Below are 72,089 nucleotides of genomic sequence, written 5' to 3' on the forward strand. Positions count from 1 at the left end.
CGTACACCAAAAGGGGGTTATGGTGAGATGTGTATCTGGGACCTTTTATGGGAAGTTCACTATAGTGCCCCCTATGATGCCACACTGCTCTGCTAGGATGTCTGTGTGGCCAGTGTTTCTGTACGTTTTTCACTTGGATGTGTTTTTGTTCTAAAATGGTTCAAAATGTTAGATGCACAGAGGATAGACGAACAGAGCACAAGCACATCCATTAGATAGACATTATGCAGTTTTGAAAATTAACATGTTTGGTATTGGATTTTTGTGTGTCTTCTGCAAAATGTTGAAACTTGGATCTAGACATATTGAAAATGCCCCTCTTCATTGAACAACTCACCTTTATCTGCATGTTTTTTTCACACTTTCATAGTAATGTAGCAAATCGGTGAGGCACGACTTCCCTTGGCTGAACCCGTTCTGACTCTGACCCATTAAACGATGTTTGTTTACATGTTCCATAATTTTATTCTTGCCCAAAACTGAAGTCAGGCTACTGGTCTGCAATTTCCAGGATCACCCCGGGAACCCTTTTTGCAAACTGGCCTTACATTGGCTACCCTCCTGAAGATTTGCCTTGAAAACTAGAGGAACCAGGTTTGGTTCCCACTACAGCTCCCTGTGACTCTGGGCAAGTCACTTATCTCTCCACCCCACCCTCGTTTTTTTTTTTTTTAATCAAGCTGCGCTGGAGGTTTTTAGCGTAGGCTGGTAAGGTAAGTGCTCCAACGCTTATAAGAATTCTATGAGCATTGGAGCATTTATCATGCAGCTTGATAAAAGGAACTGTTAATCTTCCATTCGCCCTCTGTAATAAAATAAATACCCGTAAAATATGTAAAATTCTTTGTAACCATAAATAGATGGTATTTCCCTTCCATTCCTTTAAAAAATATATTCAGGGCAAATGGTGGAATGGGATTTTTATTATTATCATTATTTTTACTCTGAGATTAGTTTTTTTCCAAATAGCTGTGAATTTATTTGAAGATCGAGGCTTCAGGAGCCTGTCTTTCTATTCTGTTATTGTTATGCAGAGGAATGTTCTTGTGACATGTAAAGCACAAGCCAAAAGCTTTGGAGACATCCAGTCTACAATTACATTACCTTGGAAGATGAAGCCAGGGGTAAGAGTTGTACTTTTTACCAGAGGCCAAGTTCAGTCAGACTAACTCAGCTGCATTGTGGGTAGACAGCACTGTGCAATGCTGATACGTCCCACAGCTATTTTTTTTTTAAGGGTACATAAGACAGTATTGAAATAAACTTTTATGTGATACTGCACTGACAGAACATGTTATTAGGAAAAGTGCGTGTACTCTTTTGAAAAGTGTGCACTTTTTCCTAATAGGGCTTACTCTTTCAAAGGAGTATGCACTATGGGCTCCTTTTACTAAGGTGCGCTAGCGTTTTTAGCGCAAGCACAAAATTACCACATGCTACAGCGCACGGTATGCTTCTAGAATAACACCAGCTCAATGCTTGCGTTAAGGTCTAGCGTGCGCGGCAATTTACCGTGCGATATTACGTTAAGGCCCTAATGTACCTTAGTAAAAGAAGCCCTATATGATTTTGCTCCCGTGAAGAAAAAAAAATGGTCAAATGAAAACAATCAAAATGAACATTTACAGAATTGACATGACACAAATATTTTCTGGCTGCCCATCTGTACTAATGTGATTTCCTTTACCAGAAGTTCCTTCTATCTGAGTGTGTTCACTTTACTGCTAAGTGCTTTCTGATTTTTATTCTTACATTGGGGTCCTTTTACTAAGATGTGCTAGCTGTTTTAGCGTGCGCTAAATATTAGTGCACGCTAAACTTATCCATTATAGTCTATGGATGCATCAGTGTTTAGCGCATGCAAAAACAGCTAGCATGCCTTGGTAAAAGGACCCCATAATATTTCAACTGTCTAGCTATAGGTTTTGCTTTCTGATATCTATTCTCTAGACCAGGGGTAGGGAACTCAGGTCCTCGAGAGCCGTATTCCAGTCGGGTTTTCAGGATTTCTCCAATGAATATGCATTGAAAGCAGTGCATGCAAATAGATCTCATGCATATTCATTGGGGAAATCCTGAAAACCCGACTGGAATATGGCTATCGAGGACCGGAGTTCCCTACCGCTGCTCTAGACCTTAATTACTTTGTTACATTGTGCTGTGCATCTGTATTGTGCAGTACTGCTCTGTCTTCTAACCTAGACCCCCACCTCAAAAAAATAAATAAATAAAGCTTTATGCCTAGCACTGATTATAGAGAGGATAGGCTTTTCAAAATATCTCTTTGTCTTTCACACTGCTGTTTCTAAAGTTTCCTGAACTGTGGACAAGCTCTGTAGGTTTATTTTCTGTTGCCAGTGCTAGATAAGAAAGTACCATATTTTCATTCATATACTGCGCACCCGTGTAAAACGCGCACACGGGTATAGTGTGCGGAAAACTGTAATTTATGTAAATACATTTTTATATACCGCGCACACCCGTATACCACGCATGCCGCCCCGACTCTCCCGTCGCCGCCCGACTCTCTTTTCGCCTGCCCCGACTCTCCTCTGGCCACCCCGACTCTCCTTTCGCCCGCCCCGACACTCCTCTCCCCCTTGAAGTCCTGTCCCCATCCTGAAAGCCTGATGCCCCCCCGACGTCCGATTCACCCCCCCGCAGGACCGCTCGCACCCCCACTCCGAAGGACCGCTCGCACGCACTCGCACCCGCACCCGCACCCCCCACCCCGAAGAACCGCTCGCACGCACTCCCACCCGCACCCGCACCCCCACCCCGAAGGACCGCTCACACCCCCACAACCTCCCGACCCCCCCATCATGTAGAAGCTCCTACCGTTGTCCTGCTGCTTCCTCTTGGCAGTCCCGGCCCTTCTGTGAGCCCTGCGTCTGCGCTGCTTCCTCTTCCGGCGGTCCCGCCCTTTCTCTGACGTGGCGGGTGGGAGTGCGTGCAAGCGGTCCTTCGGGGTGGGGGTGCGGGTGCGGGTACGAGTGCGTGCGAGCAGTCCTTCAGGGTGGGGGTGCGAGCGGTCCTGTGGGGGGGTGAATCGGACGTCGGGGGGGGAACTATGTAAAAAAAAGTTGTAAAATGCGCTCACACGTATAACGCGCAAGGTTATGCACGGTTTGTAAAAATCGTGTATAACGCGCGCGTTATATGCGTGAAAATACGGTAGTTTTAAATCTTACGGCTGGTTTCATTTGCCGCTAGTGATTACATTGAAGAAACTATTATATTTATTGTGAATATGTGGATGTTAAGGAAAAAAATTAGATACCAGCAAAATTTGATTGTTTCAGAGTGTCTCACTATATGCCCCAAAAACAAGGAGAAAGTCCAACCTAATCTGCAGAAAAAACCAACCAGGAGAACCAAAAAAAACTGCAGACTATGTACAAGTTGCAGGCAAAAATTTATTGTACCAAAATTAAAATGCAACAAATAATAATAAATAATATAATAAAACCCTTTTACCAATCAAGGGACCCGACACGGTCCGTGTTTCGGACAAACCTTCGTCAGGGGTCCATGGTAAAAAAGGTCTAAAACATACCATTAAAAAATTACTGCTTCTTTGAGACGCTTTACTTTTGTCAGCGATTCTCGGCGAACTCAACATACAGGCATTTTGTTGTTATCTTCAAAAAAAATTTTTTATGGTATGTTTTAGACCTTTTTTACCATGGACCCCTGACGAAGGTTTGTCTGAAACACGGACCGTGTCGGGTCCCTTGATTGGTAAAAGGGTTTTATTATATTATTTATTATTATTTGTTGCATTTTAATTTTGGTACAATAAATTTTTGCCTGCATCTTGTACATAGTCTGCAGTTTTGTTTGGTTCACTATATGCCCCTCCTTTTGAACAGTTTTAGATAGGGACCTTAGCTGACTCACTGTGAATTATAGTCCGACCACCCCTGGGTCTGCTACTCATATTTAGCCAACCCACTAATCATTAAGAATACTCCTTAGTCACACACGGGTAATTTTGCACACTATTAATCCTTTTATAGTACTCCTATTCTCATAATTTCCAACCAATCTAAAGGACTTCTATTCAGTTTAATAATGGTGGTGTTTTAGTTTCAAGGCACACCATCTGGAGATTAAGGCTTGCCCTGTCTCCCTTCAGCTTGCTAGTATAAAAGAGGAGCTCAGTAAACCTAAACTAGAATTGGATGGAATTAAAGCAGCTTTCATCACTACACAGAACTATACCAATTTACCACCACACACATAGGGGTTTAACATGCGTAATACCACGTGTTAAACCCTCCACCACGCTAGCCGCTAACGCCTGCATTGAGCAGGTGTTAGTTTTTTAGACGGCCGCGAGGGTTAGCGCATGATGAAATGTCCGACGCGCTAACCCCGCTAGCGCGGCTTGATAAAAGGACCCCCGTAATTTTGTGGTTACCATTATGTATTAATAATATTATATTGTGTGTATATGAAAAATGAATGGAAGAAATTGCATTATAATTAGTACTATCATTATGGGGCGGAGTCTGGTGCAGAGCTTGGGCAGGCCTGGGTTGGGGTTTGGGTAGTCGGGGGTACTCGGTTGATATTTGTTAGACTTAGGAGGTTCATGGCTTGAAGAAGTTGAGAAACACTGCTCTAGAGGAGAGGAGGGTATTAATATAGAAACATATATTTTTCAGAGATTGGAAATGGTAAAACTAGATGATATGAACTGAGGTTGCAGAGTGGTAGACTTAGGAGAGGTGCTTAGAATGCTCTCTCAAGGAAGGTGGTGGAGAAGAAAATAGCGACAGATTTCAAAAAGGTGTGGCTTGAACACAGAGGATCAATGATTAGAAAGTGAATGGTATAAAAAAACAAATCTTAAATGGTTGTATGTATGTTTTATGTGTCAAATGGTGCTTAGATGATGACTCCGGCTGTGAAGAACTAAGACTGGTACTGGGCAGACTTCTACAGTCTCTGCCTCGTATATAGCAATTTGGTTTAGGATAAGCTGGAGAGGGCTCTGACAGAAACTCCAGGAGGACAGTGGCAGGTAGACTTTCAGTCAGTGTTCCAAAAATCACAAGATGATTTGTATAGGCTGCAGTGGGCTTTGATGGCAACTCCAGTAGTTAGAACCTAAGAACTCTACCTGGTGGATGTCTATACAGTGGCATAATGAGGGTGGGTGGTGCCAGGGGTAGTGGTGCCTCTCTGCTACCCTCTTCTCTACCCCCCTCCTTCTCGACCCCCCCCCCGCTGCATGCCCTCCTTCCCTTCCTCCTTCCCTTTTTAATTTTCCAGGTGCAAGCAACCTCACAAACCTGCTGCCCACGTCATGTCGGCTATCCCTCGTACATCATTTCCTAGGTGCCGGGCCCGGAAGTGACGTCAAAGAGAGATCACACCAATGCAGGCAGCAAGTTTGTAATGTAAAGATACGAGGGATGGGAAGGGGCACACGCAGACGGCAGGGGGGGTTAGAAAGGAGTAGGGTTTGGAGAGGAGGATGGATGCCAGCGCCCCTACCAAGACCACACCTGAGGCAGGCCCCCCCCCCCCCCCTCTTACTACACTACTGCTTCTATGGTCTATGTCCCAGAAATGTCAAAGAAAGACAATTTAATCATGAATTAATAATGTATGAGGAAGTGAAGCTGATCCTGGACAGACTTCTATGGTCTGTGTCCCATATATGTCAAGACTATACTAGCTCCCACAAATTTATACCTCGACCCTGAAGAAAAGTTTCCTTGTTGAAACATGCATGTCGGGAGGGGTGAAAGAAGAACAGTTCACTACCAAGCTAAGTGATGTTCTTTCAGTGATCAACTCATCAATATTTAGTTACCATCTCAAATATGTCAAAATATTTATACATGGGCCCAACCCGACCATGTGCCTCAGGCCCTGCCCCCAGGAGGGACCTAAGGCTCCCGGGCCTATTCTGATTGGCCCAGGCGCCTTAGGCCCCACCAGTAGGCGGAGCTTTGGGACGGATGGGCCAATCCGGCCTCATTCCGTCGTTGGCTGCCTGCCGGACAGGCGGGTTTGGCTCCCGTCTGTCCGGCCAACTACAGAAAGGTACGGGGAAGGGGGGTGGGGGTGTCGTGGGGGTCGGCCAGGGGGGTCGGGTCGGCTGGGGGGGCGGTCGGAGGTTCTTGGGGGGGGCGGTCGTTGGGGGGAGGGGGGTTTGCGTCGAGGGCAGGAGGGCCTGGGATCCCTCCTGCCCGTAATGTAGTGCGGGGTGGGGTTAGGGGGTCGCCATGGCCAGGAGGATTTAGGCTCCCTCCTGGCCCGAACAACTAGGGGGGGGGTCGCCAGGGCCAGGAGGACTTGGGCTCCCTCCTGGCCCGATATTGTCGGGGAGTTGGGGAGTCAGCGGGGCAAGAGGGCTTGGGCTCCCTTTTGCCCCGATCGTGTCGGGGAGTCGGCGGGGCAAGAGGGGAAACAGCAGGACACCGGTAGGAGCTTCTACATGATGGGGGGGGGGGTCGGGAGGCTGTGGGGGTGCGAGCGGTCCTTCAGGGTGGGGGTGCGTGTGAGCGGTCCTTCGGGGTGGGGGTGCGAGCGGTCCTGCGGGGGGGGGATGAATTGGATGTCAGGGGGGGGGGCATCAGGCTTTCAGGGTGGGGACAGGACTTCAAGGGGGAGAGGAGTGTCAGGGCGGGCGAAAGAAGAGTCGGGGTGGCCAGAGGAGAGTCGGGGCGGGCGACTGGAGAGTCGGAGACATTGTCTGGTTATGCTGGTTTGTAATGACAACTACCGTTATTACCATTATACTGTACCATATACAGGTAATAAAATTCTGTTTTTTTTCAACAATAACTGTGTACTGTAGTCTTCTTCATGCGTAAATAAGGCATCCCCCCAAAAATAAGCCCTAGAGCATATTTTGGCCTTCCAAAAAAAATAAGACAGTGTCTTACCATCGGGGAAACAGGGTATCATATATGTCAAGGCAGATCAGGATGGACTGGAGTTAGCTTTGACAGCAGCTAAAGCAGTGGGGAAGTGAAGCCAGTGCTGGATGGACTAGAGTAGGTTTTGATGGCATCTCAGTAGCTGAGAAGTAGGGTTAGTGCAGGGCAGACTTGTTTATGATCTGAGCTTTGAAAATGGCAAGGATAGATCAGGAGCAAGTATGCATATTTTGTATTCATATCATCTGAATACAAGTTTTGCATATCTTGCATAGAGAGGGGAAGACACCTTATAATGGAACTTAGCAAGTAAAATGGAATCATATACTGGATTATTGGTTCAACATTGTCTTGATAATGACAGACTCCTGGTCAGTTTATATGGACCATGCATGTCTTTAGCTGCCATCATTTACTATGTTAATATAAATTCTCTGAAGCATCTCATTTAATTCTTGTGCTATAGACCAGAGAGATGATTTTTTCACAGAGGAACCATCTGTGGATTTAATGTTATCAGTTAATCACCAGGGCATATAGGTAATGGCGCTTCTAAACACATAAAATGACTCTGAAATGATCTGAATCCCTGGATGGGAATCCTGGTATTGCTGTAAACATGCCACCAAGGCAGCCAGTCACAGTGCTGTTCCATATTGTTTTAGTGATTAAAGTTTAGTACAATGTGGTATTGGATGTGATTATACTATATACAGTAGTAACCTTAATCACCAAACACAGGGAACTCCACCTAGAATTGTTTCTTCAAAACAACCCCTCCCCCCCAAAAAAAAAAAAAAACACAACTATATAGTACCCATAATATTCTGGAGTCTGAATTAGCACATTCTAATACAGCAGAGTAATAATTTTATATGTAATTTTGTGGGTCATTGTTGCACAGTGTCATAACAATACTTATGCTGGGGTTTACAAAGCTGTGATAGATTTCTACCATGGGCCAGTGAGGTAAATTTACCTTGCTGGCCTGCAGTAGAAACCTCTACTGCAGCTTTGTAAAAGGAGCCCTTAATTATTTTTTTGAATTCTTTGTAGGATGTGATACATTTTGGGGACCAGCATAAAAATTATACTAAAATGGTGTTGGACGTGAGATTTTGGGACCAAAATAAGTCCATTCTTTAGTTAGCTGAAAGATGAAAATTTCACATGTTGATAGGAGGGGCATAAGGTCACTAAGTTCGATGGTGTACTAAAATAAATTCATGCTGCCAGGTAGCTGAAGAGCAAACATGTTGAGATGCTCTTTTTAAATTGGTAGTGCTTGCTCACCACTCCGCACTGCGGACTGCTGGGAATGATGGACCCCTGGTCTGACCCAGCAGCGGCAATTCTTATGTTCTTAACTAGACCAAAAGAATAGTGCCTCTGCAGAATCACTTGTTTACTTGGGTCAAGTTGTACCATTGCCAATCCTGCCTCCCTCACACTGACACACTGAAGAATTATCATCTTTTATTAGTTTTCTTTTCAAAGTCCTGGTAATAGAGTATCAGCTTTTGCTTGTGCTGGTCCAGATGCATGGAATGCCATTCCATTGTATATTAGAAAGCAGAAAGATGTGATTGTTTTTAAAGAGGTTCTTGAAGAGACATCTCTTTTGTGAAATGAAGCATGGGTGTAGAGCAATTTTATTGGGTAAATTGTATGATATGTTGATGAAATGTATACATGTGTGTCTTATGGCTGTTTGTAATGCTTATTGTGAAAGTGGTATTGTAATCCACCTTGTTAAAGGGGGATATAACTAAATAAACCTGGAAACTAACCATCATATACTTTAGGTCCCCTTTCTTTCTGCAAACATTTTCTTGTCATTCTTAAAAGTCAAATGTTTCTATGTTTGAGGCTGCTGAGAAAGAATAATAATTGATGTCAAAGATTCTTTCAAAAAAAAAAATAAAAATGTGTGCAGCATTGCATTTAGCAATACTATTTTATTCTCGTCGGTCTTTACAAAAGAAGACCCATCCAACTTGCCGGAACCAGAAAAAATCTTCAAGGGGAAAATTATCATGCATGGAGGTTAGCCTCGAAGACGTTCTCAGGCAGATAGATAGATTAAAAACTGACAAATCTCCAGGCCCAGACGGGATCCACCCGAGAATACTGAAAGAGCTCAGAGGCGAAATAGCGGAGTTACTGCGGCATAGTTGCAACCTATCTTTGAAAACTGGGGTAATCCCGGAGGACTGGAGGATAGTGAATGTTATACCGATCTTCAAAAAAGGATCGAGAGGCGACCCGGGGAACTATAGACCGGTGAGCTTAACCTCAGTTCCGGGGAAGATGGCCGAATCACTGATCAGGGAAGGTATCAATGAGCATATAGAAAGAAATAATCTGATGGGAACAAGCTAGCATGGTTTCTGTAAAGAACGATCATGCCAAACGAATCTGCTGCATTTCTTTGAGGGGATAAGCAAACAATTGGACCAAGGTGACCCCATAGACATCGTGTATCTGGATTTCCAAAAAGCCTTTGACAAGGTTCCCCATGAGCGCCTACTGAAGAAACTGTGGAGCCATGGGGTAGAAGGGGACGTGCACAGATGGATCAAAAATTGGCTGGCGGACAGGAAGCAGAGGGTAGGAGTAAAGGGACACTACTCTGACTGGAAAGGGGTCACGAGTGGTGTCTCGCAGGGGTCAGTGCTGGGACCGCTGCTGTTCAATATATTTATTAATGATCTGGAAACGGGGACAAAGTGCGAAGTTATCAAGTTCGCGGACGACACAAAACTCTCCAGCAGGGTCAGAACTGTTGAGGAATGCAAAGAACTGCAGAGCGACCTGAACAAACTGAGTGAGTGAGCAAAAAGATGGCAGATGAGCTTCAATGTGGAGAAATGTAAGGTCTTGCACATAGGGAAGGGGAATCCCATGTACAGCTATACGATGGGAGGGAGGGTACTGGGGGAAGGCAACCTAGAAAAAGGCCTGGGGGTATTGGTGGATAAAACAATGAAGCCAGCGGTACAATGTGCAGCGGCATCAAAGAAAGCAAACAGAATGTTGGGCATTATCAAAAAAAGTATCACTACCAGAATGAAGGAAGTTATCCTGCCACTGTATCGAGCAATGGTGCGCCCACATCTGGAGTACTGTGTCCTATACTTGTCACCGTACCTTAAGAAGGACATGGCGATACTCGAGAGGGTCCAGAGGAGAGCAACAAGGATGATAAAGGGCATGGAGAACCTTTCATATGCTGAAAGGTTGGACAAGCTGGGGCTCTTTATCCTGGAAATGCGGAGACTGAGAGGGGACATGATAGAGACTTATAAAACATGAAAGGCATAGAGGTGGAGAGGGACAGATTCTTTAGACTAGCGGGGACAACAAAAACAAGAGGTCATTCAGAAAAACTGAGAGGAGACAGATTCAAAATGAATGCAAGGAAGTTCTTCTTCACTCAGCAGGTGGTGGACACCTGGAATGCGCTTCCAAGAGAGGTGATAGGACAGAGTACAATACTGGGGTTCAAAAAGGGACTGGATGACTTCCTGGAGGCTAAGGGGATTGCAGGGTACAGATAAAGGGTTACTTATGGGACATTAGGTGAATAGGGTATGAACGTTTTAGGTTACAAGCACTTACAGGCCATGGACCTGGGGGGCTGCTGCGGGAGCGGACTGCCGGGCACGATAGACCCCTGGTCTGACCCGGCAGGGGCAATGCTTATATTCTTACGTCTTATCAAGAAGAGAGATTGGAAGGATAGGAGAAAGTAAGAATACCTTCCTTGTATGGAAGTAAAGCCCTCTTTTACTAAGGTGCCCTAACCAATTAGCACGCGCTAAACGCTAACGCTTACATGATCCAGGGGTAATGTACTCCGGTCCTCGATAGCCGTATTCCAGTCGGGTTTTCAGGATTTCCCCAATGAATATGCATTGAAAGCAGTGCACGCAAATAGATCTCATGCATATTCATTGGGGAAATCCTGAAAACCCGACTGGAATATGGCTCTCGAGGACCGGAGTTCCCTACACCTGTGTTAGTCTATGGACACTTTAGCATTTAGCAGGCACTAATCGGTTAGCGCACCTTAGTAATAGAGGGGGTAAGTTTTGAATATTTTGTTATTAGAGGCATGAGAGATTAACAGAGTTACAGGGTGTCAGTTCCAGTATGGTAATTCATTTTTTAATTTTTTATAACTTTTTATTGAAGTTTTAGTAAACCATACAAACAACAAAAGAAAAAGCAGCTTTAATAATTCACACTTTCACCAGGACACAAACTACCATAAAACAATGAAATCAGGAGTGTGAATGGCTCAGATCACAGCCATTATTGCTACAGCCAATACGGAGAAGTTCTACTTTATTTTTCCCTTTGGAATTTCAAAATGGCAGGCACAGATTTTGTATCAAACAATATAAAGGAAAAAAGCAACCCCACAGGCGAGTTATAGAAACAGAACAAGGAAGTGGGGAAGGGACACTGGTCAGACCACTGTGTGGACAAACACGTTTATTCACAATATAGAATATCAGTTAAAATGTGGCAGCAGAATTACCATACTGGAACTTTACAACATGTAAAGTCCTTTGTAAGAAAGCATATACTGGACCCTAACATGGTCTGTGTTTCAGCCACAGGGGCCTTCTTCAGGGGTGTAAAAGTATCCCAGTAGATGGCGCCAAACATGAAACAAAAGCCAAACTTGGTTAGCTTGCAGAAGAACATGCTGGAGTGCCTGCTGCCTAATACAATGTCAACAATATAGTAACTACTCAAAGAAAAAGGCTACGATAGCCAGGAACCACTGCTAAGGTCACAGTTTTAGGACATCTAAGATAAGTGGCCATACGATTATTGTTTTTCCTATTATTATTGACTGTAGCTGAGCGAGATATTTTGCACAGTGGAGACTTCATTTTTCCTGATGCTTGGGGAGTAGCGGACCATTATACTAGAGTTTTGTTGGAAGTGGAGTTTTTTCTTTGACCTATGACTGATAAGGATCCACTGCATATACATTTGCGTTGTTAGCTAAGGCACTGGTTTCCCAGCCATTATTGGCTTGAACTGAGGTGTTTTTTTCTCTCTACTTTTTAGTGTGTACTCTAGTTTTGGTACCACTGTTCCTCCATTTGTATTGGAAGGGAGATTTATTATTATAGTTTGATTTCAACTACCCCAATAATGAGTGGGCAAATGTAACAACAGGGCATGCTAAGGAGCAGTGGCTTAAATTCAAGGTCAATTTATTTAATATACCGCAAATATAAAGCCAAAGTTTAAATCTAAGCGGTTTACAATGAATATAAATTGGGAAGATGAAACAATATAAAAACAAACTCCATTACATTTAAAGGAAAAAACAATAAGGTTAGATTACAATAAAATTTGTGAGGGAAAGTTAGGGAAAAGGAAAAGAAATGGGAACCCAAAATATAACCTACTTAAAAAAAGGAACAAATAAAGAGAATGTAGAGTATATATCAAAGAAAGAAGAAGAAAAAAAACTATGAGCAAACTGCTTAAGAGAAGTAGAATGCCTTTAACTGAGTTTTGAATGTAGGGAACAATTTTTCTTCACAGAGATAAATGGAAAGAGAGTTCCAAAGAGTAGATTCTATAGCTGAGAATGAAGAATTTCTGTGTACATCAAGAAATTGCTGCCTAAAAGAAGGAACACTCAAAAGATGTTGGTTTGGTGAATGAAGAGCAAAGTATGAACCAAAAAAACTGTGCAAGAAAGAAGGAAGTCCAGAGGACATAGCTAAAAAAGCAATTATATTATATTTGTAGGGGATTTGGTAGGCTCTAGGAAGTGAAGTCACATGGTCAAATTTTGAACATCCATATAATAATCTAACCGCAGAAAGGGAGGGAGAGCGGTGGGTGCAGACCACCCTGGGCACCATTTTCATGGGGTGCCGGCACTGCTCTCCCCCATGCCACACTCACACCCTCCCTTCTCCACCATACCTCTTTAAATCTGCGCCAGCATGAGCAACTTCTCCAGCCTGCTACTCACAGTGGCCTGGCTCCCTTCTGAAATCACTTCCTGGTCATGGGGCCAGGAAGTGACATCAGAGGGAAAGCCAGCACTGGCACGGGCAGCAGGTCGGAAAAGCTGCTCATGCTGGTGAACATTTAAAGAGGATACAAGAGTGCTGTTGGGGGTAAGGAAGGATTAGGACAGAGAGGAGGGCATGGGGGTGCGCTACCACCCTGGTTGCCTCCTACCCTTGCTACGCCACTGCTAGGAAGGTAAAATTCCTTGATAAAATCATGGATTGCTTTATGGAGCAGCTGGTTCAGGATCCAACAAGAAGGGAAGCAATTCTAGAGCATATGATTTGGCATAGAAAGTAATGATGATGGGGCCACTTGATAACAATGATCATAATATGATTAGATTTGATATACTGTAATTTCTGGAATAAGTATAAACAGGAAATCTAATACACTATTATTTAACTTTCAAAAAGAAGATCAGGATAAAATGAGTTAGAATGGTAAAAACATAAAAAGAAGCAGCAAAGGTCAAAAATTTACATCAGTCGTGAATGTTTTTCAAAAACACCATCCTGGAAACCCAGGCCAGATATAGGCCCTCTTTTACAAAGGTGTATTAAAGTTTTAGTGTGGATTTAGCGCATCCTAAATAAACATGTGCGCTAACCGTAACACATCCATAGGATAACATGCACATGTTATCTTTTAGTGCTTGTTTAGCGCATGCTAAAAAGCTTAGCGAACCTTTGTAAAAGAGGGGGATAGTCAATGTATTTTTTAAAAAGGCAGAAGGAAGGCCAAACGACAGCCAGCGAATAGAATGCTAGGTATAATCAAGAAGGGTATTACTACCAGAACAAAAGAAGTTAGCCTGCCGTTATATCGGGCGATGGTGCGTCCGCACCTGGATTACTGCGTCCATTATTGGTCACCGTACCTTAAGAAGGATATGGCGTTATTCGAGAGGGTTCAGAGGAGAGTGACATGTCTGATAAAAGGGATGGAAAACCTTTCATATACTGAGAGATTGGAGAAACTGGGGCTTTTTTCCCTGGAGAAGAGGAGACTTAGAGGGGATATGATAGAGACTTATAAGATCATGAAGGGCAAAGAGAGACTGGAAAGGGACAGATTCTTCAAACTTTCAAAAAATAAAAGAACAAGAGGGCATTCAGAAAAGTTGAAAGGGGACAGATTCATAACGAATGCTAGGAAGTTCTTCTTTACCCAACGTGTGGTGGACACCTGGAATGTGCTTCCAGAGGGCGTAATAGGGCAGAGTACGGTACTGGGGTTTAAGAAAGGATTGGACAATTTCCTGCTGGAAAAGGGGATAGAGGGGTATAGATAGAGGATTACTGCACAGGTCCTGGACCTGTTGGGCCGCGGTGTGAGTGGACTACTGGGCACGATGGAACTCAGGTCTGACCCAGCGGAGGCATTGCTTATGTTCTTATGGGTAACAAGTGAAGTGAAGGAAGTTTTTAGAGATAAAAGAAAATCCTTCAGAAAATGGAAAAAAAAGATCCAAGTGAAAATAATAGGAAACAGCTTAAGGAATGGCAAGCCAAATGCAAAGTGCTGATAAGGAAGAGAAACGAGACCTTGAAAAGAAGATTGCATTGGAGGCAAAAGTAAAAACTTTTTTAGGTACTGTATATCAGAAGCAAGAAGCCAGTAAAATAATCATTTGGAATGTTAGAAGACCAAGGGGTAAAAGGAGCACTCAGGAAACACAATGCCATAGTGGAGAGATTAAGGGAGGGGGTCATCAAGGGACACTAACTCTGTTAGTGCATGCTAACGGATTTAGCACACGCTAATGATTAGCATATTGTAAATGCTAAAACTCCCATAGGAATATATTGGGCATCTTAATGATTATCACATGCTAATCATTAGCACGCCTTGATGAAATCCCCCCGAATACATTTTTTGTTTCAGTCTTCACCTAGGAAGATGCAGGAATGATACCGGTGCCAGAAATGGTATTCAGGGCTGATGGGTCAGAAAAACTGAAACAAATCTCTGTAAACCTGGAAGATGTAATGGGGCAATTTAACAAATCGAAGAGTAGCAAATTGTGTGGACCAGAATACAGTACAGTGGTGCCTTGCATAACGGACGCCTCGCACAGCGAACGCTGCGCATAACGAACTTTTTGTCTTGCTCCCTATAACGAACTTCGTTTCACACAACGAAGTCGCCCGAGGGGCCCGGGGGGGGGGGCGGAACTACTCTCGCCGCTTCCTAATGTGAGCCGGGAACAGCAGCACCCTCCTGTCTGAATGCAGTGTTCCATCATCTCCCTCCACCTTACCTTAGATGCCGAGTTTTCCGGCTTTCTTTTTCGGCCAGCCACACACTTTCAAAGAGCAGCACATGCGCGCATGCTCTGTTGTTCAATCTTCTCCTCTGACGCAACCGGAAACCGGAAGTTGCAGGAGAGAGAACATTGATCAACTTCAGCAGCTGCGCGTGCACAGCTTTTTGAAAGCGTGCGGCTGGGTGAAAAAGAAAGCTGGCAAACTCTGCATATAAGGTGAGGTGGAGGGAGGGAAATGTAGGGCTGCAGAACGAATTATTTTGTTTTACATGTATTCTTATGGGAAAACAGGGCTGCAGAACGAATTATTTTGTTTTACATGTATTCTTATGGGAAAACGCGTTTCACACAACGAACGTTTCACATAACAAACTTGCTCCTGGAACGGATTAAGTTCGTTGTGTGAGGCACCACTGTATATGCAAGAGTACTGATATCAAGTTTCAAGTTTATTAAAAATTTGATAAAACCCTAATCATAAATTCTATGTGGCGCATAATAAAAAAAAAAAAAAAACGTTTAAAAAATGGCCAAAATGAGTACTTGGACGATCAAAAAGCCTGATCCAAAAACATGATCCAAGTACCCATAATCAAATCAGCTTAGGCCTTTCCCCTGCCTCTAAATGCATAGAGCGAAAAGAGGCGTTTTTGGAGGAGGGGAAAGGGTGGGCGGTGGGCCGACCTAGACTTAGGCATGCAGCAGGTATAACTAAAACTTTAGGCAGGTTGCCTAGTCGGCATTTATACGTTTTGACTTAGACCAAGTCAAAACAGGTATAAGTGCCGAAAAGGAGCCGCTGAGCTGATCACTGCAATTCAGCGGCCCCCAGCAACCTGTCTACCCCCTACTGCAATGTTCACTGCAGGAGAGATGGCTCATCTCTCCTGCCGCGATGGTGATCGCCCACCCTGCTCCGAACCACGGCACTTTGGGGTGAGGATTGCGGCAGGGCATCTCCCCTGCCGGCGATCCTCACCCCGAAATGCCATGGTTTGGAGGGGGTGGGCGATCAGCCCTCCCTCGGCGATTACGATTGGGCAGAAGGGGTCCCAAGCCCTCCTGCCCGGTGACACCACGACCATCCCCGACAGCATCAGGGCAAGAGGGAGACCAATCCTTCTTGCCCCGCCAGCCCCCACCATCCCCAACAGCATCAGGGGCAAGAGGGAGCCCAATCCCTCTTTCCCCCTCCCCATGCCCCGACTGTCCCCAATAGCATCGGGGCAAGAGGGAGCCTAAGCCCTCTTGCCCCAGCGATCCCCAACCTCCCTCCCCCCAATTACAATGGGGCCAGGAGGTAGCCCAAGCCCTCCTGGCCTGGCAACACCCCTTACCACCCCCTAAAATATGGGAAGGAGTGATCCCAGGCCCTCTTGGCCTCAATGCATCCCCCAACCCAACCCCTTGATCCCTCCCACTCCCAATCCCCCCTACCTTTAAATCAGTGGCCAGACGGATGGGTGCCAAGCCCGTCCATCTGACAGGCCAGCCATTCGCTGAATGGCTGGCCTTAGGGCCTGATTGGCACAGGCGGCTCACACCCCATCCACATCCTGTGACAGGGCCTTAGGCACATGGGAATTTCCGATCGGCTCAAATGCCTAAGACCCCACCCATGGGGAGGGTCTTGAAACATCTGAGCCAATCAGGGCCTTAGGCCATTCCCCATGCATCAGATGATGCATGGTGCGGGGCATGAGGCTTGCATTTCAGGCAGCGGCGGCCAGGGAAGGAGCAGAAGGGACTCCTGCTCCCAATGAAAGGTAATAGAGAGGAGGGGTCCAGGAGGCCGAGGGAGGGGTTACTCTGCTGACAGGAGGGAGTGAGCATCCCTCCTGCCATTTATTGGCATTGGGTGGCAGGAGGGAGTAGGCATCACTCCTGTCATAATTAATTGTTTGATGGCGTTGGTGGGAAACAGCAGGCGGCTGGGCAGATGGTGGGGGGTGTCTGGTGGCAGGAGGGTGGGGGCATCTATCCTGCCTATCGTTTGCGATGGGCATCTGGTGGTAGGAGGGTGTGGGCATCCCTCCTGCCATTCGTTTGCAGCAGGCATCTGGTGGCAGGAGGGAGTGGGCATCCCTGCTGCCATTTTTTTTGGGGGGGTTCAGGGAAAGAGGGGAGGGAGGGGGCATTTTGTTGGAGGGGCTTTTTAAAAAAAAATTGGGCAGATATTTTGCGTGTGTAATACACACAAAATATCTGTGCCATTAAAAAGAAATGAAAACAAAAAACTGATTCTCCTGTCACTACTTTCAAGGCTCTGTCCCAACTCAATCACTCACTGAGCGATTGAGTCAGGGAGTTTGCATGTAAATGATTTGCACCTCCACACAAATTATCTGCATGCAAAAAAGATAGTGAATCAATTGCTGTTTCAAAATTGGCCAGGAATTGGCCAACAACGTTTAAATTGCTATCTTTAGTGAATCTGGGCCTAACTATTTTTTCTGCGGCCCTCCGAGAGCCTACAAATCCAAAATATAGCCCTGCAAAGGGTTTGAGTTTGAGACCACTGGTCTATATCTAGTTAGTTATCACATCTGAATCAGGTAGGCGACCTTCCTGATTCAGATATTTAGCTGCTATTCTCCTAGAGATCAACAAAACCAGGAGAAATAAACACAATAGTGTGGAAAAGCTTTTCTTCTTCAAGAATGGACTGCTGTATATTATACTGTATTTCCAATAAGCTACTTATCCTTTAGTACAATCTACCACATTTTGCTTCACAGATTCTAACCTAGTAAAGGTCAAGGCTTTTAATTGAATCAGTCTGTTTTGTTTATAGCATGTGCAAGTTGAGATGTTACAATGTGCAGTCTTATATCTGGCTATTATTATGGACCAGAAGAATATACAAGATAATTGTTTCCAGCCTAAATCCAAGTCACCTGGAAATCTCATTGTAGATAAGCAGTTATTAACTGTAAAAATGGTCCAGATTTGTTATATTTAATAAATGTGCAAAGCTTTATTGTTTATTGATTGATGACTGTTATTCTTTTAAATTCTTTTTAAGAAAGAACACTTCCATAAAAAGTAACTAAACATGCTCTCTTCAAGCTAACATATTTCCTTTAGAAAATGTTACAGCAAGTTGTACTGATAAAATCTCTGTCTCCTTCATGTTGACATCTCCCTTTAAAATTGATTTGGAACTCACTGATGCTTGAAAAGATTTAAGGAGAATTTTAAAAATATATATATATATCTGCAAGACTTGTAAGCTTGTGGATATTTTGTACTCACATATCTACTATTTAATTTTCAAAGGGAAACTACCCAAAGTTTGGCTGTTATTTTTGAAACCTTATCATAGTTTCCATCCGGAAATCCTAGCAGCAACATATGTGGCATAATTAACGTGACCATTTATTTTTTTCATCAAAAGGGGACATCTATTAATTGTCAGTCCCGCCCCCAATCCCACCCTAGCCCCATCCCAACCCCGCCCTAGATCCACCCCCCAATCCTGCCCCCAATTTCTTCAATTCATTTTTCATGTACACATATCTTATTAATTCATAATGGTAACCATAAAATTTTAAAAAACTACAAAGCACACTATACGCAGAGAAAATGTTAATTATCATTTATATTTGGGGGGGTTTCAAAGATGTCAAGGCAAATGACTTTCAAATATGCAATGTCACCTCAGTAACTAAAGAAAAATAGACAAATATAGTGCAAAATATAGACAGCAGATATAAATTCTCAAAACTGAAACGTTTTGATCACTAAATTAAAAATAAAATCATTTTTCCTACCTTTGTTGTCTTGTGATTTCATGAGTCTCTGGTTGCGTTTCCTTCTGTCTGTGTATCCTTTCTTTTGTTTCTTTCTTTCTGCACTCAGGCCCAACAATTGTCCCTTTCTATTCCCTCCCTCCTTCCATCCCATGTCCTTAGTGCCCCCAGAGCCTCCTTCCCATGTCCTTAGTGCCCCCAGTGCCTCCATGCTGTGTCCTTAGTGCCCCCAGTGCCTCCATCCTGTGTCCTTAGTGCCCCTTCCTATATCTTTAATGCCCCCAGTGCCTCCTTCCCATGTCTTTAGTGCCCCCAGTGCCTCCTTCCCATGTCCTTAGTGCCCCCAGTGCCTCCTTCCTATGTCCCTCTCACTGCCTTCCACACTTTGTCCCACCCCCACTCCCCAAGCCAGCCTGCCTGCCTGTCTACCTCTCTCCCTCCCTCCCTGGCCAAAGCCAGGCTGCCTGCCTGTCTACCTCTCTCCCTCCCTCCCTCCATGGCCAAAGCCAGCCTGCTTGCCTGCCTACCTATCTCCTTTCCTCCCTGCCGCAAAAAAAAAAAAAGCCTCCCCATCTTTCCCCCTGTCTGCTGCTCTTTCTGCCCTGCCGCTACAGCTGCTAAACCCGACAGGAAGTCTTCTCTCCGACGTCAATTCTGACGTCGGAGAGGACATTCTGGGCCAGCCAATCACTGCCTGGTTAAAGAGGATTAAAGTGCGCACTTTTTCTCCCGCCTTTGAGGATTTCTCATTCACACAGTTCTGCTTATGATTGGTAAGTAATATCACGTAACACCACTTTATAGTTTATTGGCTTTTATGTAATTGTTTTGGCATACGGCCTTAATTTTTCTGTACAAACTTTGTTGCCATGCACACAGGCTCTTCACTTATTTTAATTGTTTTGGCATACGGCTTTAGTACCTTTACATATCATCTCTTGTATAAATGTTTACACCACACATTTTGTCAATTTAAACAGTACAGGAGGGCACATTGAGCTAAGGGATTGGTGTTACATGAAAAAAGGGGAAGGAGCTCAAACATGATGTTAACAAAGAGGAGGAACCTGGGGCTGACCGAGCTATCGTGAATGTGTATGATGTTTAAATGGTCAGATTCACAACCCACGCGTAACGTTAATAATATTCCCAAAGGGAAACGATCTGAAGTGAGAAAATACTGCTGACAAATGAGTGATATCTATCCAGGGGTGATCTCTGTCATTAATCTATGGGGGAATAAGTTGACATAGGGTGTGTTTGTACTTCAAAAAAAGGGGCTGAAAAGTCGGCTGATAAAAGCAGCGGGACGGACAGCTGCAGACATAATGGACTCGATTCTGCAAAGTGCGCCTAAGGGCACCTAAGTGGCGCCTGACATTTAGGCATCCAAATTAAGTGGTCAATGAGTGATTTAAGGGTCTTAACAAGAGTTAATTGAGACTTACGCACAGGTAGGCGCTAGCTAGGCGTCCTTAGAATATAGACGCAAGTTTTGAGCCATACCTGCATATTTGTAGGCGTCCTCAAGAAAAAGTCGAGTCTAAGTATGTAGACGTGGGCGTAACCTGGGCGTGGTTAGGGATAGGCTTGAGATAGATGCTAGTTGGGTGGCAGAGTGCATCTATATATCACAGAAATTGTAGGCGAATGAAAAGCTGGTCTAAGTGTGGTTTTAGCTTCAGCTGAACGTGACTCTATGGGCAAAAGTTAGGTCTTAGGCAGAACAGATTTTTTCTTTTGGACTCCCATTCTGTGTTATTGCTTATGGTGATACTCCTTTAACTTTTTGTTCCCCTGATATCTGCCACAACTCTCTCCATTCCACAGGGCCATTAGCAGGTCTGAGAATTAGTGATGATAAAAATTTGTTCCAGGTGTATTTGCTGAAAAAACACCCATGCTGTTTGAAATATGGGCATCCATGAAATTGTGGCTGCATCTACAAAGTGGTGTCTATGTCCTTTGGACGCCCAAGTACCAATTAACGCTTGTTAAGACCCTTAATTGGCTCATTAACCACTTAGATTGGGTATCTAAAGCATGCCTAACTTTAGGCATGACTTAGGCGCCCTTTATAGAATTGGGGCTTAGATGTCCAGGTGTAGGTATAGGTCACCACAGCCCTCACATTTTTCACCACTGGCAATTTCCATTCTTTACTGGATGACACTTTGTGCCTCAGCCAGTCTGTCTTCTCACAGTACATCATTCAGTTTCTGAAAGCCTTTCTCATCCATGTCTATGATTGCATATACTTCCTTCAGAGTATGTAGCACAAGTATCAAAGACCCAGTTTTATGAAGTGATCTACTATCTATTTCTGTTGGGGTGGTCATAGGATGCACATATCTGCCCATCAAGCCCCCACAAAGGAAGGAAGGGACCTACTGCAAAAAAAAAAAAAAAGCCTTTTGTTTCCTCAGTATGCAGGTGGTCTGCAATGTCAAGGGTTATATAATGGATAAGGTTCTCAGGTTCATGTCATAATACATTTTTCTTTTTTCTCTCTGGAATTTATGACATTTGAAAACAGCCAGATCACCCGTTGATGGATTCTAGGTAAATCTTGCATTATGCCACACTCAAACCTTCACATGCATATTCCATAAAAACTTTGTGTCCTCTTTAAGCTCTTAAAGAAAAAGAGCGAACCTGAATGAACTTGAGCTAAGTACACTAGAAGAACTCTTTGAATTATATTATAACATTTGAATTATCTAAAGAGCTGAAGCATTTAAGCATTTAAAACACATGAGCACTTGCAATGAATCAATCAATGAATGAACGTATGAACATATGAATTGCAACTAAATGAATTGAAGCATCAAATATACTTAAAATCGAATTGACATATAATATTTAGAATATAGAAGCACATGTAAGGTACTTTACAGCATAATGCAATTTAATATTTAGCGCTTTATATTTATAGTATAGTGTAGTGTTCTGATAGTTCTGAGTATCACATTGGCAAATGGATGTGTGTAGAGAGAATTTCAAATTAGAAAACTAAGAGGCATTTTTATATTAAGATTTTTTTACATTAGAATTTTAAAATTGTGAATGAAATAAATAGTGGATATAAATTGATTAAATTAATGAATAAAAGGAAGGAGGATAGTAAAAAAATTATAGTAATAAAATTAATTTAGCAACAAAATGAATTAATTATTTGGTAGGGAGGTGGGTTTCAAGCCGGTGATGTTAAAAGAAGTGCAAGAAAAGATGGTTTCTCGTTTTTGAAGAAATCCCAAATATGGGAAGATTTGCTCCGTTATCTGAGGCTTACCCCACAAATAAAATCTACTGTGTGAATTTGAATTTAATTATTCTATGATCTTAATCTACAATCCACAGTCTGGTTTGATTGTTTAATGGTTCTTACTATATTTATATTTATCCAATAGAACAACCATTTATTTCTATTTTTGTTGTATTGCTCTTTAAGCTCCTACCACATTTCCTGAGGCATCCTCAACGGTGCCTGCTCCCAAGTAACTTCCAGTATTTAGCTTTCTGTATCCAATGGCTTGGAGATTTTTTCTCCCTCTGCACAGGAGACAGAGGCTACCCTCAAAGATGGTGGCTAATGACCCCACAGGCAGCGGAACGCTTTTTTTGTTTTGGGGAACCCAAAAGCTCCACCCCCCCAGACCTGCCCAAACTCTGCCCCTGACTCCACCCCATAATAATAACACTAAATGTAATGCAATTTCTTCTATCCATTTTTCATATATACACAATATAATCTTATTAATACATAATGGTAACCAGAAAATGTAAAAAAAACACAAAGCACACAGTACACAGAGAAAATGTTAATTATTTATATTTGGGGGTTTTCAAAGATGTCAAGGCAGATGACTTTAAAATATGCAATATCACCTCAGTAACAACTATAGAAAAATAGACAAATATAGTGCAAAATATAGACCACAGATATAAATTCTCAAAACTGACATATTTTGATAACTAAATTGAAAATAAAATCATTTATCCTACCTTTGTTTTCTGGTGATTTCATGAGTCTCTGATTGCACTTCCTTCTGACTGTGCATCCAATATTTCTTTCTTTCTTTCTTATCCACCAACTCTTTCACAATCCAGCCCCATCCCCTTTGGGTCCAGGTCTCTCTCTCTTTTCCCTCTGCTTACCCTACCCAGATCCAGTGTCAGTTCTCCTTTGTACCTACCACCACCTTTGTTCCAGGTCTCCCTCTCTCTCCCTCCCTCCTCTGTTATAATCTTCCATCTCTCTGTTCTTCTCAGTGTTTCTCCCCCTCTGTGTGCATCTCCCATAGTCCAGCATCTACCTCCTGTCTTTCCCCTTTAGTCCAGGCCTTTCTCTCTCTCTGTCTTTCATCTGCTTATAACCCCCTCCCCCGGTCTTTCTCTGTCTCTCTCTCTCCCCTTCCTTCCTCCCTCCCTCCTTCCTATGTCCCCCTCACTGCCTTCCAGCCTTTGTCCCACCCCTCCCCTGAAGCCAGCCTGCCTGCCTCACTCCCGCACCAAAGCATGGCCTACCCGCTGCTGATTCTTCCTTCCCCCTGATCCACCACTGAGGCCAGTCTGCCTCCCTCCCTCCCTGCTGCAATGAAGCCTGGCCTACCCATCACCGATTCTTCCTCCACCCCTCATGGTCCACTGCCGCTTGTCGCCCACTGCTGCAGCAAATCCAAGAAGGGTGGAGCAAGGTGCATGCAGCGGTGCTGGCCCACAAGCTTTCACCCAATGTCAATTCTGACATCGGAGAGAAGGTTCGGGACAGCTAATGGCTGGCCTGGACCTTCTCTCTGATGTCAAAATTGACATCAGGGGGAGGCTTGTGAGCCAGCGGCGTGCACTGGCTGCATTTGCCTGGCCGTTTCCTTCCCTTCCTGCAGTTACAGCGGCGAGCAGCGGTGGCGGGCAGGGAGCAACAGCGGTGGTGGGTGGCGGTCAGCCCGCGTACCCCTGACCTACAGGACAGGCAGTTTGGGGGGAAGCCATGGCCCCTGTGTGCCCCCCCCCCATTCCAATGCCTATGAATGAACCTCCATATTAGCACCCCAGACAATTACAGAGGATTGTTATAATATGTAGGTCCCATTGCCAAAACAGGGCCATCATAGAGAGGGCCTGAAAAGCTACTTCTAGTGTCAGGGGATTGGGAGAACTCTTCGGAGACCTTGCAAATTCTGCCATATATTCACGACATGCTGCTTGTTCTGTAGTTTGGTGCAAAAGGCAGTCTACCCCTTCCTTAATGGCTGGAGGTGGAAGAGCAAGTCACTGAGTAGGATGCAGGCACTGCTACAGAGATGGATCCAGCTCTTCCCATCAGTTTGATCTGTCATAAAGAAATTAACCCATTCATCAGCATTTTGAGTAAAAGTGTGTGAATATATTTTCATTTTTTCCAAGCCCTTTCTTTCTTCCCAGACCTCTGCAAGTTGCTACAATTTACAGAAGTGCTGATCTCAGATGATCTCTCTTATTCTTCATCCAGAAACCCTGTGTATCATATAGCATGTTGAAAGTCTGTAATTCACTTTATAAAGGAATCACACAAAAAGAAATAAGAAGATTACAACTTATACAAAATACCACAATAAAAATCATTACAGGAAAAAGAAAATTTGACCATGTCACACCATTACTAAAGAATAATAATAATAATAATAATTATTATTATTATTATTATTATATATTTATATACCACCCTACCACGAAGTTCTAGGCGGTTCACATACATTAATAACTTTATACAAACAATGATAAAAATGCAGTACTCTAAATAGTACTAAAATTATACAATAAAGATACTAAAATTATACAGTAAAAATTCTAAAATTATGCAGTAAAAGAAGAATAAGATACAACTTGCTAAAATGCAATGAAAGTCCTCAAGAACCTTCTGGCTATAAGATCAATATAGTATTTGCCTGTCATTATTCTGGAATACACATTGGCTTCCTATCACTCACAGAATAACTTATAAACAGGTGCTCATTACATTCAAAGTTTTGCAATTTAACATGCCACTATTCTTAGACCGTTATCATTCCAGATTCTCCTTTCCGCTCCTTATGATCTGAGGATAAAAATGTTCTTACAGTTCCATCTTTATGAATCATCTCTATGAATCATAAACACTCTTCTCTATTACCACGCCTCAAACGTGGAACCTACTACCTGCTCAGGTAAGAGAAGAAAAGAATCTCGAAAATTTTAAATAAAAACTAAAAAGTTTTTTGTACAGAGACGCTTTTAATTAATTAGACTTTCAAACCGAGTTACTATTCCTAACTGAAGTAGGCAAGTGCTGATCTATTATAACACAACTCCTTTTGTTTTATCCTTATTTGTTCTCTTTTCTTTATCTTCCCCGGCTTCCCTATGAAATGCATGTCTGTCCATTTCTATATTGTATGTTTCCCTTATTTGAAAATTATTTATTGTTCATCGCTTTGTAATCTTTGAAAAAAAAAAAGCAAAAAACGATTTTATCAAATATGAAATAAACTTGAAACTTGAAACCAGAAGGCCCTATAGTCAACTGGATCCAGATGCCACTTTGATGCTGGTGAAAGGGGTCTTAGAATTGGCAGCAGCAATGGAGAACAAAGAGTCTGAGAAGATATTTGTCTTTGAGGATGAATGTCTGACAGAAATGCTGTGGGGGAAACAGCAGAAGAGTGTCTTCTCAGCAGTGGTATTCTGAAAGCTGGCAGGGTGATGTAGTAGGAAGGGGTGTCTGTTCTTTTTCAGGTCTCTGCACCAATCCCTCTTCCCCCGTCATATGGCCACTTCCTCAAGTACTCCCACTCAGCAGCATCTCACTAATTTCTAATTACAGCTTCACCTCTAATTCTCTCAGTGCCACCTGCATCTGAAGCTTGCATTCCCTCTGTGCTAGCGGATGGATTTGTTTTAGAAGCTGGTCTCCACATTGAATCAAATGCTGACTGCTTCTGGCAGTGTGATGGCCATGTAGTTCAGCTCCTAGTGCAACTTTTGTTGTATCTACATGGCTTTTGTAGAGTGAAGAGATAAGATAGGCACAAAACCCACCTCTTCTTCAATCTTACATGTTTGACAGAGACAGCAGGGTCCTCTTCCAGGTATTCTTTTTATGACTACCCATGGATTCACTCTGTGAATCACTCTGTGCTGGTCTTCTTTGAAACCTCATTACCTTCTCTCCGAGTCTCTCTTATACCAGTGGTCTCAAACTCACGGTCTGGGGGGCCACTTGCGGCCCGCCAGGTACTATTTTGAGGCCCTCGGTATGTTTATCATAATCACAAAAGCAAAATAAAACAGTTTCTTAATCATATGTCTCTTTAGCTATAAATTACAATATTATTATTAAGACTTAGCCAAAAGGAAAGATTTATAAACTATAAAGAGTTTAACCTCATGCAAAATTGTCACTTCCTTAATAAGACATTAACTATATTTTTCTGAGGCCCTCCAAGTACCTACAAATCCAAAATGTGGCCCTGCAAAGGGTTTGAGTTTGAGCTCTATACCCATTCTCTTCTCCATCCAAAGCAATGGGCTCATCTTCAGATAAGGAAAGAATAACACAGCATCAATAGCTCATTGCTACTGTGTACTACCCACACATAAAATGATTATTCATTTGATCTCTTAGCAATTTGCTAATTTATTTACACGCTTTGGCTCAATTGCAAAAGAGAAGTATGACACGGCTCATCTGTCTATGAGAAAATTTTTACAACATGAATGATCTTTTTGTAATTCTACTCCATATTAAGTTCTTTGCATGGCCACAGGTCTGAAATACCTGTCTGACTATGGTTTTGAGTGTTTCCATGTAGGAGAGTCCATGTGGTTGTGTTCTTCTTACAAGAACTGTTCTATAGGCCTCGGTCAGCTGAATACATGCATGCAATGCAGGCCATGTCAGATATGGTAGAGGTACCTATCTCTGGGCTGTATACCCAGCTATTGAGGGACAACTAGAGTATGAAGTGGAGCACAGGATGTAGAGTGAACTGTGCAGAGCTTCCAAAGAACCCCAGTTGACCAGCATGTGAAATGATCTGCATCAGAGGGCAACATTGCATTTTCATATACTGAGTATAATTAGTTATGCAACAACATCCAAAAATGGCTCTGGATGCATGATGGTGCAAAGGGCCAGCATGGAAAGAACCTACAACAGTGGTTTCCAAACCTGGCCCTGGAGGCACCCTAGCCAGTCAGGTTTTCAGGATATCTGCAATGAATATTCACGAGAGATTTGCATGCACTACTTCCACTGCATGCAAATCTCTCTCATGAATATTCATTGTGGATAGCCTGAAAACGCTGACTGTCTGGGGTGCCTCCAGGATCAGGTTTGGAAACCACTGGGCTAAAGGTTTGACAGTATGTTTTTAAAGCCAACCAGGGTATCTGGTAATTAACTTGACAAAATTGATATACATCTCCAGGGTAGCTGACAGACTATCATTTAATTCCAAATGAAATGGGATCACACTGGACCCCACTGGACCCACACTGGACCAGCCAAAAATACATGAGATGCACAGATCTCAGGAGACATTTAAACTGCAAGGAGAAGGATTCAGTTGCTTTGGGAATAGAGAAGGGAATGAAACTTATATACTACCTTTTCGTGGTTACACATTTGAAGCAGTTTACATATATGCAGGTACTTATTTTGTACCCAGGGCAATAGATGATTAAGTAACTTGCTCAGTGTCACAAGGAGCAGTGCTGGGACTTGATTTCACAACCTGAGGGTACTGAAGCAGCAGCTCTACAACCAGGCTACTGCTCACATAAGGTGAAACACTAGATATAGTGCTGTATTAACTACTTACTGCTTGTCCAGCTGGCTGATATTCCATAATGAGTCCTCATCTAGAATCTGCAGCAACTGTTGTTCCTGGTCAATGAATTCCCTCACCTGGGCATAAGAACATAAGAACATAAGAAGAGCCATCTCCGGATCAGACCTTCGGTCCATCAAGTCCGGCGATCCGCACACGCGGAGGCCCTGCTAGGTATTCACCTGGCTTATTTTATAGCCATACAACTAAATATAACAGGAGATTCAATTGAATAAATCAGAATGTATACCAAACAAATTGAATATAGATTTTAGTAGCTGGACATCGTTCACACCACATTTAACAAACACCTTCAGGCTACACACTCTCAATAACACAACATGTGAAAAATAATGTAGACATAAAACAACGGAGAAAAATGAACCTCAATTGTGAGAGGCCAGGACTACACAAGTGCCTGAACCAATTCACATCATCACGGGTTCATAAAAAAACTCCGTGTACATTTATATAATTCTCATTCATACGTTTTGTCAAAAATTCTTTTTTCTCTTTTTCAAACTTTTTTGTGTGTGAGCCCAGTCAATAGTATTACTAATCTATTTTTCAATGTGAACCGGAACCAAGCTAACTAAAAAATTTTTTATGAGGGCAACAGCTCAACTTCACAGGTGCAAGTAATTGTAGAAGCCTGAAAATACTGCCAACAATAAGAGCAAAAAACGTTCACTCATCTGAAAAAAAGATGGTTCTAACGATTCTTCAGGTCGTGTCCCAACAGAAAAGTCCTTCTGTTTCTCCTACAAGGCTACTTCAGGGGAGTATTACATTATCCAGAATTTTCACCTCTACCAATATAGTCCATATAAAGCTGGCTCCTCTCCAAAATGGTTCTGGGACTGTGAGACGCGCCCGGCTCGAACAAAAAGCCGAACGAACCGGGCGTCATGACGTCATCACGAAAAACGTGATGCGTGATAAGCTAAACACCAGCCAATCCAATGTCTCATATTCTGTTCTCCAAGCTTCAAAATGCATCACGAAAACAGAAACAAAAACAGAAAAACAGAAGAAACAGACCCGGGAATGAAACACTTCATAAAAATGGTTGCCATTCATGTACAGTATTCAAACCCTCAGGTTCTAATGTTTGCAACCGGTTGATCCACTGCTGTTCTTTCTGCCACAGTACTCTTCTTATATCGCCTCTCCTCAAAGATGTCATTAATTTTTCTATCACATAACATTTCAGATTTTCAAACTTATGATTTTGTTGAACACAGTGAGTGACTATAGGGGCCGTCAATTTACTAGTATTCAGGCAACTTTTATGTTCCGTCATTCTTACTGTCAACGTTCGTGAAGTTTGGCCCACGTATAACAAGTCACATGGGCACTGAAGAACATATATAATGTTTGTTGATTGACAAGTGGAGGTGTGACATAAATTATAACTCTTGCCAGTTCTCGGATTAACAAACATAGAAGTTGTAACCATTATATTACAATTGGAACAATGGCCACAAGGACCATGTCCAAGTACCATATCCATATTCTGTGGATCAAAATTTTCTTTAGATGTGTGACATAACCAGTCACTTAAATTTCTGTTTCTTGATTGAGAGAAAATAAATTTCTTTTCAGCAAAACATGGAAGAGTTTTCAATAATGGTAAATGTTTCTTGTATTTTCTAATAATTTGCTGAGACATGCGAGTTTGTTTTATGACACATGGAATTAATTTTTCTTCTACTTGAGGTCTACTGTATTCCAATAGTACTTCTCTCGGATTATGCAAAGCTCTTTTTTTTGCTTTTTTGACCACATTATATGGATAGTCCCTGGTGATTAACCTTTGTTCCAAAATTTTAGCTTCTTGTATAAATATCTCTTTAGTATTACATATCCGTCGATATCTTAGAAACTGCGCAAAAGGAATACTAGTTTTTAAATGAGCAGGATGCATACTGTCAAATTTTAACAAAGTGTTTTTATCAGTGTCTTTGCGATAAATAGATGTTTCAAATCCATGATCTTTCTTCTGTATTAAAACATCTAAAAAGCTGATCTTATCCATGCTTCAGGCACTTGTGTAGTCCTGGCCTCTCACAATTGAGGTTCATTTTTCTCCGTTGTTTTATGTCTACATTATTTTTCACATGTTGTGTTATTGAGAGTGTGTAGCCTTAAGGTCTTTGTTAAATGTGGTGTGAACGATGTCCAGCTACTAAAATCTATATTCAATTTGTTTGGTATACATTCTGATTTATTCAATTGAATCTCCTGTTATATTTAGTTGTATAACTCTGTCTTTTTGGGAGTTTTCGATGGCACAGCTCTGGGAAAGCGGCTTTGGTTTCTCTGATGGTCAAAGGACTGAGATTTTGCAAGCACCAGCGTTATCGACTAATTTAGAAACACATGATACAGACATAGCATGGTTAGATATTGAAAAACTAATGAAACAATTAATCCAAATGGAATTACAAAGCGCAAGTTTAGTGGAATATTGTAAACATGAGATCATTCCAAGGGGCCTAAGAATGAGAACAGCACCACAAATGTTCACTGATAATAATGATTTTGTGTTAACTTGGAATCAGATTTTGAATCGTTGCTCTTTAGATCTGATGTTATTATTAATTAAGACCTTACAAATTAAGATTCAAGAAACTAAAATAAAACATGAGGATCTTTTGAAGGAAGCACGTAAAAATGTGGACTTTGATAATAAACTAGCTGATTCAAATTCTAAAATGGATAAGTTTCGTAGGGAAACAAGAACTAATAAGCTAAAGAAGCTCCAAAGGGATGAGAAAGATTATCAAACCGGATATGTGTATAGATGGATGAACACTAATTACAAACAGAAGAGTGTTAGATTTACTACATCGGGCGAATCCTCAGAGAATTTAAACAGTGAAGGCACTTCTACATCAGAAGACCAGGATGGGGATCAGGGCCAAAACAGACAAGTTATAGGTCAAATAAGAGGAGGAAGAAATATTCGAGGCAGAGGGACATATCGGGGACGGTCGCGAGCTCGACTACAGAAGAAACGGAGTTAACTGTAATAAACATATCTAATAGAATATTGACTGCAGAAGAGACAACGTTATTGTCTAAAGGGTTAACTTTTGTTCCCATGGTAGCCCATAATTCCTTCCAAGCGCAGATAGATTTAGAAAAATTTATTCGTAGGCTAAATCTATGTTCATTTTTTCATGAGCACTCTGGTTCTGAGACTGATTTGTCCTGTGTTCAACCAAAATCCACATGGAATCCTCCGGGCCCTATAAATCCGATAATACAAGCTTTTAAAAATCTAATGATTCAGGAACTTAAAGATGTTGAAGAAGTGGCTAGGATTCAGAAAAGATCATATAATTTGTCGTTTAAAGAATGGACTGCTTTACAACATTTAAGTAAAGACCCTACAGTTGTTATTAGGAGAGCAGACAAGGGGGGTGCAGTGGTGGTGTGGGGGTTAGAGTTATATATTGCTGAAGCTAATGCCCAATTGCTCAATGAAGAAGTTTATTTGAAATTACAACATGATCCCTCTTTAGAAATTTTTACAATGATTGGGGAAATTTGTTCTAAAGCAGTAAAACAGGGTTTATTAACAAAAAAAGAATTCAGCTTTTTGACCCCACAACATTTTAAGATACCTATATTTTACCTTCTACCTAAGGTACATAAAAATGCTCAATGCCCCCCGGGCCGCCCTATAGTATCAGCTCGAGACTCTCTTTTGGAGAAAACTAGTAAATATATTGATAAAAAATTGTGTGGCTTCCTGAAGGATATAAAATCATATATACAAGATACTACACATTTTTTAAAAATGTTAAATGATTTACAAGTGGCAATGCCTATGAATTATATTTTGGTGACATTTGATGTCTGTTCACTTTATACGAACATCCCGCAGGAAGAAGCCCTTACAGTACTTGAGACTTTATGGAATACTCTTCCTAACAGGAATAATAATGTTACACTGTTTTTGAAAGAATTAAGTGCTGTTGCTTTACAAAATAACTACTTTATCTTCAATGGAGAGTTTTATAAACAACTGTCGGGGATTGCAATGGGTGCTTCATTTGCACCAACTATAGCCAATCTTTACATGTCGTGGTTTGAAGAGTCTTTCATTTACATACTTCCTGAATTCCAATATGCAGTTCAATGGTGGCGCTTTATTGACGATATTTTTATGATATGGTCAGGTACTTTGCAACAACTACAAGATTTTGAAAGGTTAATCAATCAATGTCATCGATCTATTAAATTTACTATGTCTTTAAGCATGGATAAGATCAGCTTTTTAGATGTTTTAATACAGAAGAAAGATCATGGATTTGAAACATCTATTTATCGCAAAGACACTGATAAAAACACTTTGTTAAAATTTGACAGTATGCATCCTGCTCATTTAAAAACTAGTATTCCTTTTGCGCAGTTTCTAAGATATCGACGGATATGTAATACTAAAGAGATATTTATACAAGAAGCTAAAATTTTGGAACAAAGGTTAATCACCAGGGACTATCCATATAATGTGGTCAAAAAAGCAAAAAAAAGAGCTTTGCATAATCCGAGAGAAGTACTATTGGAATACAGTAGACCTCAAGTAGAAGAAAAATTAATTCCATGTGTCATAAAACAAACTCGCATGTCTCAGCAAATTATTAGAAAATACAAGAAACATTTACCATTATTGAAAACTCTTCCATGTTTTGCTGAAAAGAAATTTATTTTCTCTCAATCAAGAAACAGAAATTTAAGTGACTGGTTATGTCACACATCTAAAGAAAATTTTGATCCACAGAATATGGATATGGTACTTGGACATGGTCCTTGTGGCCATTGTTCCAATTGTAATATAATGGTTACAACTTCTATGTTTGTTAATCCGAGAACTGGCAAGAGTTATAATTTACGTCACACCTCCACTTGTCAATCAACAAACATTATATATGTTCTTCAGTGCCCATGTGACTTGTTATACGTGGGCCAAACTTCACGAACGTTGACAGTAAGAATGACGGAACATAAAAGTTGCCTGAATACTAGTAAATTGACGGCCCCTATAGTCACTCACTGTGTTCAACAAAATCATAAGTTTGAAAATCTGAAATGTTATGTGATAGAAAAATTAATGACATCTTTGAGGAGAGGCGATATAAGAAGAGTACTGTGGCAGAAAGAACAGCAGTGGATCAACCGGTTGCAAACATTAGAACCTGAGGGTTTGAATACTGTACATGAATGGCAACCATTTTTATGAAGTGTTTCATTCCCGGGTCTGTTTCTTCTGTTTTTCTGTTTTTGTTTCTGTTTTCGTGATGCATTTTGAAGCTTGGAGAACAGAATATGAGACATTGGATTGGCTGGTGTTTAGCTTATCACGCATCACGTTTTTCGTGATGACGTCATGACGCCCGGTTCGTTCGGCTTTTTGTTCGAGCCGGGCGCGTCTCACAGTCCCAGAACCATTTTGGAGAGGAGCCAGCTTTATATGGACTATATTGGTAGAGGTGAAAATTCTGGATAATGTAATACTCCCCTGAAGTAGCCTTGTAGGAGAAACAGAAGGACTTTTCTGTTGGGACACGACCTGAAGAATCGTTAGAACCATCTTTTTTTCAGATGAGTGAACGTTTTTTGCTCTTATTGTTGGCAGTATTTTCAGGCTTCTACAATTACTTACACCTGTGAAGTTGAGCTGTTGCCCTCATAAAAATTTTTTTAGTTAGCTTGGTTCCGGTTCACATTGAAAAATAGATTAGTAATACTATTGACTGGGCTCACACACAAAAAAGTTTGAAAAAGAGAAAAAAGAGTTTTTGACAAAACGTATGAATGAGAATTATATAAATGTACACGGAGTTTTTTTATGAACCCGTGATGATGTGAATTGGTTCAGGCACTTGTGTAGTCCTGGCCTCTCACAATTGAGGTTCATTTTTCTCCGTTGTTTTATGTCTACATTATTTTTCACATGTTGTGTTATTGAGAGTGTGTAGCCTGAAGGTCTTTGTTAAATGTGGTGTGAACGATGTCCAGCTACTAAAATCTATATTCAATTTGTTTGGTATACATTCTTATTTTATAGCCAACCATATCTTTATATGCCTCTCTCAAGGAGATATGCATCTAGTTTGCTTTTGAAGCCTAGGACTGTCGATTCCGCAATAATCTCCCCTGGGAGAGTATTCCAGATGTCAACCACTCTCTGTGTGAAGCAGAACTTCCTGACATTAGTCCTGAACTTGCCCCCCCTTAGCTTCATTTCATGTCCTCTTGTCCGTGTCAAATTGGACATTGTAAATAATCTTCTCTGCTCTATTTTGTCAATTCCTTTCAGTATTTTGAAGGTCTCGATCATATCCCCACGCAGTCTCCTTTTCTCAAGGGAGAACAATCCCAGTGTTTTAAGTCGATCCTCATATTCCAGTTTCTCCATACCCTTCACTAGTTTAGTTGCTCGTCTCTGCACCCTCTCCAGCAGTTTTATATCCTTCTTTAGGTAGGGAGACCAATGTTGGACGCAGTATTCCAAGTGGGGTCTGACCATTGCCCTATAAAGCGGCATTATAACTTTCTCCGATCTACTCGAGATTCCTTTCTTTATCATGCCCAACATTCTATTTGCAGGTAGAGAAAGAATAGCACACCATCAATACCTTTTTCTTAGCTATAAACTGCAATTCTCTCCATTTCCTTTTCAGATTTTCACAATTTCTAGTCATGGCAGATCTCCAGTTAGAGTTTCTGTTTAGTTTACGTGCTGATTTTCTGGCATGGATGCCCAAACAAGGTTTTCCTAATATTTAATTATCTCTCTGATCATCACATCAACTTCAGCTGGACTAAAGTTGACTTTTCTGCTGGGTGTTTTCTTCTGTGATGCTATGGTGTAACAGAACAGAACAGTTGTCTTGCCTTGTAAAATGGATAGATCGATGTGTAAATTATACTTTTATCCAAGTGGAAAAGGCAGCACCTCTATGAAGTTGCAGAGTAATACTCTTAAAACCAATAGGAGGAAATATTTTTTTTTTCACTCAGAGAATAATTAAGCTCTGGAATGCATTGTCAGAAGAAGTGGTAAGAGTGGATAGCGTAGCTGGTTTTAAGAAAGGTTTGGGCAAGTTCCTGGAGGAAAATTCCACAGTGTGCTTTTGAGATAGACATGGGAGAAGCCACTGCTTGCCCTGGATCGGTAGCATGGAATGCTGCTCCTCTTTTGCCAGGTACTTGTGACTTGGATTGGCCTCCGCGAAGACTGGATACTGGGCAAGATAGGTCATTAGTCTGACCCTGTAAGGCTATTCTTGTGTTCTTACTTTTAATACAATGCTAATTTCTTGAAACAGCCAGCAGCTGTGTACATTTATACCATTTTACTGTGGTTACCATAAATTTTTAAAAGAGCTGTGCATGTATACACCTTCCACACAAGGTTGATACCACAAGCTTTGCATGGTTATATCTGCACCACTTGTCCAGCAGACCATTTTAATGCTTTGACCTCTGCTGGTTTAAGTACAGAAATTGAATGGAATTCAGTATTATAATCACGATGAGTTTGAAATCTTAAATTCAAATGGCATGATGTGATGTGATGTGTTGTGATAAAAAAAAAAATGGACTATGGCTTGTGCTGGAAATGATGATGGAAAAGTAAAGGTGCCTGGGAAAAATTAGTAAAGATAACCCCTGATGCAGAGACTTTCAAAACAAGGACCATGCTGTGGATTCTGTTAGAGACATTGAAGAATGAATTGATGGTGTCACTTTGATCAAGGAAAGTCCTTAAAAAAAATTCATAGTTGTGTTTCTCAATTTATAAATATGAGAAGACTTTGATTTATATAGGTTTTGAATATTTTTTCTCACTTTTATAAACAAAATATAGTGTTATATAAAAAAAATGGGGATATAATGATCAGGTGATGTCCCTGGTATGTAGCAATTAAGTGAACAGTTAAATTTATACTGTTATACCATTACTTTGAGTAGACTGATGATCCTTTATACTTTTAAGGTATATAAATTAGTGGTTGATTGAGATATGAACATGAAACTGCTCTCTAGTCCTTACTGATTGATCAATTTTTATATTCTGATAGCTGTTTTATTCATCTTTGCTAACAGGTGGACTGATTTGCCTTTTGTATATTGCTGACATTGGTAAGATGGGAGACAATCATGGATGGGTGGAACTAGGCATGCCTGGGGGGCGGGGCTATGGAGTCCAGATTTTCCGAAAGGAAAATCTGGCAACCCTATTTCTGGGGCTGCCGAAGGCAGTGTGTTTACTTCATTCACGCTACCCATGGCTTGAAGAGTACAGGACTGCAGCGCTGGAAACAAAAAGTGCTGGATCCTGACCGGGGGTGGGGGATGAGGTCCCAGAGGGCCGCTATTGGCTTGCGGGCCTTGCGACGAAGTCCACTGTACTAGAGTGTCAGGAAACAGTGCAAGGATCTGCCATCCTATTTCCTTACTTTCCAGAGTCTGGTTCTCACAGTATCATGGAGGAGGCCATCCCAAGTGTTTTAAATCCAAATCGAGGGGATTTTGAGGCATCAAAGTGGTCACTGCAGCAGCATGGTCATACTAAGTGGCCCAGGAGGACAGCTTCAGCCCTATAACCCCTTAAAAACAGCTAATTCACACCTCACCCCCAATTTTCCCATAGACTATAATAGTCAGTGCTCACTGTCTGTGCTGGGTTAGCCTGTGTCACAGAAGCTGGAAATGGGGAAGACACTTCTTCTTTCTCAGCAAACCAGACCATGTGCTGGTATCTTCGGGCTGCAAGTTAGACCAAAATCTCACCGAGACCACGGTATCCACAGATCCACAGTGGGGGAGGGAGAAATTTATGCAACCGGAACCCATTAAGCCCTTCTGGGCTGAAACCAGGGCCAAAAGCCTGCACCTAATAAATCAATATGTGAGATAGCTTCAAGAGTTCCACAAAATCCAGTGCAGGCCAGCCAACCAGGAATCTTGATGGTTGCCTTGCCATCTGCAGACATCTGACCCATAGTCTGCATCTTCTTCCAGGAAAAGCTGCCCCAGGGTCACCAGGGATCTCTCCAGAGTAGATCAGAACTCGCTTTCAGAAGGAAAACTGAAGGGGGCTCTACAGCACTAGAGAAGGAACCAGAGCTGAAGAATGTAATTTCATCCTTCTGCAATCAACTCATGAGTAAAGGGATATTACCTATTGTCAAGACTCATATGTCCTTTGCACCAGAAGTTCATTATATGTAACTGAAGTGCAGCAAACATATGAAAGAGAACTCATATGTTTAGTAAGCACCCATTATTATATATCTTTGTGAACTGAAAACAATATGGAAGCTAAAAGGAACCAAAGGACAGATACCTAAAAGGGAATAAAAACAAAATAACACAAACCAAAAGGGGATAAAAGCAAGCAAATAAAAATTTTATTAGGTATAACATTAAAAGACTATTGTCAATCAAAACAAATGGATTAAAAGTTACTTACAGTTGTCAACACTTTAGACAACAGCAGCACTCCACCTCTCCTCTCTGTCAAGCAGTGTAGGGAATCTGTTCTAGTTCTAAGCACTTACTTAAATGTAAGCTAAAGAGGTCAGAGGTCATCCATAAACAGTATTTTTTGAATGCTCATTAAAAGCATTTTAACAAATGCTTGCTAAAAGAAATAACTAAGTTAATCCCTGGTAATAGGCTTAAAGCGGTTTTGCTTTTATCCCCTTATAGGTATACCTATTCTGCACAGGCCTCAGCATAGTCTGGGCCTTTCCTAGGCACCTCAGCTGACTTCCCTCTTCTTCCAGGTGGCTCAGAACATCATGAGTCGTGATACCACAAGGACTGCCCCCATCAAGAGACCAAATTTCTGGACCCCCTTGGAGCCCTATTACCCTGGAAAACCCAGGTAAGCTTTTATTTTTGTTTTTTTAACCTTTGGTTACAGTTATAAAAGTTAAGACAAGTAATTTAATCTCACCATACCAATCTACAGTTAAAATGTATAACTGTCTTAAATAAACATTATGAGGTAAGCAATTATGCTAGCTGCATAAGTGCTTTTGAATACCAAACCTTCTTAAATGTAAGAGGATTCCACATTTCACAAGGGACAGGAAGTAAAGATTTTAAGACACATAAGAGATAGGTGGGTCAAGCAAGGAGCTTTTAAAATATAAAGGAAAACATTACAGAAGCAGCCACCAGCCAGATGGGAAGGCAAACTGAAATATTTTTCAGAAAGTGCTCACCAGCTACATTTGCCTGTGTTAGGGGGGGGGGGGGGGGGGGAGACCTCCCAAAGCTATTTTGAATTTCTGTCAGAGATATTTCGAATTGCTGCCAGAGACTGTTCACGGAAAACAGTTTACAGGTGGTGTGTGTTGGTATTTGAGAGATAGTAGGCAAACCCTCCTGAGGACATTTTAGGTTGAATGAATGAAATGGACTGAAAAATACAAAAGCAGCTTAATGAAGTAACCACAATGCATTCAGATGAAATGCTAAAGGTATTCTTTTGATTAAATAGACTTGCATCTGAGGAGGCGTTCTTATTTTATTTTTTGGGACTCTATTTCATCAGGTGTTAAAAAAAGAAAGAAATTATTGTAATGTTCCTCTGAATAACAAGAGAGATGGCAAAAGGGATAAACTAAACCCTGAATATACTTGAATTAATGTCGTGTGGTTCAACTATGCTTCTTGCAGAGATAATCAGGAGAAGGAAGCTCATTTTGATAACAGAGGCTCATCTTACAGAGGACTAGTGTTCACTATTTAATTGCTTAGTGCTCCAACTGAGTTGCGACAGCAGGCATATAGAATCCCCCCCCCTCCCAAATTAACAAACAGGGTAAGTATGCAGAGTCATGGCTTCAGGGATGCCCTCAAACATCTTTTCAGAAGGGGTGTACATGGCTATGTAGGGGCTGATTTTAGTAGAGGTGTGTATTTGGAGGGTGACTCTGCTTGTTTGATTTTAAAAAATTCAGGACAGTGCAACTCCCGCAGCTTTTTAGTTTGATCTTTCATCACTTGGTTAGATGCTTGTCTTGATTAAAAGATAATTCTGTTTTACATTTTCCATCATTTAAATCTACTTGAGCCATTAGTCTTTTTTTCTATCATGTTTGGAACACTTTGCCATCTTTTTTCTATTTCAGGCAACATCCTACGTTATTTTTTGTAAAACAGTTAAAGGACTATGGAAGAAATTCTATAAAAGGTGCCTAACTTAGGCCCCCTTTTATCAAGTTACTTAAGGGTTTTTTTTTATTGCAGGTCACTGCGGTAAAAGCTCCAATGCTCATAGGAATTCTATACAGCTTGTTTTTTTTGTTCTTATGATTTTTATACTGACCTAATTGAATCTTTCATTTTAACTGACACGTAAGTCAGTATATTTGCATAGCTGTATTAGATTAGCTGCTGAAATGAAGTGTGGAAAGAATGATACTTGTTGCTTTTTTACTGAAATCCAAAACATCTGGAACAGTAGAGTTGACATTGCTATTATTATATTTATTGCTATGAAAATTAAGGCCTCTTCTTTAAATCTATATTTGTATTCCCTACATTACACTTACACAAAGTAAAACTATCAGAGCAAATAAATTTGTTACGTGACTTACTAAAAGAGTATGTAAACATCTGTTTATTTTCCATGTGTTTTGTGAAAAAAGTGTAATGAAATTTGTTTGAAACCTGAACGTGAGCCATGTTTATAAAACTGTAGTAAGTAATCAAAATGTATCAACTGATGTATCATGGAAGCTAAAGCTTGTCCTAATAAGTTGAAATCGTTCCCTGTTTGATGATATCAGGAAGGGCTTTCTAAAGCAAAGAGATGTTCAATGGTAAATCTCTCCAAACACCAACAGGAAATGAAGTGTGAACGTGACTTTAATAGATTCCAAGATCATGAATACAAGAGGTATAGTGAAAAATTAGTTTACAGTGAAGCAAAATTCTCCATAGTTTAATCAAAAGCTTAAATTTAGAGTCAGAAGGCCTATACAATAAAATTCATGTTAGAAAAATATTTAGCTTGTGTTTGCTGAAAAAATTAGCTTATATGTAAAAAAAGGCATTTAATGAGTGATACAATCAATGAACATGAATACTTGTATTGTGGGACATTGCTTGTATATCAAGTTGACATTTAATGAAATGTTTTGCTTGTCTTGCAGGGCACTTGCAAACCAGGTTGCTTGCAATCCAAGGTTTTACTGTATATCACTAGTGATCTATATCTCCACTGTATATTTATTTTTCATATAATATTTTTGATACACTAAATGTACATTTCTCTAACTAATGGCTACATTTTAAACCATCTGCTTTATACTACCATCAGAATTATGGGGTCCTTTTATGAAGGTGCGCTATTGCCTGCTCAAAAGGAGGCGGTAGCGGCTAGCGTGCGTGGCAATTTAGCGCACGCTCTTCTGCGTGATAGGGCCCTAACGCACCTTCATAAAAGGAGCCCTATATCTTATATGTCAGTGGTAGTGGTATTGGAGATGTTTCTTCCTTTAATTCACTTGCAGGGCTCTACAGTACTATGGTCCTCTTTAAAAAAATGATTGTTTTATGTATAAATTGTGTATTTAATAGTGTGTTTTATGAAATATTTAAGTTCAAGTAATTGTATTGCACTGTCAAAGTTTAAAAATCAATAAAGATTTATAAAAAAATAAAAAAGGCAAAGAGGGGGAAAAAAAAGAATCAATATTTTGATTTGATGTATCTTTCACTTGCTCTTGTCAATCTGCTACTCCTTCGCACAGATTTGTTCCACTGAATATCTAATTGGATCTCACATCTGTTAATGGTATCTAAGGCTATATGGCTTCTACATACCCTGTTTAAATGAACATTATCTAGTCTCAGCATAGGAAGAGAAAAGTATTAGGATCCATCAGCACTAAAATGTCATCGAGATCTGTCAGAGCCAGAGACTAGTGCTGGAGCAGCTCTAAAACAAATCCTTTAAACTGGTTTCCTGCAGCCCCAGTAAATTTAAAAATCTGACGTCTACGGCTCTGACAGACCTCGATGACATTTTAGTGCTGACAGATCCTAATGCTTTTCCCTCCCTATGCTGAGACGGATCCGTCAGCGCTAAATTGTCATAGAGGTCTATCAGAGCCAGAAACTAACTACAGGTGGCACGGACCTCAGATTTTTAAGGACGTGCGGTTTTAGATCCGCGAGGTCCGTGTTTTACCCCTTCCCCCCAGGAGCTTCTAAGTGTGACTTGGAGACCCTGGCGATGAAGTTAGACGTATTTTGTCATATTTTTCTCACACCTTTCTCCAATCTGGCTTACCCAGACTTACCGTTGCTTTCTCTTCATTTGGGCTATACTTTTCCTGCTGTCACCATTTGTACTGTATGATCATAAATAAGATGGTTTTGTAGCAAGTCTCTTCCACTGTTAAGAATTAAATAATGTATTTTCATAAGATGTTGTATTTCCATTTATATTTTACTCTTCCAGACTTTTGGAAGTGGGTCTTTATGGCCCTGCAGTCATATGTTTGACAAGCCGGTTTGTGCCTATATTGTTTATTGTTTATTCAAAATATTTGATGAAACGCTTATCCAGCAGTGCAAAGCATTGTACAAAGTATTTAAAAATTACAGGAAGACAAACATGCCTATATCTTTCCCTCATCCTGGAGAGGGCTCCCTATTAATCATTTTATCTGTGCTGTTTCCTCACACTGCTTTCCTTGCATGATATATGGTAGAGTGTGCATTTTCTTTTAAAGAATCTGTTCTAGTATTTCTCTCATATTCAGATATGACGTCCCTTAAATTTGCCTTGTGGAATGTCAACGGCATTAAACAATCCCTCAAATGTAAAAAGATAATGGACTTATCTCAGGCTAAAAAACTATGATATCCTGCTACTACAAGAGACTCAACTTAACCTGAAGGACTGCTTCCTCTTTAAATTACCTGGATATAACATCCACTTATTTTCTCTTGCACAACAAAAGAAGAGAGGTGTATCAATATTCAAAAACAGTGCTAAAGTCCAGATTCTTCACCAATCTTCTGATGTAGATGGTAGATGGACTATTGTCTCAGTGTAGGTGAGCTCTATGTCTACATCAATTATGAATGTATATGCACCCAATATTGACATGCCTACCTTCATGACATCTCTAAGAGAAACACTTTTAGAATTTTCTGACTATCCTCTTCGCATTGAGGGGACTTCAATCTTCCACTGGATGTTACAAACAATAGACAATCCCTCACTAAATACCGTGCTCCTAAAATGTGGAATGAACTTCATCATGTTATCCAAGACTTAGGCCTCTGTGACCCTTAGAGACTTTTTCGCACGGCTGAGAGCTCCTTTACTTTCTACTCTGCCCATCACCGATCCTACTCCAGAATTGATTTTTTCCTTGTTTCAAAGTCACTACTTCCTCTGATCTGTGCATCCATCATACATCCCATTATCCTATAAGATCATGCTCCGATATTGAGCTACAACATGTAAAACTCAGGCACCAATGGAGGATGAATATCTCCCGACTCTACCTTTATGGATAAAATACGCTGCTTCATCTCTGAATTTTTTTCACAACAAGGAATCAGTATCTTCTTACAACACACTATGGGAAGCTTTCAAGGTGAGTCTCAGAGGAGAAATTCTTAGCTACATGTCCTGGAAAGAAAAAGACTGACTCATCTAAATTAACCACTCTGGAAGCGGAAATTTCTACATTGGAAGCACCGCATATCAGAGCTAAGACATTGACTTTGCCTCCTGATTTAGTGAAGAAAAAAGCTGAATATAATCTTTTATCCCGCACCAAAGCTCAACAAGACTTTTTGCTCTCACAATCTGGTAAATATATGTTTGCAAACAATCGACCGCCTTCTTGCTAGATATTTAGCTAATCACAAACAACATATCAGAATTACATCCACCTTGAACCGCAAAGTAATGGCAGAATAGAAATCTCTAATGTAATGTAATGTAACTATTGGGGAAGATGGTGTCAATCTCACTGATGACATGTCCATCTCCCAAGCATTTACAGCCTTTTATGAGAACTTATACTCCTCCTCAACTCTCACCTCATCTTCACCGAGTGAGGGCTTCCTTTGTGATCTTCCACATCCTTCTTTATCGCAACCTCAAGCAATGAGTCTCGGAGCTCCTATTGATGAAGATGAAATCATAGAGGCCATAAAATCTTTATCTTCTCATAAAACCCTGTAGAACTTTATAAAGTCCTCTCCTTTGAACTCGTGCCTCTACTAAAACAGTTCTACGCTTATCTTTTCTCCTTCTCCAAGGACCAAGGTTGTTTCACAAAAGCTCATATCATAGTCTTACTTAAACCTAGCAGGGATGAATCCAATGTAGCTAATTATATACCCATCTCGCTCCTAAACACTGATTGTAAAATTCTAGCAAAAATACTATCTTCTAGACTGGACAAAATCATAGGGCTCATAGTTCACCCTGATCAGGTAGGGTTCATGAAAAATCATTTTATAGGAGATAACGCACATACCTTTCACTCCTTAATAGATATTGCTCATTCCTCCTCCACTCCCCTGGTAGCAATTTCTCTTGATGCTGAAAAAGTGTTTGACATGGTAGAGTGGCCTCATCTTGTTGATGCTCTTCAGTGGTTTGGCTACGGGAATCCCCTGCTCTCCTAAGTGGCGGCCCCTCACACCGCGCCATCTAGGCATGCACACTCGTGCCGCCACATCCCGACAGAAAAGGGATCAGGGAACACGCGGCGCAAGTGTACATGCGCGCTTAGCTTTTTATTATTATAGATATATGTATGTGTGTATATATGTATATATATATATATATATATATATATACACACACACACATTATATATATATATATATACACACATAAACTAGTCAAGCAAATGTACAAATGGAAAAGCAATTCACACACTAAAATCTATTCTATGAGTCTGATACAATTCAAAGAGTAATCCATGGATTTTTCAGTCATTTGCAACCACTGTGATCATAGCCCATAAGAGCTGAGTAAGTGATAGAAAAAAAAAAATGTCCTGTCTCTTAAGAAAAGAGCAGCATTTCAAAGATGAACATCAAAAAGGTTGTCAAAAGACAGGCAAGTGAAGAACAGGTCCAATCAGAGCAATCCATGATAAAGTGGAAATGATGATGACAACATTTAAGAAAACAATAGCTGTAATCGAGACTGAGAAGTAGTATGGGAAAAAAAAAAACCAACAACCCTTCAGCAATGAACTTTCTAGGACTCCTCAGTGCAGTAAGTTCATACGTAGACAGCTGTTACCCCTCTTCCCCCACCCTGCTGACTTTTACTTCTAGCTTTCCTATCATTGATTGTAGTTCCTTTCCTAATTATTATTTGTTATTGATTAACCACTTTGATTAGCTTAAGTGAAAGGTGGTATAGTGGAAGTCTAAGTAAGAAAAAAAAACCATCTGGTCCCTCTCGGTACAGATGAAACTAAACGAATCTAAAACAAAACTACTCTGGCTCGGCCCAAAATTCGAACACCTGCCCACACTTTTCACACTACCCACAGGCGATACACTACAGCTCGAGTTCTCATGCAAGGTCCTTGGTATCACTATCGATTCCTCTCTCTCCCTCAATGACCACCTCAACTCCTTGGCAAAATCATGCTTTTTCAGCCTTCACTTGCTGAGGAAAGCTAGATCCTACTTCAGCCAACAACACTTTGCCATCCATGTCCAATCCATCATCCTCTCCAAACTAGATTACTGCAACGCCATCTACTTAAATCTATCAAAAAAAAGTATTCTAAGACTCCAGCTAATCCAGAATACTACAGCCAAACTGATCTTCTCAAAACGCAAGTCTGACCATGCCTCCCCACTCCTTGCCAAACTTCATTGGCTCCCAATAATCTCCAGAATGCATTTCAAATGTTCCTGCCTGGCTTTCAAGATCATTCACGGAATCCTGCCTCCTCTTATCCCACTGTCTTTCAACTCCTCCAGTCCCGACTCCTCCAGAACTGCCCAAAGGCTTAAACTAGCCTTCCCCTCTCCACGCGGCATCCACTATTCAGGCAAACTGGGAAAATCCCTTTTCTTCAAAATCACAGGTCTTTGGAACGACCTCACCACCCCGCTGCGGAACCTGAGCTCCCTTCAGTTATTCCGCAAACAACTGAAAACCTGGCTTTTCAGCAAATTGTAGCTCTATCCTTCCCCCCTTTCTCTCCCCCCTTCTACACATAAGTTCATGTAATCCTTTTTCTTCTTCTCTACCCACTATTTTAAGTTCTTGTAAACCGTGTCGAGCTCCATTCTCATGGAGATGATGCGGTATATAAACTTAAGGTTTAGATTAGATTAGATTAGATTAGAGATAAATCACTGGTATGACACAAAAGAACATCCAGCAGCAACTACAGTATATGAAGATAGACCTCCTGTAATAGGATACAGATGTGAAGACTGTGAAGTCCTGAAAATCTTGCAGATGAACAGGTGAAAAGGAGTGGGACAAGAGGACCACAGCAACAAATTCAGCAGCCAATGAGGAGATAGTTCCAAGTCAAATAGATATTGGCATTGTCATCTTGATGCTGGAACTTTAGATCATTTACTTTACTATCGTCCATTGATTCTGCAGTTTTGGAGGTCTATTTGGGATCAAGTAAATAACATGTTAGAGAATCCAGTGGCTTTATCTTATGATACCACTTTATTTGGTACTCTTATGAGAGCCAAAAGTCTACTATCAATGAATAATAACAAGCTTCTATTAGTGATGACAAGGGTTGCCATGCAGCTTATTTTAAGAAATTGTTAAAACTGGGATAGGTTGAACTATACATTCTGGTGGGAATCCCTGTGTTATACATATAAAATGGAGATTGAATAATTTTATAGAGGTGTTGGAGCCATTGACTAAATACTGTAAAGAGGAATAATTTAATTTATTTTATAAACAAGTAAATGAACACATCCTGAGGGGATGGGGGAAGGGAATGGAATTTTATGATTTTATGAATGGTTTCATGAAGGTTTGATTTATTTGTATGTATATTAGCTGGGAGGGAGAGGGAAAATTTCTTTGCTACAATAATATTTGAAAGTTTACTGCGCTTATTATACAATGTACATATATGTGATTCATTTATGGCACATTTGTAGTTTAAAAATCAATAAAGAATTAAAAAAAACAACAAAACTGTTACTTCTGCATGGTGAACTCTTCCAAATATTGAACTGGCAAAACCACAACACCTCAACCAGACATAGGAAAACTCACACCCCATTCTCATACCCCCCAATTAAGGAGGTCAAATGAAAAAAAACTAAATGATGATCTCCTAACCACTCAAGTAGCCAAACTAGACAACCAAATCGCCAGTCTACTGACGGTATCCCTAGACTAATATTGAAGGATAGTTCTGTTATCTATATAGATATTAGTGTTATGACAGAATGTAATAATATATTGTTCTTTTATTTATATAACACTGTTCTTGTTTAAAAATCAATAAAGAATTAAAAAAAAAAACTTTTAGAAAAAAAATAAAGACCATACTCTTCAAGAAATCCCTGAAAAAGAAATAGCGCCGCACGTCTCAAATTCCACTTCTCACTAAAGCCACACACCCAAAACAACCAGCCATACTCATTTCTTATTCTCTTTGAAAATGACCAAATATCTTTTTGGTAAGATCTTTTTGTAATACTTCCTTGATAATTCTTTTGTAATCCGCCTTGAACTGCAAGGTAATGGTGGAATAGAAATCTCTAATGTAATGTAATATAATGACTATAGAAAAATACCAACCAGTTGATCTAATCTGTCCATTTATTCTGGGTAGATGGTCATAGGAGACCCCTCTTTAGTTCAGACTTCCTTTCTGTCTAATTTCAAAGCTGTTGCCCAAATAGATGGCTGCCTAGCTCTCCCACAAATTCTGCCATGCAGCTAGGTGCTTAAGTCCCTATGTTTCTGCTAGAAACTTTAGATATTAGAGGATTTGCAGCCTGGCAGTTGTTAGTTTAATGTTTTGGTCTGTTTTTAAGTTCAAAAAGTTTTATTTATTTTGTAATAAGTAACAGTGTTAGGGTCCTTGCACGCTGAGCAGACCTTTGATAGACCCTTAGAGCTCCCCTCCATGATATAAATATATTTTTCAGCTCTTCAAAATATGTGAACATCAACATTTTAACCTCTAGATCTAATTATGCCACATTAATATATAGTGGTTCAAATACCCTCTCCACCTGTCTTTCCCCCCCCCCCGCCAAAACTTTAGCAAATACTCACTCGTTTTCTCTCCAGACTGCAGCAAGCACTGTTCCCATTTTCTGGAAGTCTTGGAACTTGATTGGCTGCTCACTGTTTCCTGTGCCTTTATGTGCTATGAATTGGTTTTAGGGTTTGTAGACATCAAAAGACTACTTAGAGGGGAAAGATCTGCACAGGGTAGTGGCTATTGGCTAATGACACTATCTTTTCATAGTTGCTAGCTAAATGATCCCAGAAAGATACTAGCATTGACTCCTGTTATACAGTATAAGAGCTAACACAACATCTTTGATTGATGACACAGGGTCTGTGCATGGTAATCCAAAGTTTTTGAATCCTAGGCATGTCTAGTTTCCCTGCATCTTAATCCTGCCAAGCTGCATGACATGTATGCAAAGTACAGATAAATAGATAAACATTTGGAGAAAGTATATTAAGCCATCAATCAAGTACCATTTTAGGCAGATAATATCAGGAAGGATCCTGTTTTTGTTGCAAAAATCTACATTTTAATTCTAAGTTTATTTTTTAATGCCTTTAAAATTTATGTGCACTGATATGTTTACAGTAACACTCTTCTCTTTTCTGACAAATGTATTTCAGCTACAAATTCAAAGGTTTTCACATAAAAACATTTTCTGGAACAAAATCTTTTGCATACTCTTGACTTTTATACAAACTCGAGCCTTGATTAAGAGACTGCTCAGATGATCATCCTCAAAGAAGGTCAATCAGACATAAACCCTGAGGAAATGAGCAACAAAAAAATGTTATTTAGAGCAGCAGTTCATCTTAGTGAAAATATTTTGGCTAAGTGAAATACTTCCCCATTGTGTAAGTTAAAGCACATCCTTTAACCTTTTAATATTAATGTAGTTTGTTTATAAGTTCTTTAATATGTTGTTGTTTTAATAATTTGTGTTATGATTTTATTGATTATTATCTATTGTATATCAGGCAGAACCTACATGCCAGGTCTTAGAAAAATGTAAAACAGGTCTAAGTGCCCAGTGCAGGGAGGGGCCTAATGGGCCCTGATTGGCCTGGGTACCTACAGCCCCTCCCATAGGAGTCTTAGGAGTCTTAGGTACCTGGGCCATTAGATCCTTAGGCCCCTTCCTGATGCATCCCAGGATGCACTGGGAAGGGGAAGGCCCTGCCATTATGAAGATGCAGGCCTGTAGACGGAAAGAAGTGGGCATCCTTCCTGCTGGATTGTCTTTGACGATATGGGGCTGTAAGGGGGTTGCCAGGGGTGTGTGCCAGGGGTTCATGGGATGCTGGGGAGGGGTGTCAGGTATTCAGGGGGTGCCGCGGTTTAGTGCTAGAGGTTTGGGATACTGTGGTTTGGGATGGGATGTTGGGATTCGATGGGGCCTGGCAGCAGGAAGGCATCCCTCCTGCCGGTTGTTCTGAGAAAAGGTACAGGGGTATGTCAGGGGATGTTGGGGCGGAGGGGTATAGGGTGGGGGGAGTCTCTGTATAAAAGGCTGGGGATTCAATGAGTGTGAGGGAGAGAGGAATCGGATCTCCCTGCCAGTTCAGTTGGAAACAGAATACTGGTCTTGATAGACCTTCAGTCTGTCCCAATATAACGATTCTTGTGTTCTTATGATTAATCGCAGCCAGTTCACTGCAGGATGAGTCATCGCAGCTGCGCTTAAACAGCCATGCTGAATCATCCCATACCGCTGGATGGTCAGTGCTTGCAGTCATGAAGGTGGTGCTTCCACTGCCACATAATCAGGCAGAGAGGGGATAGGGGCTGCTGCAACAGGGGGCAGGCCTGAAGGGGAAAATTTCAGCATGAGCCACGTGAGAGCGCAAGGTGCAGGCAATACGAACTGTGTGAGCTCCAGGTTTAGGGACCAACTATGTGTGTGTGTGGGGGGGGGAGGATGGGCCTATGTGCTGGATCACAACGAGTGAGGTGATTAAATTTGCGGATGATACGAAGTTATTCAGAGTAGTAAAGACGCAGGGGGATTGTGAAGATCTGCAACGTGACATAATCAAGCTCGAGGAATGGACAACGACATGGCAGATGAGGTTCAACGTGGATAAGTGTAAAGTGATGCATGTCGGTATCAAAAATCTCATGCACGAATACAGGATGTCCGGGGCGGTACTTGGAGAGACCTCCCAGGAAAGGGACTTGGGAGTTCTGATTGACAAGTTGATGAAGCCGTCCACACAATGTGCGGCGGCAGCAAAAAGCGCAAACATAATGCTAGGAATGATAAAGAAGGGGATCATGAACAGATCAGAGAAGGTAATCATGCCACTGTACCGGGCCATGGTACGCCCTCACCTGGAGTATTGTGTCAAGCACTGGTCGCCGTACCTGAAGAAGGACACAGTACTACTTGAAAGGGTCCAGAGAAGAGCGACTAAGATGGTTAAGGGGCTGGAGGAGCTGCCGTACAGCGAAAGATTAGAGAAACTGGGCCTCTTCTCTCTCGAACAGAGGAGATTAAGAGGGGACATGATCGAAACATTCAAGGTACTGAAGGGGATAGACTTAGTAGATAAGGACAGGTTGTTCACCCTCTCGAAGGTAGGGAGAACAAGAGGGCACTCTCTAAAGTTGAAAGGGGATAGATTCCGTACAAACGTAAGGAAGTTCTTCTTCACCCAGAGAGTGGTAGAAAGCTGGAACGCCCTTCCAGAGACTGTTATAGGGGAAAACACCCTCCAAGGATTCAAGACAAAGTTAGACAAGTTTCTGTTGAACAAAAACGTGCGCTGGTAGGGCTAGTCTCAGTTAGGGTGCTGGTCTTAGACCAGAGGGCCGCCGCGTGAGCGGACTGCTGGACATGATGGACCACTGGTCTGACTCAGCAGTGGCAATTCTTATGTTCTTATGTTCATACTAGAATTTTGAAGAAGTGTGGGGAGCATCACCCCCCTCCCCCAATGGACTGATGGGATACCACATGATAAGGAAGAGTTCATTGCAGCATGTTTCATATGACAATTCAGAAGTGAAATGGCTGCGTTGAATCGTCATAGACCCAGAGAGCATATGGCTGTCTAGGCATGCTTGACATGCAGTGGAAATGCTCTCTGATACAAGTTTTTTGGGGGGCAAGTTCATGATATTGTCCAAGATTTAATATAAATACATTAACCCCCCTAGCTAAAGAATGACACAGGGACAAATTTTTCCCCGGTCCCGCAGGAACTCATTTTCCCGTCCCATCCCCACGAGTTCTTTTCCTGTCCCTGTCTCATTCCTGTGAGCTCCGTCCTCATCTGCACAAGCCTCAAACACTTTAAAATCATAAGCGTTTGAGGCTTGTGCGGTTAAGGCCGAGCTTACAGGAGTGGGGCAGGAACAAGACTCGCTGGGACGGGGCAGGGAAATTGAGTTCCTGCGGGGATGGGGACAAATCTGTCCCTGTGCCATTCTCTACCCCTAGATTCTTTCACATTTTTGTTAGGTTTTATTACTTGGTTGAATCTGACTTTTAATGAAATGTCCATATTATATCTGTTGCTACACTCTGCTGAGAGTAAAATAGCTAGGTGGTAGCAAAGGGACACAGCTTCTGTTACGTAGAGAAGCAGACCAAATTATAGCTTGTTATTGCTCCTGTAAAGACAGTTGGAACCTTAGTGGTAAATGAGAATTTTAACCAAATTCGGGAACCGTGGTTTAAATATTCATACACGCATTGTTGTTGTTTTTTTTTGGGGGGGGGGTTAAGGCAATGAGTAGGTCTAACTATATTGTTTTGTAAGTATCTGCATCCAATATTTGCATGCTTATACCCCATAATATCACTTTTAGGACCCCTTTTGCAAAGCCGCGATAGTGATGCTGCTGCGATAAATGCACCAAAGTCCATAGGAATTGAATGGGCTTGGGTGCACTTATTATGGCAGCATCACTATCACAGCTTTGTATAAGGGGCCCTTATTATGGTACTGAAGGGTGCACAGCAGGGAGGAAAGGAATAGGGGTTTTTTCCCTCCTTCTCTTAGTCAGAATGATTCAAAGCTGGTATTTGGTAGTTTTGTTCTATATTTTCATCTATTGTATTGTCCTTTTTTCCCTATAGGAGATAATTTTGATACTAGGCTCACAGCTGAGCTGTTTACATTCCATTGTAATATCTTTATTCATGATCTGCTCTCTCTATCTCTTCTTGAATGATGATGCATACAATTTTAATTGTAAGGTTTCTTTAAAGTTAATATAACGTCTTGAAATTAAAAAAAAGAAGAAAAAAAACAAATCCTCCATGGGGGAAGCATCTCTCCCTAACATAGAATCCTGAAGCAAATTAAAATCCCTAGTCCATAGAAACATCTAACTTAAGGCTAATTTTTTAAATATATTCAGTCAGTAATTCAAGAGTAGCTGAACTAAAATTAAGAGCTCTATAAATTAACAGCTGACATGAAAATGTAATAACCTTATGCTTGTGAAATCGTGGGATTAGAATGCCCTGTCTCCACAGGATCTGGATAAATCACACTTAGGCCCTAGACTGACTGAGGCTGGGGGTATGCTGATGTGTTTCACCTCTTAAGAGGAGGGAATCATTATCATTGCTTAAGGGTGATACCTGGTAGATCAGTGGTCTCAAACTCAAACCCTTTACAGAGCCACATTTTGGATTAATAGATACTTGGAGGGCCGCAGAAAAAATACTTTTGCATGAAGTAAAACTCTTTATAGTTTATAAATCTTTCCTGAATTGCTTCTGATAATTTCAGCTATACAGAGTTGAAAGTAGTACAACATGCAGAAAGTGAAAAACTATTAAAGTATCAACTGTGAGAGACAAGATTTTGGACCAACTATTTTGAGGCCCTTGGTATTATAAAGAACTAGTGTTTAAGCCCATTATATTAACGGGCGCTAGAATAGATCTGTAAACTTTTAGCACAATGGGGCGCTGAAGCCTTTGTTTTTTTCTCTTTCTTTCTTTCTTTGCTTCCTGTTCCCCCTGTCCAGCAATAGTCCTTCTCCCTTCCTTTTACCTCCCCTGTGTCCAGAAGCACCCCTTCCCTGCTCCCCTGTCCAGCAGTTGCCCTTCTCCCTTCCTTTTACCTCCCCCGTCCAGCAGCACCCCTTCCCTGCTTTTATCTGATATGTCTCCCGTGTTTTCTGACGAAGCTCTGCCAGGACCCGCCGCAGGCTCCTTATTTAGCTGGCTCCTTTTCAGCTGGGGAAATTACCGCACGCATCGCAATTCGCCACAGGCTCCCCGGCACCACGGATCACAGAGGCACGGAGATTGAAGTGTGCATGCACACTAAGGATTTTATTATGGCAGATGATTCTTTATGGAAAACTTGTGCCTTAAGTGTTCGGCAGTCGCATCCACAACCACCTTCAGCTCTCATCTCCTCCAGCACTGGACACATGCAGAAACTGTACTGCCTCCAATGGTTACCTTACATTCTGGAACATTGCCCGCCTCACTGCTGTAACCTCATGCAATCGCTTTCCTACATCTGTATGTGATTGTGAGTTGGAGTGGAGAGGACAATCATGTACAGATGCTGGAAAGCACTTGCGTGAGGTTACAGCAGTGAGGCAGGTTACGTTCCAGAACGTGACCGCCGGACACTTAAGGCACAAGTTTTCCATAAAGAATCATTTTTTATAATACCAAGGGCCTCAAAATAGTAGCTGGCGGGCCGTATGCGGCCCCCCAGGCCGCGAGTTTGACCACTGTGCTAGATGGATTAAGAGGAGCTGAGGTACATGGCTCTTGGCCCAATACCATCACTGCAATGACCAAGTAGGTGTATATGTGGGGGATAGAGGCAAGGATATAGAACAGGGAAAAATCCCAAGATGGTTATGAATGAAAGTACATTCCAGATTCCAGTCCTGCTTCCAGCTGAGCTTGAAAAAGAAAGGAATATATTTTAAAAAATGACAAGAAAAGGAGGCAAATGCTTTAAAGCAGTTCTAGAAATACTGATTTACTGTCCTTGCTCCTTTCTTCCCATGATTGGCTCTGGAAAAACTCAGAACTCAGGAAATGAATTTAATTAAATGAATACATGAGTAGCCAAGGAGAAACCTCTGGAGCATCATAACACATAAAGTACAACAAAATAGGTAGTTAAGCCTCGGGAAGTCTTCACTGTAAGAAGTGCAGGCATAACACATTACATAAACGGTACTTTTTTTTTTTCAGTTTAATTAAAAGGCTAGGTTTAATTTTCCTTATCATCCGGGAGCCTAGTTTTGGGGGACATAATCAAAACATTCAAGATATTGAAGGGAATTGACTTAGTAGAGAAAGAGAGATTGTTCACCCTCTCCAAGTTAGAGAGAACAAGAGGGCACTCTCTAAAGTTTAAAAAGGGATAGACTCCATACAAAAGGTTGGATAAGTTCCTACTGGAATAGAACATACGCAGGTTAAGGCTAGACTCAAATAGGGCACCGGTCTTTGACTTAAGGGCTGCCGCGTGAGCAGACTGCTGGGCACGATGGACCACTGGTCTGACCCAGCAACGGCAATTCTTATGTTCCTATTTTACAGGGTTTTTCGATGCTGAAACAGAGGGTTGAGCCACTATTAGAAATGGGCTATTATTAAAGAGGATATGATGCATTAAATTTCTATAATAAAAATGTAAGAGAGCAAGAATTTGGCCCAAAACAAAGAAATGTATCAGGACAGTTCTATAAGTTGATGCTTCAGTTGCGGTGACCCAAAGCCATGCACATGTCAGGAAATTCTATAAATGGTGCTCAGAATTTGGCAGCAGAAAAAAAATCAGTGCTAATTATTATAGAATTATTTAGTTTGGTTTTGCTTCAAGTTACCTTTAAAAACACTTTGAATTGCCTGAACTTAGTATTACTTTTCCATCTTTAAAAGGCTGTATATGTAAAAGAGTCTTTGAAAGGACTTTGTCCTTCCAAGCGGGCAAATGGAATAAGAGTCTAAGTGGTGTGATTTTGTCTTCCCTTTCTTACCAGGGTTCTAGACAATCATTGAAAACATACTTGTTTGATAAATTTGTATAATTGATTGGTCAAGTTAATGAATTGTGATTTCATTAAGTCATTTGATGTATTATTGCTGTGTTTTCACAGGTTTTTCTTCTTGTAAACTGCATTGAACTGCATATTATTAATTATGCTTCGTGCCAATTCTTCTGCCTAACTTTTAGTACCAGAATTATGCCTGCTGAAACCAGGCGTAAATGTTGACACCCATGTTAGGCTTGCTGAGGCAGTATTGTATAACACACAGAATTTTTTGTCTTACCTTTGACATGTCCATGCCCCTCCTATGCCCATGCCCCATTTCAGTTACATGCTATTAGTTTGGTGCCATGCTGTATGAAATAGTGTGTAGCCAGATGCGGAAATTATGATAGGTGCCAATTATCAATAATTGGTTGTTAGCACTCAATTATTGACATTAATTGGCTCATTAGCTAATTAATTTTTAGTAGCGTGCCCAAATTTTTCCTGAATCTAGGTACCATGTATAGAATCTGGGGACAGTGCCAGTTCTGTAATGGCAACTTGGTGCCAAGATTCCATTATACACACATACTGAGGATCTGGTACCAATATACATTTCTTTATAATCCATCAGTCATGGGCAGGGGAGTTAGGTGAAAAGGTTTGTTATTATTGATAAAATTCCATTCCATCTTTCCAGATTGACCTTACCCTGCAGATCCAGCAATTGTGTGGCTTTAATATGATCTTTAACATATAACTACACTCCCCCTCCTTTTCTTCCTACCCTGCCTTTCCTGAACAAATTATAGCCCGGTATAACTATATCCCAGTCATGGTTCTTTGTGAACCACATCTCTGACATCAACACTAAATCAAACTCAGCCTCTTCTGTCACAGTCTCTAGATTCAGAACCTTGTTTCCCATACTTCGAATATTAGCAAATACTGCTTTCCAGACATTTCCCCCTTCTCCCATTTGTGTAGAGGACTCACCTGGGTGTTTTAAGAACATAAGAACATAAGCATCGCCTCTACCGAGTCAGACCACAGGTCCATCGTGCCCAGCAGTCCGCTCCCGCGGCGGCCCCCCAGGTCAGTGACCTGCAAATGATCCTCTTTTGAAGACATTTTGACCTGTATAGTACCCCCTCTATCTATATCCCTCAATCCCCTTTTCCTTCAGGAACCTGTCCAACCCCTTCTTGAAACCCGAAATCGTACTCTGCTCCACCACCTCCTCTGGAAGTGCATTCCAGGCATCTACCACCCTCTGAGTGAAGAAGAACTTCCTAGCGTTTGTTCTGAATCTGTCTCCCTTCAATTTTCTTGAGTGCCCTCTTGTCCTTGTTTCCCCTGCCAGTCTGAAGAATCTGTCCCTCTCTACCCTCTCTACACCTTTTATGATCTTGTAAGTTTCTATCATGTCCCCTCTAAGTCTCCGTTTTTCCAGGGAAAAGAGCCCCAGTTTCTCCAGCCTCTCGGCATATGGAAGGTTTTCCATGCCTTTTATCATTTTCGTTGCTCTTCTTTGGACTCTCTCAAGTGTCGCCATATCTTTCTTAAGGTACGGCGACCAGTATTGAACGCAGTACTCCAGATGAGGGCGCACCATCGCCCGATATAACGGCAAGATAACTTCTTTGGTTTTGGTAGTGATTCCTTTTTTGATAATGCCCAGCATTCTGTTCGCCTTCTTTGAGGCCGCTGCGCATTGTGCCCCCGGCTTCATTGTTTTGATCACCCTACCCCAAAGATTCTAATTTAAAACTTTCTTCAATAGGTTAGCCAGTCTGCTGCCGAAGACACTTCTCTTTTTTGATATATGCACACATCCCTCAACAGCTCCTGGGAATTCATCCCATGGTCCAGGAAGCTGAAATGTTCTTGATGACACCATCCATGTAGCCACACATTCATCTCCAGGATGCAAGCTTCTCTGCCCTGGCTTTTATCCTCAACAGGGAGGATCAACAAGAATACCACCTGGGCACCTGACTGCTTCACCTTCTCTCCCAGAGCCATAAAGTCAGTTTTGATACATTTTGAGAGGTACCTACCAGTATCATTAGTGCCAACATGATGAGCAGCATTGGATAATAGTCACTAGGCTTGATGAGATTTTATAATAACCAAGCTTTAATAGGATCCCTAGTATATAGTAGCCTCTGGTTATGAACAATCCTTGCAATGATTGGACTAAATTAAGTTGAAAGAGAGATATACAGCAAGGGAAATTACCCTCAAATAGTTGCAATTGAAGGTTCACGTTGTCTGCCCAAAGTCCTTATTCTGATTAAGCTGAAAGCCTGCAAGAATAGAAAATTACATAGTCTAAAAATTGCAGTAGCCTTTTATATTTATTTTCCTCAATCTTTAAGGATACAAATAAAAATATTCTTGTTTTTAAGTGCAATATGCTAATGATCTGAATCTTTCAGAAGTAGCATGACTTTTCCTGCAAAATTAATTTTCAGGCTTTATTTCACATTAACTCTTGTACTCTGTATTCTTTCTCTTAGGATGGTGCAGAGAATTACAGTACACAATATCATTTCTCTGAATAGTGCCACAACTGTGGCTATTTTCTGTTTAATTCCTCTGACCTATGATCTTTAATTAAACAGAAAAGGTAGAACATTAATTATCAAAGAAATACACTCATAACAGGAATGCTATTGCTAATATAGCAGAAACCAAACATGCACATTTGAAGCCATAACTACTTTGCTAAAATTAAAAGAGAGAGAGGGAGACTTGATTTGTGTGTTTGCCCTGCCAGAGGACACACTGGGGCTGGCACAGGAGCTGCCCGTTGAAGCCCCCAAATGACTACAGCAGCCGTAAAACCATTGAAGGAACAGAGATTCTGGGGTAGCATGGGAGAATCGCTTTGCCCTCTGATGCCAATATCACTCACGGTGCTCGCTCAATCCAATTATAGCAATTAATCACACCTACAAGCTATAGGGAATCAACCTCTGAGTGTAAGCCAACTCAGATACAATTGCAGTGCCTAACTAAACTTACCTGCTATAGGGCACTAATCTCTGAAGGTGAGCTCACTCAAATACATCTATAACACCCACCCAATCTATCTTCTATAGTGAACTAACCAAAATGCATTGGTATCTCATAACAATTCACTGCCTACTGATTAGCACCAGATGAACCAAAGCCTACTCCAGCCCTCCCAACTGTAGATCAGATAACCCCTCAGAATATACAGTCCCATTATGGAATCACCCTATGATAAACTGAACCGACCACATGCAATGGGTAATCCCAATGCTGGTTGGACCACCCAGACACCGAAAACCATGCCACAATTACAACACTAAACCAAACCCAGACAACCTAATAAGAATCCCAACCACTTACACAAATGAAATCATAGTCACCTCAAAAAGCGAGATCAGTGGTCAACAAGAATGAAATTGTAAAAGATCTGCTCAATTAATTACAACCTGGCTTTCTATTCCTAACCGAAACTACCTAAATGAAGGCAAAAAGCCAAAATTGATATATTGCAATAGCTGCCTCTTAGAAACTATGGATCTCAAGTGCTCATGGTTAACAGCCACTTGAACTAAGTCAGTGGCTCACTAACCCATATGCGAGCTATCATCGGTCCAACCTATCTCTATTGAGGGCTATTTAATTTTTATTAAAAAAAATTTTTTACTTTGGGTCTTTTATTACTTATATTATAACCCTTCAATTATAAGTTCTAATTTGAACTGTAATATATAGAATACTTAGTTGTTTACCCGGCTTCTCAACCAGCGACGGAAGATCTCCGTTTCACTCCCACAATGGCGGGGGCTTCTTCACAGCATAGATGGAGATGCATAGGCAAGTACTACAAAGTTAAAAGAGTATAAATTATACACATTAGAATTCCTTATTGTCTATTCTAATTAATATTGAGATCAACTCAATTTGGCCATTTAAGAAGGCTCTAGGAGACCGATGCAGGACTTCTACAAAATTTACAAGAAACTACTCCATTAGCTTTCTTGAGTTTTAAATTCACTGTTAAGATTAACATTAAGATTTTAAGATTTTCCAAAAACTACAAACTATTCCTAACCAAAACATGGTTATCAATGCAAGATGATCTTAGATTACAACTACTCTGCCCAATAGATTACAAAATTACCCACCATTTGAGAACTAGTCACAGGGGGTGGTGGTCTGGTAATCCTGCACAAATCATCTTTTCACATCAAAATCATAGAATCTATAACTCTCACCTCACTGGAGCTACTAATAATAGAAATAAACAGCAGTTCTTCCCAACACTCCATCTGCTGCATACTATCCTACATCCCTCCTAGAATGTGGCTAAAAACTGAACTACAGTTCTCAGACATCATCTCAAGAACCACGGTACAATATAACTCTACTTTCATCATAGGAGACCTCATTCTCCACCTAGACAACCTCAAACTCTTAAATCCTAAAATTCCTCAACCTCTTAAATGAGCTAGATTTCAAACCCTTGTTTCAACAACCCACGCACAAAAAGAGCCATCAGTTAGATCTACTCTCCTCCTCTTCCAGAGTCTGTCATAGGGGAAAACACCCTCCAGGGATTCAAGACAAAGTTAGACAAGTTCCTACTGAACAAGGATGTACACTGGTAGGGTTAGTCTCAGTTAGGGTGCTGGTCTTTGACCAGATGGCCACCGCATGAGCAAACTGCTGGCCATAATGGACCACTGGTCTGACCTAGCAATGGTAATTCTTATGTTCTTATGATTATTTCATCAACAAGCACAAACTACCTAGAATGTAATTCCCTATCCAAAGTACCTTTGGTTTGATAACCTACTATTAAAATTCACTATATTCTGGAAAGAGATACCAATAACTAAACTGACCCTCCAAGTAGCCTCTTATTATATAAATAAAGTAGCCCCTGAATTACACTGGAATGAAATAGATAACTCATTACTATCCCTCCCCATCCATGACCAAGACTTCCTGGACCACTAGAAAATTATCAGTGAACAAATTCTAAACAAACTAGCCCCACTCAAATTCTGGAAAAAGAAATCCAAGTATCATCAGAGAAGTGGTTTGACTCAGCACTTATGTCCTTAAAAGGATCTTGCCAACAAGCCAAATGCTACTGGCATAAACACCCCTCCCCAGAGAACAAGACTGATGGCAAAAAATCCTAGAATATAAATCACTACTGATGCAAAGGAAGAAAGAATACTACTCTGAACAGATAAGCATAGAAGATAATCTTAAAATCAATAAACTATTCTCAATATTAGATAACCTAACCAACAAGAACAAGATCACAAATGGTGACAACCCCTTTAATCCAAAAGCCTCAGAATTAGATAACCATTTTAAAACAAAGATTCAATCCTCATGAGACCAGCTTACCCCCCCCCCCCCCCCCCACCAATACAGCTATACCCACTGCAACAAAAGCACTATGGAAATACCAGCAGACATATCTTGGAATGATTTTTAAGAGATTAAATTCAAAAACACATAACAACTTCTCCTAAAATACTACAAAGCATACTGCAGCTTCAACACCTGCCTGCCATACCTGATCAAAGCAGCCAGCCCAACAACCACAGGAAAAATAACCCAGTGGCTTAACTATCACCTACAAACTGGCCTTTTTGCCACATCAGGAGGAGAAATTATCTTAATGCCCATTCCCAAGAACCTAAAACTCAGCCCATCTGATGTGATCAATTATCAGCCAGTAGCTTCCATCCCCCCTATGGAAAGATATGTTACAGAACAACTGGAATGCTACTTACAATGCTTCATTATCTTACACTCTTTACAATCAGGATTCAGGAAAAATCATAGCACTGAGATGGCGGTCGCAGCACTAGTAACATACGGCAAAGAACTACTAGGCAAGGGTCACAGTGCAATCATAATCCAATTTGACTTAAGCGCATTTGACCTAGTAGACTTCGATCAAATGTCTGAAATCTTCAGCGATTCCGGATTTAGCAGTCTAGTCCTCTCCTGGTTTCAAGGCTTCCTAACCATTCAGCACTATGATATACATAAGGATGAATTTTCTGAAAGTTGGCACCCTCCCAACAGGGTCCCCCAAGGATCCCCACTTTCACCATCAGCATTCAACCTTCTAATGCAATCTTTGGGAGCCAACTAGATCTTGCACGAATAAAACATTTCATCTATGCAGACAATCATGTAGACTGCATTAGCCAACACTCTCATCGCTGTCAAAATATATGTCCACATCATAGAAAACTGGACCTCAACTCACCACCTCAAACTAAATAAGAACAAAATCAAATTCCTTTGGCTTGGACCCTTGACTTATCCATGTTACACTCTAAGGATTACAATAGACGACAACAACTTTCCATTAGAACTCAAATCTCAAATCTTAGGAGTAGAAATTGATAACCACTTGAAATTCCCAGCATGCAACTATATAAAGTTTACCAGGCAAATTACCTTAACCATCAAATATTAATTAGCAAAATGCTGGAACTGACTACCACTTACACTACGATCTTGTGACCACTATTTCAGCTTCAGAAAACTTTTAAAAACATTTCTGTACCAATACAGGGAGCCAACCTTGAAGTGACTGAAATGGTAATTGTAAAAGAATTTTCTAAACTAACACAACTCTTGGGACATAGCGATGAGCCAACGATGACCTAATTGAATTTGTAACTACATGTTTTGTAACTATTAATAACTATTGATCTACCTGTACTAGCAACTCTATTGAATGTCTGTGTCAAACTGCTCATTGCAACTTCCTGGGTAACTGACCCAATCTCTTGTAATAAATTATTACACTGGCCAACACTCATTTTGATGCCTCAAATATTAGACCTGTTTCTGGGTATATTTGACCTGCTGATTCCAAAAATGGCACAAACTTTCTCCTATCAGCTCTAATTTTTGAGATACAGAATATGTGCCATTTACTACTCTTCACTCTGCTCACCCATTAAAAATCAGGATAATTAATATATTTTAAGCATGAAGGAAACATATTAAAAATTAAAAGACAAGTGTACAACATGAAAATCTACTCGTATTTTATAATAAAAGCACAAGTTTATGATACAAACTTTCCAGTCATTTGACACACAAGAAGCTCCTTTTGTAAAACTTCTGAGAGTGGGCTCTATCAGAACAATCCCGCATAAGATTCCAACAATAGTCTGCCATCATGTGTGCATCCCATCTTCCTTGGTATCTGGCTTCCATTGTTTTTATGTCTTGGTGAAATCTTTCACCTTACTCTTCAATTAAGGTTCTCTGGAAAGTGATCTAAGTGTGCAGATAATGGACTTTAACACTCATGTTACAGCCAAGCCTGTTGAAATTAAAGTGCATATCATCTACTAATTGTGTGTAGTTGTCTGCCTTCTTGTTGCCAAGAGAGTTTTTCACAACAAGAACAAATGAAGATCAGGCACATGATTCAATTTCATTCACTGATGCTATGGGTCATTTATAAGTTGTCTGATCTGTGGACCATCGAAAATTCCTGCCTTCAGTTTTTCCATGGTAAGTCCAGAAGCACGATTCATGTCAAAGGTAAGCACAGGAAATGTAGGTCTGGAAAACCCCGACTTACATTTCCAGCACCTATCTATGCTGGAGGTGCAATTCTCTAAATGGCACTGTCACGTGATTAACTCATGAGCAGCAGCCACTTTTAAGGCGGTCGCTGACAACAGCGCCATTTAGAGAATCCAGCGCATACTGTTTTGCTGGGTTCACACAAGCACTGCTTTCTATTAGTGCTGCACATTAATCATAATTAACACATGATTAATATATTAATTTATTAATTGTGATTTAAAAAATTAATCACAGTTAATACATTTTGAGCTCCTTTTACTAAGCTGCGCTCGCGGTTTTAGCGTGCGCTGCAATGACACGCGTGCTAGATGCTAATGCCTCCATTGAGCTGGCGTTAGTTTTTGGTGCGTAGCACAGGGTTAGCGTGCGGGGCAATGTAGCACATGCTAAAAACATTAGTGCACCTTAGTAAAAGGAGCCCTTTATCACTTTCAGCTTTAAGTTCTTAAATCTTACCAGTCATTGTAAAAGCACTGTGACTTTTAGCTGAGGTTCATATGTCCAGAGGCTATTTTGCTTAGAGGTAAAATATGCCCCCTCTTCTACAAAGCCGCGCGGTATCGGCCCCGAAGCCCATAGAGATTTAAAGGGCTTCGGGGCTGTTGCCGCACAGCTTTGTAGAAGAGGGGGATGGTTGTTTATTATTTAAGTTATTATATATATTCTGTCTTGGATACTATTTGGGTGATTCTAAAGAATTTCTAGACTTTGTTGTGAAGGATGAAGATGCAGCATTTTAATCAAACTTGTAGCATGCAACAACTAGATTCTATGAGAAAACAATCTGCAGGGATTTTTTTGAAGCACAAGTACTGACCATCTTATCGTGTTAGTAGGAAAGTGATGTTACAATGAAATTAAGTTTATACGGGGGCGGGCCAAGACCAGACGCTGAGATCGGGCTCTCTCTCCTATTGAAATTTTACTGCTGAAAAAAATGCCCCATAAAGGAAAGGGATCATTAAGGCGCCAGCTTCCTCGACGCCGATGCTCTCAGTTCATCAGCAGATGATTGAGCAGTTGTTGCCAGGTATCTGCATTAAACTAGGCAAAGTAATTCCGGTGGTGGGAGAGAGCAAAGAAGGCTTTAGGATACACAGGAATGAGATCTCACTTTCACCTCCATTCACCGAACCACCTCGCAGTCCAGCTGACTCTGCTGCTTTGGCAGTGGGAACGGAAAGTGTTGCTGAAGTTGCACATGGAGTTCCAATGGGGGAAGCGCCCAGAGCAGATGAGCTTCTGCCAATGGGGGAAGCGCCCAGAGCTGATGAGCTTAATTTCAACATTGGGGAGCTTATCCCCTCTGGTAAGGTGACTTTAGCAGCAATTTGGGAACTGCTCCAGAAGATGGACTCTGAGGCTTCGAAGACATCTGCAGAGGTAAAAATACTGGCCAGTAAGATGGACGATTTAACCAAGGCCCTGGAACATTCAAACACTGAGGCAAAAAAAATTTTCACGGAAGTAAAAACAAAGGTGAAATCCTTCTTGGACTTCAAAAATGCCACAATTAAAGATTTAGCGATACTACACTGTAAACTTGATAATATAGAAAACTTTATTCGAAGGCTGAATGTTAAGATTTTGAATTTCCCTAAAGTACCCAGGATATCAGCTTGAGAAATATTTAGTGGAAATCTTCAAGTATCCCTCGGATAATATTCCTCCTTTCAATAAAGTTTATTACCTTCCTTTTTCACCAAAAAAACCGGGATACAATGGGGGCTGGAGAACAAACTCCACAATTGGACTTAAATAATATCTCAACATCTTAGAGGAATCTATTACAGATTCGACACCGAGAATGACACTTTTGGCCTCTTATCTTCCAACAGAACATTGTTTCCTTTATGAAACTTTACTTCCATGTCTTTAAAGAATTGTTCTATGGAAAAAAGATATGGGTATTCCTGGATATAACCAAGGTTACCCAGGAAAGGAGGAAACTTCTAGCAATACAACAGGATACTAGGGTTTTGGAGGCGTCCTTTTTGCTCGCATACCCATGTAAATGCATTGTCAAATATGTCAAGTTAAATATGTCTTCTTTCAACCAGAGCAGTTAAGATCTTTTTTGGAGCTGAAGAAAATTGCTGCTGCTGTATGAGGTGATAAATTGAATTTAGAATGCACCATGGAGAGGTTTGCAAGGGCTACAGGGACATGACGGGCTACACCTGACCAGAAGAGGGAAGAATGTCCTTGGACACCGTCTAGCCCGCCTACCTCACAAGGCTTTAAACTAGGTAAATCGGGGGAGGGTACAGGCACAAACAACATACCTGGCGAACTAAACTGCCAATACTTTTTTGAGGCTGAGGTAAGTAGTCACCGAAATTCTGGATCAGGGGCGAGTATACACACTTTCAAGTCGGGGGTAGGTTCACATCAGAATTCTGGATCACATTGTAATTCTGGGTCTGAGGTGAGTATACATTGTAACTCCGGATCTAAGGGCAGTCCACATTGTAATCCTGGGTCCAGTGGGGGTACACACATTGCAAATTGTACTAAAGGAGTTCAAGTAGCCAATGCGGGAATACCCCCACAGAGTACACACATTTTCAAGTTTGGGATAGGTACACACTGTAGTTCGGGGTCTGGGGAGTACGGGATAGGTGCACGATGTAGTTCTGAGTCTAGGGAGAGTACAAATAATGCGAATAATGCTAAAGGTGTTCAAGTAGCTCAAGCGGGAATATCCCTACTGAGATGTAACAAAAATACAACATGGAGGGCTATGTACGTCAACACATACAGTTTGGGAAACAAGATCCTGGAATTGGAAACAGAAATAAGGAATGCCGACCTGGATGTGGTGGCGATATCTGAGACCTGGCTCATAGACTCCCACGGGTGGGACATGGTCATACCGGGTTACAACTTGCTTCGCCAAGACAGGGAGGGCAGAATGGGAGGAGATGTAGCATTATATACTAAAGATGACATTAAGGTCACAAGAATCGCAGATGTCCAGTACACTGGGGAAACCTTTTGGGTTAATTTGGTCAGAGGGAAGGACAAATGCCTGTATCTTGGCGTAATTTACAGACCCCCAAGACAACAGGATGACCTGGATATGGAATTAATTGGAGATATAGAGAATATCACCTTGCATGGGGACACAGTATTGTCAGGTGACTTCAACATGCCTGATGTGGATTGGGATACACTTACCTCTGCTTCCGGCAGCAGCAGGAGGCTATTAAACTCTATGAAGGGAGCACGTCTTAGGCAACTGGTGTTGGACCCAACAAGGGATCAGGCAATACTGGACCTATTACTTACCAATGGAGAAAGTGTCACAGAGGTCTCGGTGGGCGACACATTAGCCTCCGGTGACCACAGCATGGTATGGTTCAATCTTAGGAAAGATTTCACTAAATCGACCACACTGACCAAAGTCCTCAAATTCAAGGACACAAACTTCCAAGGCATAGGTTCCTTTGTTCACCAGGCGCTGCAAAGCCAAGCAGAAACAGATAGCGTGGAAGAAATGTGGTCGACTTTGAAAGCCACCATACAGGAAGCAACAAACCACTATGTTAAATTAGTAAGTAAACGGCGAAGGAACAATAAGCTGCAGTGATTCACTGCGGAGATCTCAGGCCTCATCAGGGAGAAGAAAAAAGCATTCATCTCTTACAAACAATCGGGGAAACAGGACTCTAGAGCAGACTATCTGACCAAGTCAAAAGCTGTCAAAACAGCAGTCAGGGAGGCTAAATTCCACATGGAGGAGTCTCTGGCAAAGAACATCCAGAAGGGAGATAAATCCTTCTTCAGGTATATCAGTGACAGAAGTAAAAACTCAGGCGGGATAGTACGTCTTAGGAAACCAGACGGAGACTATGTGGAAAAGGACTCGGAAAAAGCCCAACTGTTAAATGAATACTTCTGCTCAGTCTTCACCCGAGAAGTGCCGGGGCTCAGCCCTCAGCTACAGACAAGGGTTGACTCAGTTGACCCATTTAGTAACTTTGAGTTTACGCCCAGCAGTGTCTACGATGAGCTGTCAAAGCTCAAGGTTAACAAGGCAATGGGGCCTGACAACCTACACCCCAGGGTGCTCAGGGAGTTGAGTGATGTCTTGGCGGAGCCACTGTCCGCGCTCTTCAACCTCTCCCTTAGTACAGGCAGCGTCCCGTTGGACTGGAAGACGGCTAATGTCATTCCACTCCACAAGAAAGGCTCAAAGATGGAGGCAGCAAACTACAGACCAGAGAGTCTAACATCAATAGTGAGCAAACTAATGGAAACTCTAATCAAATGTCAATTGGATAAGATCCTGAACGAGGAGAATCTATGGGATCCCTGTCAACATGGATTTACTAAGGGGAGATCATGTTAATCTAACCTGATCAGCCTCTTTGACTAGGTGACGGGGAAGCTGGATATTGAGGAGTCCCTGGACATCATATACCTGGACTTTAGCAAAGCATTAGATAGTGTACCACACCGCAGGTTGCTGAGCAAGATGAGTTCTATAGGATTGGGCGACACATTGACGAAATGGGTTGGGAACTGGCTTGGAGGTAGGCTTCAAAGGGTGGTGGTGAACGGCACCCCCTCTGAAATGACAGAGGTGATCAGTGGAGTGCCCTAGGGCTCGGTCTTGGGCCCGATCCTATTCAACATCTTTATAAGAGACTTGACAGAAGGGCTTTGAGGTAAAATAACATTATTCGCCGATGACGCCAAACTAAGTAATGTAGTGGGCAAATGCACAACGGACGAAGATTCAATGCCCGACAACATGATGCACGACCTACTCCTACTGAAGCGCTGGTCTAGAACCTGGCAACTCAGCTTCAATGCCAAAAAATGCAAAGTTAGGCACCTGGGCAGCCAAAATCCATGCAAGACTTACACCCTTAATGGCGAGATCCTAACAAGAATGGTAGCAGAACGAGACTTAGGGGTGATCGTCAGTGAGGACATGAAGGCTGCCAATCAAGTGGAGCAAGCTTCATGCAAGGCAAGACAAATCATAGGTTGCATACGCAGAGGTTTCGTCAGCCGTAAGCCGTAAGTCATTATGCCATTGTATAGATCCATTGTGAGGCCCCACCTGGAATACTGTGTGCAATTCTGGAGGCCGCCTTATCGCAAGGATGTGCTGAGACTGGAGTCGGTTCAGAGAATGGCCACCCGGATGGTCTCGGGACTCAAGGATCTCCCATACGAAGAATGGCTAGACAAATTACAGCTATACTCGCTCGAGGAGCGCAGAGAGAGGGGAGACATAATCGAGACGTTCAAGTATTTCACGGGCCGCATCGAGGCGGAGGAAGATATCTTCTTTTTCAAGGGTCCCACGGCTACAAGAGGGCATCCGTGGAAAATTAGGGGTGGGAAACTGCAAGGTGACACCAGGAAATTCTTTTTCACTGAAAGGGTGGTTGATCGCTGGAATAGTCTTCCACAGCAGGTGATTGAGGCCAGCAGCGTGCCTGATTTTAAGGCCAAATGGGATTGACACATGGGATCTATTCACAGGGAGGGGAGGGTCATTAGGGTGGGCAGACTAGATGGGCCGTGGCCCTTATCTGCCGTCTATTTCTATGTTTCTAATTTGTTATGTTACAGCCTTTTTATGGTATCTTTTTTCAGCATGATTGACTAACTTCTTATTTACCTGCTTAATCCCCCTTAATAGCTCTTTTTGTGGTTCTAGAAAGCATGTCTGTTTATTCTTCTTTATTTTTGGTAAAATGTGATGTTGAACATTTATTTCTGCTGTATTATCCTATGCAAGATGTACTTTCTTGTAAAGTTATGAAATTGAATAAATATATAAAGAAAAAAAAATTAAGTTTATACATTAGAAAATAATTTGAGAAATGTTTTTCTCTTGATTGTAATTTTTCAGAATAATTTAATGGCAATATGTGGAAACCATCTTCCTGTGATTCAACATTAACCCCCTCTTTTACGAAACTGTGAAAGCAGTTTCTAGCACAGGGAGCCGCACTGAATGGCCTGCGCTGCTCCCGACGCTCATTGGAACTCAATGAGCATTGGGAGCAGCACGGGCCATTCGGCGCAGCTCTCTGCGCTAAAAACTGCTATCACAGTTTCGTAAAAGGAGGCCTAAATTTTAAGTTTTAAGCTTGGAACTTGTCCCTTACTAGTTTTACTATAGAGGGAAAAAAAGACTTCAAGGGCTCATGGCTGCCTGGTTTTAGAACTAGAAGGTCAGCCACTTGCGAGCTATCATAAGTCAAAAACCCTTTGATTTAAATATATCAATTTTTAAATTGTCACTCTCAATAAATATGGATGTAACTCAATAAAACTTGTACTTAGCTTATCTCCAAGCTGGATGATTATGGTCTAGGGCAGGGGTAGGGAACTCCGGTCCTCTAGAGCCGTATTCCAGTCGGGTTTTCAGGATTTCCCCAATGAATATGCATGAGATCTATTTGTATGCACTGCTTTCAATGCATATTCATTGGGGAAATCCTGAAAACCCGACTGGAATACAGCTCTTGAGGACCGGAGTTCCCTACCCCTGGTCTAGGGTAATGTTAATTTGCTCAACGGAGCATCCCCATTTCACTCTATATAGAGCTTCTTCAGGAGAAAATCTGCCCTGTTGATAACAACCATTGAGAAGGAATTATAACTCCCGAGCCAGTGCAGTCGGTTGTCTAACTAGGCGCGCTGCATTGACTGGGGAGTTATAATTCCTTCACAGGAGGCATTCATAGTTAAAATAGTGAGGACAGAGCAGACAAATACATATGGTAACAAAGGGGTCTGTGGGTAAGGAGGAATAAAGTACATCGAGATAAATTTTAAAGGGAGGTAAAAGAGGGTGGAGATAACAATAGGGTGGAGATAGTGCTTTGAAAAAGTGGTTCTTGGGTATTACTCTGGCCACGAGTGTTGATGGCATATTCTTTTTTTTTCCTTTTTAAATCATATCTGGTAGGCATCCCTAAATAGGAAGGTCTTTAATTTACATTTGAATTTGTCAAGGGACTCTTCAAATCTAGTATCTGATGGTAGACCATTCCATAGGGAGGGGGCTGTGACAGAGAATATACCTCCTCTTTAACTAAGATGCACTAACCGATTAGTGCACATGAATTCAATTAATTGCACTAAATGCTAATGCGTCCATAGACTAACACGCACTTGTTAGCGTTTAGCGCATGCTAAATCGATTAGCGCACCTTAGTAAAAGAGGGCCATAGGGCTCCTTTTACTAAGCTGCGTTTGCGTTTTTTAGTGCACGCATTTTAGTGCACGCTAAGCCCACACTACACGGCTAGAACTAACACTAGCTCAATGCTGGCATTAAGGTCTAGCGCGTGCGCTATTCTGCGCGTTAAAGTCCTAACGCGGCTTAGTAAAAAGGAGCCCATAGTGTTGCACTTAGAGAATAGTTCTATTGGTGCCTAATATAGCCCCTCCTCATCTCTCTTTATAGGATTACCCTGTTAGAGCACACCCAATCCATCTCATTTTCAGGGTATCCATCCTGAATATATATGAGATGTATTTTAAATCTACTGTGTGTCATATTTATAAAATGGAAAAAACATTAGCTATTCAGAAAGGGAATTTTAATAAATTTCAAGGTGTGTGGGGGCCATAACAAATTATTGTAATGAATAGGTATCATTTTCCCTGATTTGTACAAATGAAAGAATAGGGTGGGGGAGGGGGGACTTATTATATGGTAAATGTGTTATGAGATATTGAAAGGTTGGGAGGGAAAGCGATAAATTCAATTTGATATGAAGAATTGTAGAATTTCAAGTGATGTATTTAAGTTAAAATGTTATTACTTTTGATGCACTTGATGAAAGTTCTAAAAATGAATAAAGAATTTAAATTTAAAAAAAAAAATCTACTGGCTGCATTCTATGAAAGTGGATCTCATGCTTATTCTTTGCTATGATGAAAAGCAGACAGGTGCCAAGAAGTTTGGCCACCACTGATTTATTCCATTGTTATGGTATTATTTTTCTTCTGTTTTATTTTCAATATGTCCTACGTTTATGAACTTTGTCAATGTAGCTGACAGCAAGTTTGTTTGTCAACCAATATAAACTGATAAATATTCAATAAACACTGAACATTCACGAGGTTTTTTTAAACTGTATTTTGTGTTCTTCATCTGCTGTATTCTTCTAAAGAGTTTTAGGGCATGCTTTCATGTGGAAATGACATGTGGTACCATACCCCATGGAAGTATTTAGCATATTTAATGCAGCTGGTTGCTCAAAAATGATATTCTCTAGGCTTTTCATTTTAGTATTTATGATGCTGATTGTATTTATTTTGTCCCAAGAATCTTTTAATATTGACCTAATTTACAACTTCATTCATTTAACCATCTGGCATTTGTTGGGATGCTGTTCATGATTTAAACCAAATATCCATACAGGATTTTTATCTGTAGAAACTGCATATGTATTAGATTTCAGTTTATAAATGGTGAGATCAAAAATCTTGGGACCAAAAGTTTTCTTCATTCACATCAATGTCACAATTTCATTCATTTGTAGTCCTTTGCTTCCTGAGTCAGGTTGAAAAGCAAATATAGAACTATTATTTCAGTATTCTCATCGCCCCTTGATGGGGAAGACAGAGCAGGTTCTCTCAGATTCTCAGCAGCTGGCATTGTGCTTGTTGAGGGTTTCCGGGTCTCGCTGTGTATTGTCAGGTAGAAACCGGAGTTTCAGCCACCATGCTGTGGCTTTCTTCATGGTATATTGTGAGGTCTGCAGTTTGTCTTTGTAACTAGTGAGTTCATCAGGGCAGTCCACCAATTTGAATTTTGGTGGGAAAGTCAGTTGGTATCTATTTCCATAGAGTGGAAAAGTCTCTGATGGGTTTAAAGATGTTTTACCCATTGAGCTGGGTTACATGTTCTCTCAGGGTTTTCAGAGCTGGCATTGTGCTTGTTGCATATTTCTGGGTCTTGCTGCATCATGTCAGGTAGAAACTGACATTTCAGCCACTATGCTGGGGCTTTCTTCAGGGTATGCTGTGAAGTCTGCAGTTTGTCTTTGTAATAATGGGTTCACTAACCTGATTGGGAACAGGGCAGTCCACCAATTTGAGCAGCTTAAACTGATAAAATTAACTGAAGGTGCACATAAATGTCTGTCTTCTAGATTACTTGCTATATTTTCAAATTAGCTAAAGTAAAAACAAACTTATAATAATGTTAATTGGTATTAATTTGAAACAATTTTCTTTGTGCATGTAACTGACATTAGTCACTGTTTTAGAAGCTTCATGCTCAATTTTTGCTTTGTGCAACTAGGGGTTATGTGCCTTACTGCCAACAGTTAGGCATGACCACTTACACCTAAACAAACAGCACAAATGCCTGAAGAACTGGGACTTGAATGTTCTTTATTCAATTAGACCCAACACAGCCAGTGTTTCGGCTAACAGCCTGCATCAGGGGTCTGAACAATAACAAATAAATATAAAAGTAAAACAATATAAAAATACATTCCAATGTACACTCACCACATAACTTGAATCCAAATGATGATATAGTAAAAGATAACATGAATAAATGATTATAATGGCATTAATTATTCTACATACAAATGGGGTAATGTGCTGAACTAATGAATTCACATATGCATAAAGGTTCCAATCAAATTTAACCTGTATAGTTGTGTATCTCATAAAAACATCCAGTTTATGAAAGGTAACAAAGTCCCATGTAAAAGAAACTGTTAAAATACTCTTCCAGAGTAATTATAAAAATCAAGATAATAAATATCATGAATAAAATATATATGTAACTATTCGTCATGCATTAAAAAAAAAAGAAAAACTTTTAAAAATGGTTCAATGATCAAAAACCTTACTCAGCTTAATACTGATAAACGATGGGTACCAAGTATTTACTAATTCAAAAACTATATGGAGCCAGGAATAAATTAGTGCTTGAACAATTTGCTAAGTGCCGCGGGCCATTTTTAATATACCAAAGTGCTCAAACATTTCAATTCAAAAACTGTGTAGAACTGCGGGAAATGTGCATAAACCATGAATACAGACTCCCCAAACCATTACTAATGCATAAAGATTAAAGTGACTCGATGGTGCAAGCACAGTTAGTGCTAAGTAAATAATATAATGTTCCTTACCGAAAACACATAAAGGGTTCTTCTAAAAATGAACTGTAAAATGAAAGACCAATATTGAGGATACATCAAAATTGAAAACATTTTTATATGCATATTCCTTTTCGCTAACCACGTTCCTCGTAAAAGCTGGTGATCTACTAAATCAAAAGCACTACTAAGGTTGAATTGAAAAATCACAGTTCCTATGCCTCTACTGAAAAGAATGTGTAAATTATCTTTTTTTTTAAAATTCTTTATTCATTTTTAAGATTACAT

Source organism: Geotrypetes seraphini, chromosome 1, assembly GCF_902459505.1.
Source record: "Geotrypetes seraphini chromosome 1, aGeoSer1.1, whole genome shotgun sequence".
In the NCBI taxonomy this organism is placed as follows: domain Eukaryota; kingdom Metazoa; phylum Chordata; class Amphibia; order Gymnophiona; family Dermophiidae; genus Geotrypetes; species Geotrypetes seraphini.